The sequence below is a fragment of the Lycium barbarum genome, chromosome 1 (assembly GCF_019175385.1).
Source record: "Lycium barbarum isolate Lr01 chromosome 1, ASM1917538v2, whole genome shotgun sequence".
In the NCBI taxonomy this organism is placed as follows: Eukaryota; Viridiplantae; Streptophyta; class Magnoliopsida; order Solanales; family Solanaceae; genus Lycium; species Lycium barbarum.
In genome coordinates this window covers 58,222,361-58,294,449 of record NC_083337.1, presented here as the reverse complement: position 1 = coordinate 58,294,449, position 72,089 = coordinate 58,222,361, and the positions used below count along the sequence as shown (strand labels likewise).

Here is a 72,089-nt window from a genome sequence, read left to right as displayed (position 1 = left end):
TCCCATATCGGCCACCATAGTCGGGGCATATCTAGCCAAGGAATTAAATTGAAGGCTATATTCCCAGGCACTCATATTTCCATGCTTTAGATTTAAAAATCTATCCGCTCTAGCTCAGCGGACCTCGGGTGGCAAATAGTGGCGGATGAAAGCATCTACAAATTCTTGTCACATGGGAGGAGGCGCATTTTCTTTTCTTGATGCTAGCCAATTATTGTACCACAATACCGCCACATCTCGGAGTCTATAAGATGCCAACTCCATAGATTCAGTTTCGGAGGAATGGATAATCCTCAATGTTCTCAGCATCTCATCAATAAAACCTTGCAGGTCTTCATCCGGCTTTGACCCGAAAAATTCCGGAGGATTCAAGCTCATAAAGTTACGGGCTCTGGTACTAGCTGCCCGATCACTTAAACTCACATTCTGCCGCTGTGCCTGGGTGGCAACCAACTGTGTCAATAAATGAATAGCCTCGGTCACTTGTTGACCCGAAGCAACTGGTGGAGGAACTGGAGCTGAAGCTCCTCCTTGTTCTTCTACATTGGGTGGGGTAGAGGAAGTATTAGATAGGGCCTCATTATGTGACTCGCCCTCTTCTACATTCATTGGCGGCTCTCTTTCTACCCGCCTTTTTGTCGTAGTCTTTCCCTTCTAGGCGGCTGTAGCTTTTCCTTTTGGCGGCATTTCTGAAATCATAGCACGCTATTAGGGAAGAGAAAATCTTATAATACAGCTCTATCGCACGATCTCTTAAGATGAAAGATGGTCATTTTTTCTAAATGCCCTGTAGCCACTTGTTTATTAGTGTGGCGCGCAACACACCATAAAAAAGACTCTACTAGACACGGCTCGTAGACGCTTCCTAGGACCGAACTGCTCCGATACCACTTTTGTCAAGACCCGACTAGGGGCCGTGACGGGTACCCGGGGCTAACCACCGAGCACCACTCATTCTACCATCCATCATACTCATTAAACGTTCTTTTGTCAAGTTCATACTCAAATCATAAGAAAATAATTTTCCATTTGAGAACATAAATACTTTTATATACATAAGCCTTTCGGCTATCAAAATGATAATATATATATATATATATATATATATATATATATATATATATATATATATACATATATATATATATATGTGTGTGTGTGTGTGTGTGTGTGTGTGTGTGTGTGTGTGTGTGTGTGTGTGTGTATACAGTAGTAACCTCGTGAGACCATATCACCCACACTGCGTATCTACGAGCCTCTACTAGAGTGCTAGACATAGGGACGGGACAGGACCCCGTTGTGCCCAAAATATACATATGTACACAAAAGAATAATCAAAAGCACCTCCGGAATAATGGAGTGCTCTCAAATCAGCTACTGGCTCCTACGAGTCTGGATCAAGCTCACCTCCCTGTCTACCTGTGGGCATGAACACATCGTCCAAAGAAAACGGACGTCAGTACGAACATTGTACTGAGTATGAGAGGCATAAGTAATGAAAATACATCAATAAGATAAAGGAAGCATCAATAAGGAGCAACTGCATATGACTGTCACTTATAAAAGAAATAACATATGATGGCTTACTCATAATAATCATCATATCATGTATGTATAAATGTACAAGTTTCCCGACCATATAGGTACGGTGTGATAATCATTAGCCTGCGTCCAGGTTACCATATCATGCCGCCCACTAGTGGTGTCTGCCCATGCCATCTAGACATGGTGTATACGCAGCCCGCCTCAGCGGTGTCTGCCCAGCCATATAGGCGCGGTGTGATAATATCATGTACATGTCATAGACTTATCATATTCTCATCATAACATTACCATAACGCGTGACTGGAAACTTAAGACATTTATACTCTATCGGGGTGACATAAGGTCATGAACCCCCGATTCCATTATGGAGCATTTATAAACATTCTGCCTCACCTTGAAGGAAATAGTATATAAGGTGAGTGTGTGCAATGAACAACATCATTAACTATACGGGAACATCATCTCATAATCTCTAGAATCTTTAGACTTAAACTCATCATCATCAGTATTGGGCTCATAATATATCTCTTAGCTCATATAGCTATACATGAACATAGGCTATTAGTTTTCCGGAATGTAGGAGAATCATGAAAAGGAAGGAGAAGTAATGCTATAGGATTCATGCCATAGAAAGAAAGGACTAGCCTCACATACCTTTTCCGTTTAACTATTTTATCGCTTGTTTGTTCTCCTTCAATACCCACGTTTTTACCGTCAAGAGAATTCGCGTCAACATTAGTTAATCAAATATAAGAACGTGTTACTATTTCTAGGGAAAGTTGGGCAGCATTTCCTTTGTTTATACAACTTTCCCCATATTCTATATCAACTCCCAATCATCCATAACAACATTCACAATATTGCAAACAACAATCATCATCCATCTATATTATCCGCAATTCACAATCTCATTCCAATTTCTCCATAATCATGGTCATAATTCATTATTGCATGTCCTCATATATAATACTTATTCCATGTTCTAAACGTCATTCATAACATATTTACAATCACAACATACCAATATTCATATTTCACCCCCAAACTACTACTCAACAATGACACTATTCACTCATTTATGACCCATTTCCTATATCTTCCTATAATCCAAGTGCTTTTAACTTTCAACACCTTAAACAACCAAGAATGATCATAAAACTCACCTTAGATGATGGATGAACAACCCTTGAGTGGAACTTCTCTTCTTGCACCAAAAACCCTAGTCCACTTCCTTTGAGATTTCTTGGTGTAGATGAACTTTTATTAGGTTTTATACACTTGATTTCGTGGATTTGGTATAGTTGATCATATTTTTCCCTTGGTTTCTTGTGGAAGAATAATGGAGAAAGTTCTAGAGGTTTCTTGTAGAGTGGAGAGTGGAAATGAAATGAAATAAAATGAGAGAGAGGGTCCTTATATTAAATCATGAAATTTGTCCTGACCGAGATATACGGACCAACATACGGTCCGTACAATTTATACGGGCCGTATGTATGGCCGTATGTTTGGTCCAGTGAATGTTTCCCCTCTTGGCTAAATATACGGCCTAACATACGGCCAGTATAATTTATACGGCCAGTATGTTGGGTCGTATAATGCCCAGCTGTTCCGATTTCGTTCTCGTTGACTCGTTTGATCTCCAATCCTTATGGAACCTTCTTGACACTTGTTTAACACCTCAATATCAATCTAAGAGACGTTATCACTCGTCTCTGAAACATGTTTAAGCCATCGTTAACTTGTCACTCATAACTCTTACCCGACACGCAACGTATCCCTTACTTCCTTGACAACCTTCTTCCCTTACGTCAAATGTCTTTGAATCTCGATTAGGATCACTAAATGCTATTTCTTACTTGTCAAAACATTGTATACGTCATATCCTTCATTAGTCTATTCACTGTACGTTAATGGAGAATTTTCCAAGGTGTAACACACGTAGCTCCAAATGTCACCCACGTAGCTCCAAACTCCATCCACGTAGCCCCAAATGCCACCCACATAGCTCCCAAATACCACCCACGTAGCTCCAAACGCCACCCTCATATTCTGAATTCAATTACTTCTCATTCTCATTTCTTAATTCCTTTTATTCTCTAAACTAATTAACAACGAGTAATTGTTCTAACTTTATTGTTAACTAGTTCTTGAGTCTCATTTCTTTTCGTACCAATTCTTTTTCGTTCTTTTCTCGTTTTTACTTCGTTGTTAATTATTGGCTCAAGTCTGTTAGTTTGTATCAAGTCTTCCATTCTTCATTTAACAAGAATCCATTCCGACCTTGAATAGTAATTATGCACCTTGCAAACCACCGGAACAAAATAAGATACAACAATTGCCAACCAATCGAGTGGCAAAAAACAAGAGAGTATGAGTACAATTGAGTGGTGCTAGCCAAGCACAAAGGTGTGTAAATACGGGTGATTGTGGGGATATTTTACTACTAACGTCCGTTGCTTTTTTTTGTTGAGTGTTTTAAATAGGTACTTTACATAGATTTTGATTCATGTGATGGTGACTTTGATAGTTATATAACGCACAAAATTATTGTGTTAGAGGTAGTTTGATAATTATTATTTTTTTGATTGGTTACTTTGGTATTTTCTTGGGTCACTTAGGTTCCAGACTCATGAGAACACGTGCATCAAGTCATTTTTATGATGTGCAAAATTCCCTTGGACGACCATATATATATTAAAGCTAGGATTAGGAGAGATGATGTGGCATGCTTCTAAAGCCAAGAATGACATTCATCCTTTTTTCTCAATTTTTTGACTTTTTTCTTATATTTCTTTCACTTATGCGCTATATCAAGAATCCCCAAAAAAACACTACACATATTCTCATAAATCTTAATCATATTTATTTCTTATTAATTGATTTTCACTAATTAAACATTACAAGTACAGATCGGTTACAAACCTTTTCACCTTCCTTTTCTTCTCATATTCCCATAAAGTTCTCATAGTTTTGTAGTTATGCCTGAAGCCCATGCTACACGCTTATTCTTTTTAGTTTTACACTCTGCATCTCTTTTGAGTGGTAGGGGCTTTGGTTTTCCTATTACAAGAATCAAGGGGAATGTCCAGCTAAATTTCCTCAAGGAAGGCAAGGTCTCTGAAAGTGTAGTTCGTAACCTCTTTTCTCTTTTCTTATTGCTTATGCTCTCTTGTTCTTCTTTTCTCCCTGATTCGGTGTAATTTAAACCTTTTACTAAGAAATCATGTATCCTAGCCAGTAGGATTTTTCTTGTCTTCACAATATGAACTTGAAATATCCAGTTGATCCAACTCAAGAATTTGGAACACTTGGATCAAAATTTCATTTCTCAAACAACAACACATCCACTGCCTCATTTTCATTTCTCAAACAACAACACATCCAGTGCCTCATTTTCATTTCTCAAAAATGCGGCATATAATTGTGATGCACTTCAGATATTCACAAGCTAGGTATTTTCGCAATGAAGGTAGAAAATTAGTCTCCAATAAAGTGCATCGTATCAAATCTTTGTTCAACAATTTAGAGGTATCATTGTTACAGGCTTCCTAATATTTACTGACCTAACTTTTTTTCTCCTGACTTTAATGCTAATTGCTATTGGAGGACTTACATTATGTTATTTTAATTTGTAGCAAATATTGGCAAAACGGAAACAATATATCAGTAAATATAAGTATTTTAACTGGTTTATGTAAATTTACATCATACTCTTCAATCCCTCAAATAAGATTGTTGTTTTTATCATCTTTTTTTTTTAATTAAATTTATCAGAAGGCATGCCTTTCTGATGTTTTATTGAATATTTAAGCAGTCTACAGCAGAATAAAATACAACTTGTTAACCATCTTGAGAAAAAACTCACCCAAGATGATTTTACATTTTGCAAAAGAAAATAAAGCCTATAGCTACTGTAATCTCTACTCATGCTGAATTCTCTTTTTCTGATCCTTAGTGATGGAATTTGTGTTTTGTCCATGTTGAGAATCTTCCTCCCCATAGATAGCAACTCATGAAAACTGTGATACTCCAACATCTCTTCAACTTGAATAGCAGTGGTTGCCATGAAATCCCAGTTAGTTGCCTTCTCTAAATGTACGCATGATCTGCATGTTCAGCTGCCTCATAATGTGCTGCATCTGCTCCACTCTTTCTACCAGCTGCCAAGGTATTTTCCATGAATCTTGTAATATGTTCTTCAAGGCTAATGAATCTGTTTCTATTTGAACATGCTGCAAACTGTGTGCATAACAATATTGTATAGCCTCTTGGACTACCACTGTCTCAGCTTCCATGTTTGTTGCAATGCTTATGTTTTTAGCTTGTGCATAAACAAGATCTCCCCTGTCATCTCTAATACAAAAAGCATATGAACTCAGACGTGGTTTTCCTTATGATGCACCATAAGTGTTAAACATATGAATGGTGTTTATTTTGTTGCAAATATTGGTAATATGGAGAAAATGTCATTCATTAACACTTCATCAAAAGTAAGGTATATATTCATTTTTGTCAGTTTAATCTTTAATCTTTAATCTTTAATCTTCCTTGGATATAACTTTACTTTTAAATGGAAAACTAGAGGAAACTTGTAAGGTGTCCTCCTCCTTTTTTGTCACAACTCGAATCCAAGGTCGCGATGGCACCTATTTCCACTCGATAGGTAAGCTAACTGTCACGACCCGTCTAGAGGGTCGCGATGAGGGCCCGGTGCTAGCCCACCCGGGCACCCCTTGACTCCCTTTTTCCTTACGTCTAGGTGAACCACATAAATTAGCATGCATTCCTATGCATCAATCGCCCGAAGGTCATGGTGTATCCGTATAGCTGCCCGCCTTGGCGGTGACTGCCCGGCCAACTAGGCACGGTGTAAAATGCTCATGTCATGCTTATCATAAAATGCTCATAATAATAATATACTCATCATAAAATACTTATCTCATTGTAATATATGCATAAGGCTCAAGATCAACTTTATTCTATCGGGGTGACGTAAGGTCGTGATCCCCCGATTCCATTATGGAACAACTATTGATACTCTGCCTCACCTTGAAGGTACTAGTACATAAGGTGAGTGTAAGCGATAATTAACATCATCATTATACTAGCATCATCATATCGTATTCCTCATCTTATATAGACATTAAGGAGTTAGACTCTTAGCCTTTCGGACTATAAGAACTCATGAAGAGAATAGGAATTTCGTGCTACAAGATTCATGCCATCAGGAAGAAGGGACTAGCCTCACATACCTTGGTCGTTTAGCTAAGATATCGCTCACTCGTTCTCCTTCAATATCGCGTCGTTACCTTCATAAAGAATTCATATCAACATTAGCATACTAACTACAAGAACGCGTCGCTAATTCTAAGAGAAGTCGGACAACGCTTCTCTTGTTTATACTATTTTTCCCATGTTTTATATTAACTCCCAACATTCATAGCATTACTCACAATATCGAAATCAACAATCGTCGTTTACGTACATTTAGCAAAATCCACCATTTTCCTCCAATTTCCCTCATAATTAGCCTTATGACTCGTCCTTGCATTTTCATGTGTTTAACGCTTGTTTCATGATATAAACATCATTTATAACGTATTTGTATTCACAACACTTCAACATTCATAATTCAATCCCACTATCATTCATTTATGGCACTACTCACTCAATAATGGTCCATTTCTATGTTCTTCTACATTTCAAGTGTCTAAGATTTTCAATACTTCAAACAACATAGAATGATCATGAAACTTACCTTGGATAGTGGTTGAACAACCCTTGAGTTGAAATTCTTCACTTAAACAAAACCCTAGTTCACCTTCTTGGGAATTACCTGACTTAGATGATCCCTTGATGGGTTCTTGCACTTGATTTCATAGGTTTTGTGTTGTTGATCTTTAGCTTTCCCTTGATTCTCTTGGATTCTTATGGAGGAAGTATTTGGAATGTTCTAGAGGCTTCTTGGGTTGTGTTGATGAATAATGGATTGAATTGTAGTCCAAGCCCCTTTTAATAATCCCAAAATTTGATCTTTAATGAATTCTCGTCGGGTGAACAGTGGTCGTAAATTGCAGTTTACGGACCGTATTGTGGTTTACGGTCCGTCTTCCATGATCGTGTTTAAGCAATTCAAGAACAGAAGGTTTGGCTGAGTGTCATGGCACTTTACGACTGAGGTTTACGGTCCGTAAACCAGTTTACGGGCCGTCCTCCAAGTCGTTTTTAATCATTCTCACCATTTACAGGAAGTCTTGGCTGAGGGACATGGTAGTTTACGACCTGGTTTACGGTCCGTAAACCAGTTTACGGGCCGTATTATGGGTCGTCTTTAACCATTTCAACACTTAACAGAAACTTGAGATTTTTGACGCAATGAAAGACGATTGCACTATACGGTCCGTAAATCACTTTACGGGCCGTATAGTGCCATATACGACCACTGGGTGAAAATTTTTTCTGCAACTTTATTATTTCCAAAAATGCAAAATTAGCCATTCCCGACTTAGTAAAACACCATACACTCAAGTCCTTCATTGTTCTACTCATCACACAAGTACGGAAAAATTTCCGAGGTGTAACAGGCAAGGCTACCAAAAGATATACAAAATATAGGCCGACAAGGCCGGACATGTCTACCCATATACACGTGACTACGAGCCTCTAAAAAGAGTATAACATATCACCTGAGCGGGACAGGACCCCGCTATGCCCATAATTATATACACAAAAGAATAAGTACCCAAAAGCTAGGGCTCCGAATGAAATGGAGCTCTGCTGTGAAATCTCTGAGAAAGCAGCTATGGATCAAGTCTGTCTCCCTGTGCACCTGCGGGCATAACGCAGCGTCCACAAATAAAAGGACGTCAGTACGAAGAATGTACTGAGTATGTAAAGCATGATCAACATCGATATAGAAGCATAATGAATAACATGTGAAGTTGCATAGGGGAGGAGAAAATAATATCATCATCATGGCACTTACTTACTTTCCATAGAGACATTCCATTTCTATTACGTATCTGCATACATATACCTATATCCGTACTTGGTTACCCTCATGATCATTTACATCTCATATTCATAACATATTCGTACTCTTAATGATGTCATATACATAGCATATTCATATATATATACAGGTATACATAGCGTACCCGACCATAGAGGTTCGATGTTTCATACATACTTGGCCAACCAAGGCTCAAGGTTATATCTACCTGGCCCTACCAAGGCTTCAGGGTTATCCGTACTATCTGCAGACGTGTGCGCGCGTTACGTAATCATATACATACATATACATATATTCTACCCGGCGTCATAAGCTCGGGGTTTCATTATAGCCCTTCATAGGCATACATAAGTATAATAGCCCATAGGAACCTTTAGAATCATTATTATTATCATTACTATCAATATCACTATAATCGTCGTTGTCATTACATCTATCTTATGGCCTCACTCGTCATATGAGGAACTTAGTACAATTGGGGCGTATTAATAATCGTGAGCTTACAAGCTCGGAAGATCAATCATTTGGAGACAACATACTCGTATAGAGGATTTAGAAATTTCGCCAAGGAACCATGCCTTATGAGATAAGGGTTAGCCTTACATACCTTTTTGTCGCACTATTCTACACTTGCGCATACTCCTCCGATGCTCACGTTTCTACCTTCATTAAGGTCATACTATCATTAGAATCGATAACTAGTACACATGGCTAAAGCTAGAGAAAATCGGACAGCATCTCCTTTATTTATACCACATTTGCCCATATCATGATTCAACTCCCAAACTTCAACAATACATTCACAATATCATAACAATAGCCATTAATAATCTACATTATCCACATTCTCACTTCACTTTCATTCATCCATATTCATGGTCACAACACCCACTTCGTGTTGACACCCAATTTTGTCCCGCCTCTCCTCCGAAATACCTATGTGCGCTTCTAATATTTTTGGCAAATTAAAATATATATTTATATTTTACCATAATTATTAGCCTCTTATCAATACCGGCGTTTCATTATTCTATTACAGTTACTAGCTATTATTATTATTATTATTATTATTATTATTATTATTATTATTATTATTATTATTATTATGATTATTATTATTATTATAATTCACAATTTTTATCATTTCGGCATTTTACCAGCTTATGCACACGCATCGCATTTATCTTCGCGTAATTTAATAATAGCATTTACTTACTGTTGAATTTCAAATATATTATCGCACGGCTATTACAGCGTCATTTTATTTTCATCTAAATACTAATAAATACATACTTTATAATAGGGGATATTTGAGCACACTCAGTATATGATTAATTTAAAATGGGTCTCTTATTTAAATTTAGAAGCCAAACTATTTCTTCCATCCAGCCCAACACTTTAAAAACAACCAGCCCAAATCAGTTAACCCATCATTTTAATTCACCCCAACCCAATTTTCAGACCAGTCCACATTTTAATATCTAGCCCACACCACCGACCCGACCCGCCCCTTTCACTTAATAAAGGAAACCCTTTTTTAGGGTTTCCTTCATTTTTTTCCTCAGCCGCACACCCCTTCCTCTCTCTCTCTCATCCGCTCCTCTCCACCATCTCTTCGTCCCCACCACCGCCGTTTTCCCCCCGCTCCTCTTCCTTTTTCACCTACCGCACTTCCCCCCGCTCCCTTTCTCTTTCTTCAACGCAAAAGCTAAAAAATCCTATAAATAGTTGTGAGTTTAATCCTTAAAAGAGGAGTTTTTCGATTCATGAAATTCCCTAAGAATCAAGGCTGAGAATCGCAAGAAATCCCTTAGGAGAGGAGATCTGGAACCCGAAATCCCTAAAAATAAAGAGTTTTTTGGTGGCCAAAAAATCCCCCTAAAAAGAAAAGATTCTGAATCTGTAATCGTGCTGAATATCGATTCAATAATACCCAGTCCTTTTTGTTTTCGTTTGCGTTGGTTGTGCTTTAAATCCGAGCATCGCAAGCTCGGATTTAACGAGTATTCGAGGGTGAATCGTATACCCCTGCCCCACTTCGCTGCACTCGAAGAAGGTAATTCTCCATTCCCCTTTTGTTATTTCTATTGCGTTTTTGTTGTTCTGTGTTATTTTAGTTTATTGTTCCATAATTCAAGTATGTTAGTTTTAGTTAAGTTATTCGAGTTCGATAGATAAGTCCGTTTTCTGTGTTAGTTTGTTTATGTGGTAAAACATGTTTATGTATGATAATTTAGTTTTGGTCTATTTAAGTATGTAAACAACTCTTCTTTATTTAGTTAATTTCTGTTTTAGCAGTCAAGATGTGTTCTTGTGTTTATATGCCAAGTTCGATTCAGGTTTAGTTAAATATGTTTCTGTGTTAGCCTGTTTATGCGGTTAAGCATGTTTAGATATGATTGTTTAGTTTAGTTTACTTTAAGTAAGTAAATACCTTCCTCCCCTTTTCTGTCTAGTTCTATTTAATCTCTGCTTGTTTGCTTTGTTGTTATTTGCTTCATTTGTGTTTAGTTGGCATATGATCATTGTTAGTAATTGGTCTGAATATGGTTAGTATGCTTCATGCCTTTACTGTGGTTATTTCTTTGATGGAGTTTAGTATGATTTAATGATCTTGTAGGTTGATCACTTGTTAATAGTAGTAAGCATGATTTAGCTATAGATATCTAGCATGTTAGGTTTATTTTGAGATGATGTGGGTATGGTTAGACTGAAGATATGTTAATAAGGCTGATCAACATTTTAGATTCAGCTTCAGTATCTTCAAATATATGCTAGGGCTCTGCTGAATTCCGAAAGTATATTTGAGTTTCCTTATTGATAAAACATGCTAATTGTATGCTATGTGATCATTCCCTGTGGAGTTGAATCTGTCTAAGCTTTCTTCTGAGCGTTGTATGAATCATATGAGTATACATCCTTAGGGATATTCATTTAAACCTGTATGAATGTTGAAGCTGCTACATCTAGTTAACATGTTGGAATGGGAATGTCAAATGCCTGTTCATTTGATTACCTATTTGAAACATGTCAAGACATCTGGGTATTCCCTCTGGTTATGCATGTAACTGTGCTTTGTGTTTGCTTTGGTATGTTTGTTTTGGTTTCGAATATATAAGATGCCCATGAGTTTCCTTCCCTCTTTCTGCACCTTTTGAATCTGCTCGTGTGGGCTTGTCCCTTCCCTACCCTATTGTTGATCAATAAGCATGTTTCTGGTGTCAGTAGTGATACCCTCTTGTTAGACTCTATGTGTGTTTTAATCCACTAGTAATGACTGTGGCTGCATGTTTAAGGGTTAATATTAAGTATGCACATGATTGATAACTCACATGGGTTGGGTTCTATGTTGTTAAAAGAAAGTGGAGATAGCTCCATGATGGTTCAACAAGTAAAAGAAGAATAGATTCTTATTGATGTAGGCTTGTGTTTGCATACAACTGTATGTTTCCAGAATCACTTTGTTAGCCTGAACTAGAATCTGACTAAGTTGTGTCAAGATGATTATGTGTTGCCTTAGGCTTCAATAATTCTTAAACATCCTGGAAGTCGGACAATCTGCAGCTATAACTATATATATGTGTGATCTAAATTGATGAAACAAAACTCTTTTGTTTAAATTTGGTGCACTGTCTAAGGAAGATGGTTGTCCTGAATTGAGGCCTTGTTGTGCGTTTGTTAAGCCTGTCTAGGTGTGTATGGAATTTGGGTAATGAAGTCCCTTCTTGAGTTTGTTTGTCATCATGAGTTATTTCTTAAAAAGTCGTGTTTGAATTAGTAATCCTCTTGTTGAGCTCACTTTACTCCTTTAAGCCATTCTTGTTTTTTTTTTTGTTGTGTACTGTTTCTATCGCCCTGTATATTACCATAGTGTTGTGTTTTTTTTTTTTAAAGTCGACTGCTACTACTGTGCTACCTATTTGCTAAGTCGTTATGTTTGTTGTTTGGAACCATGGTTATGGCTCATGTATCGCTATTGTTTGTTATGGCTTCATTCAAAGAAAATCTGTGAGATAAAGCCATCTGCAAGGATGTGCCTGTTATTTTAGTTGCGGGTAGGTTTGTTTTGATTTGGATTGAAGTTTGGGATGGCTTTGGGTGATCATAATGGCTGCATATTTGATTTAGAGACTACTGTCTATTGTTGACAATAATGTGCAGCTATTGCCCTCAACTTGCTATACTATCCAGCTATTGCCCTCAACTTGCTATACTATGCAGCCATTGCCCTCAACTTGCTACACTTCTAAGATTGAAAAAATTTGTATCAGTAATCTATTATCCTGCATGTATGTTTAATTGTCTATCTTGTTTTGCGTGATTTGGACTACTTCGAAGAGGAATACATGGGGCTAGGCTGCTGCACTCGGTTTAAGTTTTGTTTTATTTGTTTGTTCAAAAACCATTAACATATTCACCCAAAAGTAATCTGCTGCTTTAACTACGTTATTAAGTAATTAATGTCCTGTTTGAATCATATGGTCCCCTCCTATTTCTGTCCAAATATTTCTAATGACTAGCTATTATTCCCAGCATCTGATGTGTGAATGCTCTTGTGATTTATATCCTTCTTGATCATTTTGTTGGTGCTGTAATGAATCGAAATACATTCTTTCAGAGCATGAATCGAAGTACATCTTTTCTCCAGCTAAAAGCAAGAAATTGCATGAATGTTTGGTGATTCTGTGTCCGCTTCTAGCATTTTATGTGTCTGTGCATTGCAAGTGTACTGTGTATGAATGTGTATACATGAAATATACATAGTATACATATAACCTATGGAGTTGTTTTGAATTTGTATTTTTTTACATGTTCAACCTTATTGATTATATACTAATCTTGTTCTTTCATTTTTTTCGCATGAACCTCGCATACGAGTCCAAGGGACTCGTCTCCCTTCGCATTCGATGTTGGGTCAAAGCCCAACAACATAATATTCTCTCCACTCAACCTTCTGTCCACAGCAAAATGGAAAACAAAAATTCTGGGCCGAGGCCCAATAGCAGAAACAGCCCATAGCAGCTATTAAAAAGAGGATTTCTGGGCTAAGCCCAACAGCACGCATGATCACAGCAGCCCAAAATGGGCTGATCCCATTTATTTACATTTCTTGTGCCTCTATTTTTATTTTTATATTTATTGCATTTAACTTGTGTTGTTTTGACTAATACTTTATTTTATTTGTCTCTTAGCTTAGATGAATTATAGGAGAATTTAGTGGGGTTCAGTTTTAGTGATGGGTAGTTAATTTAAGGAAAACTAATAATTAGTTCCATAAGTTTCATTTTCTTCTTCTATATTAAAGTTACTTATAGTATTTTTAACATTTACTTTTAGAATAATTGATTTTCAATAGCGTAAATTCATATTTTTGAGTTAAAGGAATCATATTTTATTATCTTGGGAATTTTAAAACGCCACTAACACGCAAAGAGGAACTAAAGAATATTTTGTAGACATCTTTTAAGGTTTATCCAAATTATGCATACTTTTAGCCAAATGTAGTTAATAAAACAGAATCTTGTTGTACTTCTAAAACGCAAAATCAATTAATATATCATCGTTTAGTTTGTTTCAAATATTTAGCAAAACACTGCACAAACCCGCATCTTCTTCTGCTTACATGCAAATTATCATATTTTGTAAGTCTTATTTTGAATAGCATTATTATACTTTCATTTGAAGCATTAGCAACACTTATAAGCTTTATTTTAAATAACATTTTAAAGCCTCCTTTTTTTTTTTTTTTATACAAGTTATCACAAGCCTTATTTATGTAGCACTATCATATATTTTCATTTAAAGTCTTAACAACATTTATAAGTCTTATTTTTAATAGCGTTTAAAGTCATCTTTTATGCAAGTCATTATTTTCTGTAAATCTTATTTTTAAACTACATTATTATATTTTCCTTTAAAATCTCAGCAATATTTCTTAGCCGTTTTTCCTAAAATTTAAACCCTACATTTGCATCTTTAGCTTTAATTAATTAACCTAAGTTTGGTCGGACAACTGTAGTTAACGGATTCTAAAGGATGCCTAACCCCTTCCCTTTAGGATAATATAGAACCCTTACCTAGAATCACACTGGTTAAGCAGGCAATTAATAGAGGTTTAGTTTTAACTTTACCTTAGTTAGCATCTAGGTGTCCTAATTCACCGTTAAATTAATTAGGTGGCGACTCCTTAAAATATACCAAAGAGGAATATCCAATATATTGTACTCTAATTTCAACCCGATTAAAATGGGGTATAACACTTCGTCCATTCATTTACAATGTCTATTTCATGGTCTTAACGTCGTTTACAACACATTCTTATCACAACACAACAACAATCATGATTCAATTCAAACTATTTCTCAAAACGTCACTATTCATCATTCATGACCCATTTTGCTATACTCTCCTAATGACCAAGCATTTCAACTTTCGAATACCTTAAACAACATGTAAATATCATGATTCTTACCTTAGATGTTGTAGGAACAAGCTTTAGTTGATAATACTCCACTTTGAGCAAAACCCTAGTTTTCCTCCATTTGGATTTCTTGGCCTTGGATGATCTTTGATGGTTTCCTTACTCTTGATTCCCTTGTTTTTATGTTGTTGATCACTAAATATCTTTGAACTCTTGTGAAATAAATGTAGAGAGATGTTTTAGAGAGAAGGGGTGTGATGTAGAAATGAAATGAAATAAGCCTTAGTTCCCTTATTTAATGACTTGAAAATCTGATTTTGAAGTGCACAGTGGTCGTAATTGTGGTTTACGGCTCGTATTGCAGTTTACGGACCGTCCTTCGTGGTCGTTTTTAACCATAACAGAACCAGAAACTCAGGATGCAGTCATGGTGATTTACGACCATGGTTTACGGGCCGTAAATCACTTTACGGTCCGTATTCCAGGTCGTATTTTACCATTTCCTCGACTGGCAGAAAGTTGAAGTCTTGCATGCCAATTTATGACCTGCTAGTTTACGGACCGTATACCATTTTACGGTCCATATTTGCACTTTACGACCACTGGGCAGATTGCAAATCTGCAACTTTTCACATTTCTTAGACTTTTCATTCTAATCATCCACATCCATTTATACACATTGCTCACCTCATACCTTGCCTTATCTTAGCCAACTTTCTCGTCTTACATCGGATGACTTTGAAATCTCACCTAAGGTCATCAAACGTCGTTTCTTACTCATGAAACATCGTACACTCGTACTCATCACTAGTTCATTCACTTGCATACCAACGGAAAATTTTCCGATGTGTAACACTAACCTAACCGCTTACCAATTCAATTAAGTTAGATATGCGGAAAATAAGAGATAAGTCAAGCGCCCAAATACTAAGTCTTTCATAAATAAACAAGTGCAGAAATACAAATACCACCTAAGACTGGTGTCATGTGTACAAGAGCCACTACGAATACAATACAAGGCTAAAATTCATTGATACATTGTCTGGGTACAAATGAAGATAAGAATAATAAAAGATAAAGGGAGAAATATGATGTGGGTCAGGCGAACAGCTCAACACGATCTCCTAAATTTACAGTCTTAAACTCAAATGGCTCCACGGGTCCTACTCATACTTGGAACCTAATCTGCACCATAAAAAGTGCAGCAAGTGTAGTATGAGTACAACCACCAGTACTCCATAAGTATCATAAGACGACAATGAAGGAAAACACGCATATAAGATATAAAGACTGAACACATAACTACAAATCAACTAAAACAAGTATGTCACCAACATTCAATAATAGGAAATCATGCTTCTAGTAACAACCGCAAGTAGGCATCAATTACAAGTAGAGTAGTATAAGAATGAATGAATGCACTGGCCAAATATCTATCTCGGTACACACATGCTATAGGTCATGCCATATAGTCATGACCTGTGGGGGAGTCGCAAGGTCCATATGCTTGTCACTATACCGCTCGGGTTCATTTCCCTTCGGACTGTGACTGCTCACTGCACCGCCCGACTTTACCGCCGAACTGTGAGAGCCTCACTATACCGTCGGACTGTGAGAACATACCATACTGATCTGTTGCAGGCGTGCAACCCGAGCCAACCATAATATCATCCATTGCAGGGGTGTAACCCGAGACAATCATATGCAAGTGTATGATATGACACATAAAAAAAATTATAATTTCAAATTTGGACTTAATAGCAAACAAGTTCATATACATGTTATCACAAATGTATAAGGTCCCTTTTTCCCGAACCGTTAGAACATCACTCTTGCCTTTATCCCGAACTTTTAGACCATCTCGTATCTCATTTTCACCACTTATTCATCAAGTGCATAAGTATGAAATGAGTGCAACATGCGTAATATCTTATGCCAATAGGATTATGAAACTAAAGAACGATTATGCAACACCGAGCAAATACATGCGTCAACTCATATATCCGGAATAATTCCCTTTTCATAGTTTATACGAGATGTGGTGTGATGAGGTAAAGTAAATCAGTCATAGCAAGTACAAGCCAAATATGGCTATCATAGCCCACATAAACAACAATCATACCAAGCTAAATGGATTTATCACCACAACCAATGCCCGAAGGCTCAGATGCTTTCCCCGTCACAATACACTTCTCTTATTCAACTACCCAAACAATATCCACCGGTACCCCCCCCCCCCAAAGTGCTCATCGCAGTCACTAAGGTGGGACCCCCTATCCCGCCCAATACCCCTTCAGTATTTATAAACTATATATGTCCTCCAATCGGAGTCTAAAGAGTAAACCGTAACTTACCTCGAAGCCGAACAGAAGCCACGAACCTCAAGCCGGAGCCTTTCCCTTTCGCTTTGTTTCTGAGCAATCAAAGTCCATCAAAAATAGAATTACTTTAAAATACGAATCCATAGATACCTATATTGTTATATTATAGTTTCGGACCCAAAAAGGCAATTCCGAGCCCCGAAGGTCAAAACTGTAATTTCATTGCAAGATTGAGTCCAATATAGACAACAGTAATCTATGAGTTTAAACGAGTCCAATATACTCATATTGCTATACTTTAATTCGAAACCAGATAATGAACCCAAAAAGTAACCTGAGCTTCCAAGGACAAAATTGAAATTTTATTTCAAAATTGGCTAAATTCAAAATTGGCTTACCATAGCGAGAAAACTTATGCGCACCTCATCTACGTTGTAAAATGTGAATATGGTGAAGGGGATGTTCATCAGTCAAAATCCGACTGACCGACTGATTCACCCAAAAGAACACCAAATATCTTCACTTTGCTATGCGGGAGGTGTTCAATAGGTAGCGCAAAATAATGCTCAAAGCTATATCTTCTGGGTTTGCTTACTATAGATTCAGAAATTGTGGGCTCTCCTTAATTCCTTCAAGAAAACCAACATTTAACACTAATTCCTTATTATTGCGAGCTTCTCAAGTGCGCAGTCAAAAGGGTCGTTTTAGAATATCTTCAACTCATTCTAAGTCAAACCCACAAGGGGCAGTCCAGTCAACTGTGAGTTGTTACAACTGTGTTTAAATTTCTTCAATAATTGGGTGCTGGGTCCTGTGAAATGAATACTTTTATCATTTAATCCCATTATTCATAATTTCCTTACTTCTTTCAGCTTGTTTTTTGGTGTCATCTTTTCATTTCCAAGTATTCCTAGTTTTGATTGTTTTTGGGATATTCTACGCATAATTAGATATTCAATTCTTGGATTGTTAGAGTACTAATTTTTTTGTTTGGACAGTTTTGGATTTTCATGATTACCCCTTTACGATGTTGGAGTCTCAGTGGTTTGTGCACTTCTTTTGATTTACTGAAACTGATGACTCAAGGTGCTCGATTTTCTGATTTCTGGTGTCATTTTCCTTGACTGTCATTGTTGGTTGACTGATTGTTCTTTATGTGTGAGGTTGCATATTGGAACATTCAAAGTGGTCTTTTCGTTTTTTTTTTTGGGAAGCACAGGTTTTAGTGCTACTTAGGATCCCTTAGTTGGATAAAGAGTAAATTACTTGAACAATAACGTAATCCGTTTGGGGTAGGTATGAACCAATAAGCTCTTTCACCTTTAGCACAAATAACACAATATTAAACCAAAGCGTCAGCACTTAATCATCTATACTCCAGTCCAGTGACTTAATTTTAGGTTAGAAATTGTTGGCTTTTTAAGAGGCCCAGATGTTTTATTTATACATTCTGAATTTTCGCGAATACCCTTTCGCAGATTTATGTTGGAATTTGAATAGATTGTGCACCTCTTTTGATGTTTGTTGATTTACTGAAACAGATGACTCAAGGTGCTTTATTTTGTTGTTTCTAGTGCCATTTTCTTTGTCTGTTGTTGGTTGGTTTTTCTTTATGTCTGAGGTCGTGTCTTGCACATAGAATGAGATTCAAGGTCGTCTTACATAAAGATAAGCACAGGTTTAATAGGATACTTTTGTTAAAGAAACATAAGGATTACTTGAACTAAAATGTTTTCTTATTTGGATTTATATTAAGCATCTAGCTCTTTTACCTCTTACACAACAATTTTACGATGGAATGAAGCCTCTGCATTTAAAGCCAAACTAAATTATCTTTGTTGTTACCTTTTCCAAAATAAAAATAAAAATTGTCTTTACTCATTGGGGTGGGATTTCACTGGGTTGTTGTTGTTGTTGTTGTTGTTGTTGTTACTCATTGGGCCTTGGGTGCATGTTGAACTACTGTATATACTGCATAGTGACCCGTTTTCACTCCCTTCCTATCATTTTTCTGCGAACAAATTTGCATATATTCTGACCATTGCTGCTAAAAGAAAAGGCCAGACTTAGAAGATCACGGATTGAATTAAAAGAAACTCTCTCTCTCTCCCCCCTTTTTCCTCTGCTATACCCTTGTTTACCTCATCTTTCCAACTCAACCTTGGTTCCATCTTTTTTCTAGCTCAACCTTGTTTACCTCATAGTTGCTCCACAGCTTGCTTAAGAATCAAGTGTGCCTACTTTGATTTGTTGCTCAAACATTTTCAAATGTAAGTCTGATATCAAAATCTTCAATTCAGAGCTGCTTTATCTGCTCCCTTTGAACAAAACGAAGCATCCTAAGTCTAAACAGCCATATACTCTCCCATCAAACGCCTTTGAATACATTGATGCAAACAACCATGTAATTTGATGACCTGGGGCAACCTGCTGGCAATCTATGTTGCTCGGATACGGGTGCGGGCACCCCAAACAGGTGCTGATTCGTAAGTCGTATTTTTTTTTTTTTGATATCGGTAATGACTTGTATTCACAGTAAAATTCAGCTTCAACTGAAGCTGAATTGTAATCTTTACGGCAAAAGTATAAGGAGCACCCAACAAAAGCTTACACTTGTCCTATTAAATCTACCAGGCCTCCTATCTGCCCCCACAAATTTTGTTTACACCAAAAATAGAAGAGATTTAGACAATTCATCCTAATTTTCTGGATAGAGCTACTAGTGCCCTAAAAAATTCTAGCGTTCCTTTCCTTCCATATTGTCCACCAAACACAAGCTGGGATGATCTGCCACCAATCTTCTTCTCCACCTCTCTTCCCTACACTCTTCCAGCATCTGAGAAGCTCAACAGTAGTATTAGGCATAGTCCAATTGATACCAAGGATACAAAAGAACATGTTTCACAGATTTGTAGTTGTCTTGCAGTGTAAGAAAAGGTGCTTATTGGTTTCACCATCTTGGCCACATAAGAAACATCTTGAACAAATCTGAAAACCTCTTCTTTGTAGTTTCTTGTGGGTCAGGCATGCCCTTCTCGCAACTAACCAAACAAAACAAGAGACCTTGAAAGGGATTTTTACTTTCCAAATGAGCTTCTAGGGCCAAATCTCTATCAGGGTGGTACTATGGTTGAGGTTCCAGTAAACAGACTTAACAGAGAAAGTTCCTTTGTTGTTTAATTTCCATCTTAGTCTATCAGGATAAGCTGAAGTTCCTCCAAAAGAGGCTAGGAGCTGGAGCATATTGATTAAGCTTTCAATTTCCCAATCATTGAGAGCTCTTCTGAAAATAAGATCCCATCCTTGAGGGCTCCAAACTTGACTGATTTGTGCTTGGAGGCTTATAGAGTATAAGTTAGGGAAAGTCGATTGAAGGTTGTTATGGCCAATCCACTGATCTGCCCAAAAAGTAGTTTTTCTGCCATCGCCAACTATGATACTTACATTAGCCCAAAATTCATTCCAGTGGAACCTAATAGATTTCCATACACTAGTACCATAAGGGCCATTAACTTCTTCAGTAATCCATTGATCTAGCATCCCATATTTCTGGGAAATGAATCTTTTCCATAAAGCATTGTCCTCTGAATTGAATCTCCATAGCCATTTCTGCAACAAACTTTTGTTGTGCAACCCCAAGTTCTTAATGCCCAGCCCACGCTACTTCTTGTTCAAAATGATTGAGTCCCATTTGACCAGGTTCTTGCATCTCCTTTCATCATCAACTTTATTACCTTGCCAAAGAAAGTCTCGTCTCAGTTTGTCAATCTTTTTCTCTACTCCTCTGGGGAGTGGGAAGAGAGACATCATGTATGTAGGGAGGGCATCCAAGACAGAATTAATGAGTGTAACTCTGCCACCCAAAGAGAGGTATTGGGTTTTCCACCTTGCCAACTTCTTGTTACATCTCTCCAAAACTTCATCCCAGATTTCTTTGGATTTGTTTTTGGCACCTAAAGGCATCCCTAGGTACTTAGTGGGGAGGGAGCCCACTTGACAACCTAGGTTCCATGCTAGATTCTGAAGATCATCAACTTGATTAATTGGATAGTGAACTTTTGCTCCAGTTGACATGAAGACCAGACAGGACTTCAAAAATGGTCAGGATTGCTCTGAGATATCTGATCTGCTCCACTTCAGCATCACAAAAAACTAGTGAATCGTCAGCATATAGTAAATGAGTGATCTCCAGGTGGTTGCTAATGGTGGACTGAGAGTTGAAGCCCCTAATCCAACCATTAGATTTAGCTGTCCTAACCATGTGATTAAGACCTTCCATAGCAATCAAAAATAAGAAAGGTGACAATGGGTCACCCTGTCTGAGACCCCTTTGAGATTGAAAGAAACTTGCTGGACAACCATTTATCAGAACAGAAAATCTGACACTAGAGATGCAAAATTTGATCCAGTTTATCCACTTGTGCCCAAAGTCCATGTCTTCCAGGATCTTCAGCAGATAGCCCCAATTTACATGGTCAAAAGCTTTTTCGATATCCAATTTACATAGAATTCCCGGCCTTCCTTGTTTGAATCTGGAGTCCACTAGCTCATTAGCTAGTAAGGCTGCATCCATAATCTGTCTCCCTTTCAAGAAGGCCATTTGGTGTTCATCAATCAACTTCCCCATGACTGTCTTCAGTCTTTCTGTGATGATTTTAGAGATGATCTTGTAAACTCCTCCGATAAGGCTTATAGGTCTGAAATCTTTAAGTTCTTCTGCCCCATTCTTCTTTGGTATCAATGCAATGAAAGTAGCATTGAAGGATCTCTCAAAGAATTCATTGTGATGAAAATTAAGAATGGTTTGCATTAGGTCTTCCTTTAGAATATCCCAACATTCTTTAAAGAAACCCATTGTAAAGCTGTCGGGGCCCGGAGCCTTGTCGATTGCACATAAATTGATGGTATTTAGCACTTCTTCTTCAGAAAAAGGTCTTTGCAACCATTGACTTTCCTCCTCAGTTATCTTGGGACAGCTAACATAATTCAGAGAAGGCCTCCATGATTCGGTTTCTGAATACAGCTTCTCATAATAATCAACCATAACTTCCTTGATATCAGCCTCAAGTACCACTTCTTGACCTCCAACTATTAATCTGTCAATTGTGTTGTATCTTTTGTGTGATGTTGCCATTCTTTGGAAGAATCTAGTATTTCTATCACCTTGTTTTAACCATAAGACCCTGGATTTTTGTCTCCAACTTGCTTCTTCATTTTTGGCTAGATCTTTCAATTCAGCCATAACAGTTGCCCTGATCATCTTTTCCTCTTCATTAAGCTCCCTGTTATCCTGAATATGGTCTAGATCAGCTAGTTCATTCAATAGGCTGTTCTTCCTATTGACTAGATCCCCAAAGTTTTGCCTGCTCCATTCTTTAAGCTTGTACTTCAGCATCTTTAGCTTGCTGCTGAGTTTGAAATCTGGATAGCCATGGACCTCAAATTCAGTCCACCATTTTGAAACGAGTTCTTTGAAACCATCAACCCCGAGCCACCAATTTTCGAACTTAAAGTAAGAACCTTTGCGTTTCCAGATACCGCACTTGAGAGAGATTGAAGTGTGATCAGATTCAGTTCTGGGCAATAGTCTTTGCCTTATATCCCTGAAGGCCTCCTCCCATTCCTTAGAAAAAGGGAACCTATTAATTCTGGCAGCACTGTTGTGATTTAGCCCTCTGAACCAAGTATATTTTCCTCCGTTCAAAGGAGGATCATGAAGTTCCATGTCCTCTATCCAGCTTGAGAAATCAGTCATCACATTGGTGATTCTGTGATAGAACCTTCTTTCAACCATGAGTCTGCTTGTGTTAAAATCCCCGCTAGTGACCCAAGGGCCATCCCATAACCCTCTGATTGCTGAAATTTCCTCCCAGCATTCTGCCTTAGCCATTCTGGTGTGGGGAGCATAGACCCCTGTAAGACACCAATTGAAAGAATGATGAACGGAAGCAAAGCTGTAAGTGATTGAGTAGGAGCCCTTTTCAACTAATACACCAGTCCACACTCTACTATCCCAAAGGATCATAATACCACCACTGCTGCCTTGAGCTTCAAGAATTCTACACTTCATCCATCTACATGCCCATAATTGTTTGGCAATAAGATCCCCCTCTTTTTCAATTTTGGTCTCCTGAAAACAATAGACGTCTTCTGGTTTCCAGTTCAGCATCAAGCTCTTCACAAGATTTCTTTTTGGTAGCTTGTTAAGTCCCCTAACATTCCAAGATAAAAGTTTGACTTTCATTGATGAGTCAAACTTAAATTCTTCCCCCGTTTCTCACCCCTACCACCTCTTTATTGAACTCTGATTGCAAATTCTTCAATTTATTTCTGCTAATCCCCTTGTTCCTATGTGTTTTGATTTTGCTTGGTGTTCCTTCCTTTTCCAGGATCTGTTTCCTTTTGTCGAGTTTAATGAATACTGCTAGTGCCTTTTCCTGACACCCTTCGAAAGCAGCCCTATATATGTTGCTTAACTCCAAAATATTGGACTTCACCCAATTGGAGGCCCTAGTTTCAGCCTCAGAATGTTCCAGAGGCTGCATGCTCACTGGTTCCGCTTCGTGAACTTGCATAATTTGCAAATTTGTGCCATCTTGTTCTGCTGAAATTACTTGGTCTGTCTTATCTTCGATAATTGTCATTGCATCAATATCCTTTTCTTTTCCAGTTTCTTGGGGTTCCTTGTATTCTTCCTGGTGATTCAGAAAAGAAGAAAAGGGATGAGATGATGGGGTGACTTCCTTGCACATCGTATTGGCACACTCCCAAATTGCAAAGCTTTCCAAGAATTTAGAAGCAGTGTCTTTCAATTCTGAGTGAAGTGAGGTATTCATATCTTCTAAAAGGTTCTTTTTAGTAAGTGGAGCCTCACGTGCTGCCTCACTTAAAGGCTGAGGGAAAGTTTCTACTTCATCAGTCTCCTTTAGGCCCAAACAATTAAATTGGTTTGGGCCCAACATAATATGGGCCTTTTCCCTATTAATTTTCAGGTCCCAATTTGAATTTGAAATTTCCACTTGAACAGCTGTCTCTTGGGGCCCACGTGACGTGCCCACTTGGTCAAAGCAAATCCCCTTTTTCTGCATCATATCTGCACATGTACCCTTTGTCAGGGTTTTAGATATCTGCTGGACAAAACCTTGTACTCCTTTACCTTCTCTGATGGAAACACTTGCCGGAATTTCAACCCAAATTTGGATGGTGAAGAGGATGCCCCCTTGCTCCAAGGTTACTTCTCTGGGAATCTCTTTCCCCTTTCCTCTAATTTTGATTCTAGCCCATTTCAAATGATTACGGAGTTGTGTCTCTTCTTCCGTCTCAATCCAACCCCCACAGTAGTCTCCGATGGCCTTGAAGACATTTTGAGACCAAAATTGAAGTGGTAAACCAACTAGTTTGGCCCAGACCGAGTTGGGCAACTCATCGTGGTCAACAGCTCCTGACAATGGTGTCCACCACTGAAAGTTGACCGGTGATTTCTTCCAACACCATTCCCCCTCCATGATTTGTTCAGCAGTGGTTCTAAAAGAAAATTCAAAGAGAAATTTTCCATCTCCTATCTCATATATGTTCAATCCATGAGCTTGCTTCCACAGAGAGCTGGTCCAACGCCTAACTGCTGAAAGTGTGGGAATCTCTGATGAGTTCATAGGGAAAGTACCAACTAGACATTTATAGAGGACTTCATTCTGGGAGTCTTGGGCCTCTTTAATATGGATGGGTTTTTCTTTCATTAATGACTTGCCATCAATAACTACTTGATTAGACCATTTAATGTTTCTGAGAGCATCTGTATATGGAAGATCCTTCGATGCCAATCTTGGCTCTACAGCAGTGATTCGGCGTCTCTGACAGCTTAAAAATCTACTAACCTTGTCAGCCAAAAAAGTCCAACCTGCATTAAAAGTCACTTCTGGAATAATAAGCACTGATCTTTTCTTTCCTCTGATGCTTATAATGCTTATATATCGGCCATAGCTGTTATAATTCTTGGAGCAAAAAGTCTCGGAAAAATTATCTTTCTTCTTCCATCTTCTCACAAAGTTTCCTCGGGTCTTAGATGCTTCGCGAAGTGTCTGGACAATCCATTCCATGGTGTTCCTGTTGAACGAGACCCTTCTGATGAAATTCTTGCTTCTCTCAGTCCAATCGTACCATGAATCAGCAGTGTTTGAAGACTTAGCAATATCATAGGACTTGAACCCAACAGCAAAATAAATGATATTCTCCATTTGCCAGAAGTAGTGATCTGAGTTACTAGAAGAAGAAAGAAAAGGAGTGATTTTCAGGCATGGTTCCAAGGAGAACTGGTCGGAAGAAGATTTGAAGAGGAAAGGATGTGAAACTAGGGTTCTGATGATAGTCTGAAATTTTGGTCTGAGATTATTTTGGAAGACAGTAATCGGAAGGGGGTGGAGGAAAGGATCGGAAGGAGTTTAGAGGAGAGAGAAAGTCGAGAAAGAAAGGTTGGGTCATGTCGGAGAAGCAGTTGCGATCTCCGGCGAGAAGATTAGAAGAGAGAGAATGTCGGGAAAGGGTATTTTAGGGCTTACCTCGTTCCCTGTGCCTGGGAGCACCTTTTTTGAGGCCAATGAGTGTAATATTTTTATCTCTTTTTTCGTAAGTCGTATTCTTCATCACCTAAATCTTAGGATTCGGGGATACAATAGGAGTACGGGTACATGTGTTAAGATACAACCAATAAAATGCATATTACGACATATATAAGAATATCTCGACAGCTAACTGAAGTTGCTGATTTAAAGCTAGTATAATCAAACTCTGTCACTTAATATTTTATTCATATAATAGCAAACTGTTCTAATACTTGTGTTATATATATGTGTGTGTCTCTGTGTGTGTGTATCATATATGAAAAACTCAAAATTAAGCCAAATACCTAATCAACCTATACTTCTTGGCAGTAGGTATACACAAAAAACATCCAACTTAGGTTGACCAAATCTAATGCGGATTCCACTTCCACACCCAAATCGTGTCGGATCAACCCACGTGCAACAAGGATTTTGAAGGATCTGAACAACATAGCTAATAACCTTTTGTTAGGGACTGCTTCAACATTGCTATCATAGCCTTCTTTTAGAGCCTAGATTTTCACTATCGCCTACAATGAATATGGGTTTGAAATGATGTTGGTTCGGGTCCTTAAGGATTTTGACTTCGACTAGGCTTTATCCGCAAATTCTAATGGATATCACATCGTCATGGTTAGCTTAAAGTTCTTGATACAATGGCCTGTAATACACCATAGCCGTTATGACTTATGTTTTAGCTTGTGCTGCATTGGGTTCTTTTTTATCTTTTTATTTGAGATATCTCCTTTTGTTATGGCTTCTTCACTTCCATTATTTCTTTTCCGACCTGCTTTGAAATGCTTTTCCTTGAGCCGAGGGTCTATTGGAAACAATCTCTCTACCTCCCAAGGTAGGGGACCAGGAATAAGGTCTGTGTACACTCTACCCTCACCAGACCCCACTTAGGGCATTACACTGGGTGTGTTGTTGTTGAGATTGCTGCCACCCATTTTGGTTGTAAAAGAGAACTGCATTTCACCCATTTTTTGCGTCACCTTAATGTGGTCACTATCTTAATGTATAAGACATTTGCAGAATAGGAAAAGGCCTTGTTGTTTTCGACAAATTTCAGCAGTATTCTTTTTTCTATTGATAAGCTAACCGTTAAGGTATCACCCCAAGATGGTGGCAGAAATATATAAAAGACACGTGACAACGGAATTTACACATGAAATTCAAAACTAGAAATACATGAGAAGATAGAGATAGAATAAGAAAGGAAGAATTCCAATAAAAGAAACAACTACAACCAAGCAAGTATACTTGAACCCACTAATTAGCATTCAATCACTAGAATAAAACCAACAGGAAGATAAGTTGAACTCATACATAAATACTTTTTTTTTTAGAAGGTAACATGTTGTATGTATTAAACACAGAACAGTACATGGGTTGTACTGAAACCATATTTACAAGTGAGCAGAAGAGAGCAAAACCAGTCTACAGTTCTAACAGGAACCTAATGAGTCTAGGATAGATATAGTATCCTCTGGGTAGATCTGGTTACACCAAAAAGAAAAAAGCTTAATACAGTTAAGTTTGATCTCCTGCATTGTGTTGCTGCTGTTCTCAAAGCATCTAGAGTTCCTTTCTTTCCAAATTGCCCACCAAATGCAAGCAGGGACCATCTTCCATCTGTTTATGTCATTTGCTCCAGCTCCAGCTGCCTCCCAACTAAAGAGAGCTTCAGTAATCTTTCTAGGCATTGTCCAGGCTATGCCTCTGAGATTAATGAAGATCTTCCATAGCTGATCAGTTATCCTGCAGTGCAAAAATAAGTGACCAATTGTCTCTACTTCTTTTTCACAGAGAAAACATCTTGAGCACATTGTCCAGTTCCTCTTCTTTAAATTTTCATGTGTGAGCACAGCTTCCTTTGCCAGTAACCATGAGAAGCATGCAACCTTGCATGGTATCTTGGTCTTCCAAATATGTTTCCAGGGCCAGTTGGTGACTTGAGGTGTTGGTTGGTTTATCATTTTATAGGCTGCATTAACACTGAATTTTCCACTACTATGTCCTTGCCATCTCAATGTGTCATCCCCGTTTTGAGTTCCTGTGAAATCAACCAGTTGTTTGTAGAACTCAACCATTCTACTTATCTCCCAATCATTCAGGTCTCTTTTGAGTATCAATTCCCAACCTTGAGGTGACCACATTTCAGCTATAGATCCCTGTTGGTGATGAGCTAAAGCATATATGTCAGAGAATAGATCCTTCAAAGCTCCATTCCCCAGCCAATTATCATTCCAGAAGGATGTCCTGTTACCATTTAGCACTGTGATTGAAACTTGACTCTTTAGAGCGGGCCATAGTACCCTTATAGACCTCCAAAGACTAACTCCATAAGTTGAGTTCACTGGTTTAGTCATCCAGTTGTCTTCTACTTCATATTTGGCTTTGATTACCTTGCTCCATAAGCATTGAGGGTCTTGACTGTACCTCCATAACCATTTCAACTTGAGGGCTTTGCTGTGATTCTTCAAATTTCTAATTCCCAATCCACCTTGAGCCTTGCTGAGAATTACCTCTTCCCACTTGACCAAGTGATAGGCTTTTTTTTTCTTTTTTACCTTGCCACAGGAAGGTCCTTCTTATGTTGTCCAATCTTTCAATGACCCCCACCGGAATGGGAAAAAGGGACATCATATAGGTTGGTAGAGAGTCTAATACAGAGTTAATCAGAGTGAGCCTTCCTCCCATTGACAAATATTGACACTTCCATCTTGAGAGTTTCTTTTCACATTTCTCCAGGACATTGTTCCATATGCCAGTAGATTTTGACTTGGCCCCCAGTGGCATGCCAAGATAAGTAGTAGGAAGAGTCCCCACTTCTCCCCTCAAGATCAGTGCTAAATCCTCCATGTTTGTTACTTCATTAATTGGGAAGAGATGACTCTTTCTCCAATTAATATGCAGCCCAGAAATGCCTTCAAAAAGGACCAGTATAATTCTCAAAATTCTCAGTTGTTCCACTTCTGCATCACAAAAAATTAAGGTGTCATCAGCATATTGAAGATGCGTAATCTCCTGAATGTTGTGTCCATTCATAGCTACCTCAAAGCCTAATCCACCCATTAAGTTTGGCTGTTTTGACCATGTTGTTTAAACCTTCCATGGCTATTATGAAAAGAACAGGTGACAAGGTGTCACGTCCCAAAATACCCGCTAGACGTGATTGGCACCCAGCAAATACCACCCGCCAGGCGAACCATATATCATACTCTTAATCGTTTACAAAAGCACTAAAAGAAAATAAGTGCAGGTCCAACAACGTTATTAATGATAAAAATGTGAAATAGTCGCCAACCAAATCCCTAATCAATTTACGAAAATCAATCAACGCTAAGATAAAAAGAATCTCTAGCCCACATCCCACGCTAAGACCATGGAGCATCTAACAGAGTTACATGAGTTTGAGTGTCGGGCATGTAAACCCAAAATAAAAGAAATAACTAGAAATAAACTAGATAAAGCTGAAATGGCTGCCTCCACGAACAATGCGGTGGCTCACCTCAGCAACAGAATCCACTCACGAAGTCTTCAATTACCAGCCTCGTTCTCAACGACAGTATCTGCATGGACATGCAGGTAAGGAGTGAGTTATACATAAATATAACCCAGTAAGATCCTCGACCCGCCACTTCAAATACCCCTGGAACAAGTGTTAGAAAATACAAACACACAACAAGCACAAAAATATTATGCATATGAATATATGATTATATAATAGCAATTAAGGTCCAAACCACTGTTTATCAAATATATTATATATCTCAACACAATTTACACTACAACCGTCATAAGTGGCAGTTAAAGAATTAATCAACACCATGAATCCACGGCAGCATACACAATGTGCCAAATATGTCAGGAAGCATACACAATGCCCCAATATCATCAAGAAGCATACACAATGCTAAGGGAAGCATACACAATGCCCCAATCTCATGGCTCACAGCCGTATCACATTACGAAACAATTTATAAATAGAGTTTTAGAGTATTTGAAAATAAAGTATATGCGGCTGGCCTTAAGGACCACCGATTCTGCCAAGCATACGCTCGCCCCAACACATGGACCAGGCAGATAAAACATATTTTTAAAACGGGTTTTGAAAAGCAAGTACCCAAAGCTTAAAGTCTCACTTACCTCAAATTCACAATTCAAACACACTTCCCAATAAATCAAAATTGCGTTCTCGAGTCTCCGGATTGCCTCAAACTACACAAAAACGGATTTAGAATGGTCAAAACCCTTAGGGTAAACCACTTCTATATTTTTAGAGGCTTAAACGGTTAAAGTCAAATTTTAAAGGACGAAAACGCCCTCCGGTCAATGTGTTCAAAACCCGACAAGACTTATGTTTTCGGAAAGGCCTTAACGAGAGGATTCCAACGATATATAGAAGTCTAAAATCCGATGCTGTTTGCCCTTTCAAATCAATGATTTTAGTTGAAGAACCCTAGAGCTAAACTTTCTCAATTCCTCAAAATATTCCCATGTTTTCACCATAAAAATTCACCCATAATTATATAATAAAATTAAATAAAAGATCAGAGGCATTACCTTGATGATTTAGGTTGAAAATCCTTATTTTTCTCCCCTCTTTTTCTTCCCTTCCTTCTACTGCGTTTTTTTTTTTTCTTGTTTCTGCTTCTATCGTTTCTGTTTTCTGTTTTCACGTCTGATGCATCAGACTTTTATTCCTTTTTCTCTTTATTTTCTTTTTCTTCTTTTTGTGGGCTTGGCCCACATCTCTTTTTCCCTTTTTTTTTTTTTAAAGGACCCTTTAATCCTTCTTTTATTTTATTTTGTACCACTTAATTCTTCTATATATATATATATATTTTTTTTTTTTTTTTTTTTTTTTATTTCCTTCTTTTATTTAAATTACCAACTAAGCCTAAAAAAAAAATATGGGTTATTACATTCTCCACCACTTAAAATGACGTTCGTCCTCGAACGGATCTAGATCATACCTGTCGCGTCAAATAAATGAGAATATTTATCTCGCATATCCGTCTCAGACTCCCAAGTAGCCTCCTCGGTTGGATGATTACGCCACAACACTTTGACTGAAGCTACCTTCTTCGACCTCAATTGTCGCACTTGCCTATCAAGAATAGATATCGGACCCTCTTCATAAGTCAAATTTTCATCGAGCTCCACATCTTCTGGTTGAATCTTATGGCTATCATCACCGACATATCGTCTTAGCATAGACACGTGAAATACAGGATGAACAGTAGACAATCTCGGAGGTAAAGCAAGTCTATATGGCACTAACCCAATTCGATCCAAAATCTCATAAGGACCAATGTACCTAGGACTTAGCTTGCCTTTCCGACCGAATCTCATAACTCCTTTCATAGGGGATACTTTTAAAAAGACTTTTTCCCCCTTCATGAACTCCGTATCACGTACTTTCTTATCTGCATAGGACTTTTGTCTGCTTTGTGCTGTCCGAAGCCGTTTTTGTATCAATGCAACTTTTTCCAAGGCTTGTTGAACCAGATCTGGACCTAATAGTTGTGCTTCGCCCGGTTCAAACCATCCAATTGGTGAACGACACCTGCGACCATATAGAGCCTTAAACGGTGCCATCTGTATACTCGATTGGTAGCTGTTATTATAAGCAAACTCTGCCAAAGGCAACTGATCATCCCACTGACCACCAAAATCAATCGCGCAAGCTCTAAGCATGTCCTCTAAAATCTGAATAACTCGCTCAGACTGTCCATCAGTTTGTGGATGAAAAGCTGTACTCAACTCGACCTGTGAACCCAACGACTTCTGAAAAGACTTCCAAAACTCAGCAGTAAATTGTGCACCTCGATCAGATATTATAGAAATAGGCACACCATGAAGTCGTACTATCTCACGGAGGTAAATATTTGCTAACTGCTCTGCGGTATGAGTAACCCGAACTGGTATAAAATGAGCGGATTTGGTGAGTCTATCCACAATCACCCAGACTGAGTCATGTTTCTTGAAAGTATTCGGCAAACCAACTACAAAATCCATCGTAATCCTTTCCCACTTCCACTCTGGGATAATCAAGTTTTGCATTACTCCGCTGGGTTTTTGATGTTCATATTTGACCTGCTGACAATTTAAGCAACTTGTCACATGCTTCAAAATGTCAGCCTTCATACCTTTCCACCAATATAATCCACGCAAGTCTTGGTACATCTTCGTAGCACCTGGGTGGATGGAGTACCGCGAGCTATGAGCCTCTTCAAGAATTAGTTGCTTCACATTACCTACCATAGGAATACACAGTCTACCATGACAACGTAACACGCCTTCGTCATCAATAGAGAATGACTTAACACCCCCATTTTGCACTCGATCTCGCAATCTAGCAAGACGGGGATCTTCATATTGGCAAGCTTTGACCTGCCCCACTAAGGACGATTGTGCCACCATAACTGCAAGTAACCTGCCTTGTACTGTATGATTAATCCAAACCCCGCGGTTGGCTAATGCCTGAATATCCTTAGCCATAGGTCGTTCTTCAGCAGTAAATCGGGCCAAGCTGCCCATAGACTTTCTACTCAAGGCGTCTGCCACCACATTCGCCTTACCAGGATGATACAAAATAGTAAGATCATAATCTTTAAGTAACTCTAACCACCGTCGCTGTCTCAAATTCGGATCTTTTTGCTTGAATATGTATTGCAAACTCTTGTGATCAGTATAGATTTCACACGGCTCACCATAAAGATAGTGACGCCAGATCTTGAGTGCAAATACAACTGCGGCCAATTCTAAGTCATGAGTTGGATAATTCTTCTCATGTTTCTTTAGCTGTCGAGACGCATAAGCTACCACTTTACCATTCTGCATCAAGACACAACCCAACCCGACTCGAGATGCATCACAATAAATGGTGAAACCACCCTCATCAGTAGGTAAGGTCAAAATCGGAGCCATAGTCAACGCAGTCTTTAATTTCTGAAAGCTTTCTGAACATTCATCTGACCACTGGAATACCACACCTTTCTGAGTTAAACGTGTCAATGGAGCAGCTATCTTCGAGAAACCCTCCATAAACCTTCTGTAATTTCCAGCTAGTCCCATGAAGCTGCGTATCTCTGTGGGAGTAGTGGGTTGAGGCCAATCTCGAACTGCTTCAATTTTCTTTGGATCAACTTGAATCCCATCTCGGGACACCACGTGTCCTAAAAATGAAACTGTGCTCAACCAGAACTCACATTTTGAGAACTTGGCATAAAGCTTTCGTTCCCTAAGTGTCTGTAGCACAACTCTTAAGTGTTGTCCATGCTCAACCTCACTTCGAGAGTAGACCAAAATATCATCAATGAACACAATCACAAAATGGTCTAAGTATGGCTTGAATACCCTGTTCATGAGGTCCATAAATGCTGCAGGGGCATTAGTCAGCCCGAATGACATCACCAAAAATTCGAAGTGCCCATATCTTGTCCGAAAAGCTGTTTTTGAGATGTCCTCAGTCTTGATTCTCAGCTCATGATAACCTGATCTCAAGTCGATTTTGGAAAAATGAGTAGCACCCTGCAGTTGATCAAACAAATCATCAATACGAGGCAATGGATACTTATTCTTGATAGTCGTCTTGTTCAGTTGCCTGTAGTCAATGCACATTCTCATCGTGCCATCCTTCTTCTTCACAAATAACACAGGTGCACCCCAAGGCGATACACTAGGCCTAATGAACCCCTTATCAAGTAGCTCTTGGAGTTGAACCTTCAGTTCTCTCAACTCGGCGGGAGCCATACGGTATGGAGGAATAGAGATAGGTTGAGTCCCTGGAACTAAATCAATGCTGAACTCGATTTCTCTCATCGGGGGTAGGCCGGGTAAATATTCAGGAAAAACATCCGCAAATTCGCGAACAACAGGAACACTATCAATAGTAACATTCTCCGCTCGAGTTTCATGAACGGTAGCAATAAAACCCAAACACCCATGATTAATCATTCGCCGTGCCTTTACATAAGATATTATTTTTCCTTGAGTCACAGGAGTCATGCCTTTCCACACTAAAGTTTCTCCAGGAAAATTAAAACGTATAAGCTTAGCATAGCAATCAACCGATGCATAACATGATGCCAACCAATCCATGCCCATAATCACATCGAAAGCGGACATCGGTAACACACATAGATCAACTACGGTGTCCCTGCCCTGAACAGATATCACACAATCTTTATAAACTCTATCCACTAATATACTTCCCCCCACTGGGGTTTCTACCACATACGGCACATTAATAGACTCAACTCCCCGTTCTAAGAATATAGCAAAAGAAGGAGATACATACGAATACGTAGAACCAGGATCAATAAGAGCATATGCACCATGAGACCCAATAGTAATAATACCTGTGACTACTGCATTAGATGCCTCGACATCCTGTCTGGTCATAGCAAAGAATCTCGGCGGTCCACCCTCTCCCTGAGCAACCTGTGCACCCTGTCGACCCTGTCCACGAGCACCCTGTGGAGCGGTCCTAGCTGGCTGAATCTGACCCTGTGTAGCTGTAGTAGTTCCCTGCGGCTGTGTAGTAGCTCGACTAGCACCAGAATTTCCTTTAGGATAGTATTTAGCAATATGCCCCCTTTCACCACAAGTAAAACAAGCCCCATCTGCCCCAAAGCAACGACCACTGTGATTTCTACCACAGTTAGAACACCTCGGATGATAACCTGACTGATATGAGCTATTACCCTTCCGCTGCATCTGCTGCTGGCCCTGTCTAGCGGAATAACCACCAGAAGACTGCACCACTGATTCTGACTGAGTAGATTTGGACTGCCCACGATAAAAACCACTCTTGCCCCCAGATGGAACACCACTAAACCCACCTGTGTTACGTGGCTTTTTGCTTTCACGCTCAACTTTGTCCATCTCTAGATAAGACTCGTAACGGAGAGCAGTGTCAACTACATCTGAATAGGTACCATATCGCACATCTCGTACCACAGGACCACGATAGCGATGCTCAAGTCCATCCACAAATCGTCTCACCTTCTCTCTCGGATCCTCTACCAAATAAGGTACATACCTGGATAAATCTGTAAACTTGGCCTCATATTCTGTAACGGTCATAGTTCCATGCCGCAGATTATTGAACTGACGTCTCATGTCATCTTGCTTGCTTAATGGAATAAACCTGCCCTTAAACAGTGCTAAAAATTCTGACCAAGTAATAGGTGGTAACCCTGCTTGTCTACCTCTATGAATCGAAATCCACCAAGACTCTGCAGACCCTGAGAATAAGAAAGTGGCAAATTCCACACCACGAGTCTCCTTCAGCCCCAACGTAGTCAATATCTTTTCACAACGATCAATGAACTTCTGAGGTTCAATAGAAGTAGGTGAAGCATCAAACTCTGGTGGCTTAGAGCCTGTTTGGATGGGCTTATGCCTAATTTATTAAGCTAAAAAAAATAAGTTAGGGTAGTCTAATTTATTTTTTTTGGCTTATAAGCTGAAAGCTGCTTTAGATACGCTAAGTCAAATGGGCCCAATTATTTTTTTGAGCTTATTTTAAGCACAAAATGACTTTAAGCTGGCTAGCCAAACACTCAAAAAAGCTGAAAACAACTTATAAGTAACTTATAAGCCAATCCAAACAGGCTCTTAAGATCCATGAAATTCTTAAACTCCTTAGATTGCCCTGCAGACTGGACAACCTGTTGAGGGGCCAACTGAGGTGTCTGATTAGCTGCAACATTCAACTGAACTTGAGCTTGTGCTTGTGAAGTGGCCTGAGGACCTGGAATTCCACCATGATTAGGCGCCAATGCCTCCAACACATTCAATAATCTGGTCACCACCTCTGCGGGCATAACAATAGTAGGGGCGGCAGCTGGTGCCGGTGGATTGTTCTGAACCACTTGTTCCTGCACTTGCTCTGACGCAACTCGGGGCTGACCCCTATTCACAACTTCAGGCTGAGGAGTGGCCTGAGTCCTAGTCTGAGCTCTGGTCTGATGAGCACTAGCTTGGCTACCACCGCGGGTAGCACTCTGTCCAGCACCACGTTTAGCAGATGAAGATGCGCGTTTCTTAGCCATCTGCGAAATAAATATTACAAGGTTAAACTTGATTCATCTCACGCACGAACAAGGAATGAAAGAAGGGAAAAATTCCTAGATGTCCAGTAGCCTCAAGTTCATAAGTATGGGCGCCTACATACCCATGAACAAGACTCTACTAAACACTGCTCCATGGACCCGAGACTTAAAGCCTAAGCTCTGATACCAACTTTGTCACGTCCCAAAATACCCGCTAGACGTGATTGGCACCCAGCAAATACCACCCGCCAGGCGAACCATATATCATACTCTTAATCGTTTACAAAAGCACTAAAAGAAAATAAGTGCAGGTCCAACAACGTTATTAATGATAAAAATGTGAAATAGTCGCCAACCAAATCCCTAATCAATTTACGAAAATCAATCAACGCTAAGATAAAAAGAATCTCTAGCCCACATCCCACACTAAGACCATGGAGCATCTAACAGAGTTACATGAGTTTGAGTGTCGGGCATGTAAACCCAAAATAAAAGAAATAACTAGAAATAAACTAGATAAAGCTGAAATGGCTGCCTCCACGAACAATGCGGTGGCTCACCTCAGCAACAGAATCCACTCACGAAGTCTTCAATTACCAGCCTCGTTCTCAACGACAGTATCTGCATGGACATGCAGGTAAGGAGTGAGTTATACATAAATATAACCCAGTAAGATCCTCGACCCGCCACTTCAAATACCCCTGGAACAAGTGTTAGAAAATACAAACACACAACAAGCACAAAAATATTATGCATATGAATATATGATTGTATAATAGCAACTAAGGTCCAAACCACTGTTTATCAAATATATTATATATCTCAACACAATTTACACTACAACCGTCATAAGTGGCAGTTAAAGAATTAATCAACACCATGAATCCACGGCAGCATACACAATGTGCCAAATATGTCAGGAAGCATACACAATGCTGAGGGAAGCATACACAATGCCCCAGTATCATCAAGAAGCATACACAATGCTAAGGGAAGCATACACAATGCCCCAATATCATCAAGAAGCATACACAATGCTAAGGGAAGCATACACAATGCCCCAATCTCATGGCTCACAGCCGTATCACATTACGAAACAATTTATAAATAGAGTTTTAGAGTATTTGAAAATAAAGTATATGCGGCTGGCCTTAAGGACCACCGATTCTGCCAAGCACACGCTCGCCCCAACACATGGACCAGGCAGATAAAACATATTTTTAAAACGGGTTTTGAAAAGCAAGTACCCAAAGCTTAAAGTCTCACTTACCTCAAATTCACAATTCAAACACACTTCCCAATAAATCAAAATTGCGTTCTCGAGTCTCCGGATTGCCTCAAACTACACAAAAACGGATTTAGAATGGTCAAAACCCTTAGGGTAAACCACTTCTATATTTTTAGAGGCTTAAACGGTTAAAGTCAAATTTTAAAGGACGAAAACGCCCTCCGGTCAATGTGTTCAAAACCCGACAAGACTTATGTTTTCGGAAAGGCCTTAACGAGAGGATTCCAACGATATATAGAAGTCTAAAATCCGATGTTGTTTGCCCTTTCAAATCAATGATTTTAGTTGAAGAACCCTAGAGCTAAACTTTCTCAATTCCTCAAAATATTCCCATGTTTTCACCATAAAAATTCACCCATAATTATATAATAAAATTAAATAAAAGATCAGAGGCATTACCTTGATGATTTAGGTTGAAAATTCTTATTTTTCTCCCCCCTTTTTCTTCCCTTCCTTCTACTGCGTTTTTTTTTTCTTGTTTCTGCTTCTATGCATCAGACTTTTATTCCTTTTTCTCTTTATTTTCTTTTTCTTCTTTTTGTGGGCTTGGCCCACATCTCTTTTTCCCTTTTTTTTAAAGGACCCTTTAATCCTTCTTTTCTTTTATTTTGTACCACTTAATTCTTCTATATATATATATATATATTTTTTTTTTATTTCCTTCTTTTATTTAAATTACCAACTAAGCCTAAAAAAAAAATATGGGTTATTACACACGGGATCACCCTGCCTGAGACCTCTCTGAGCAGAGAAGAATCCTTCTGGAGAACCATTGATGATGACTGAGAATCTGACAGTCGATATGCAAAATTTCATCCATTTAACCCATTGTACTCCAAATCCCATTTGTTGTAACATGCTTAGTAAGTAGTTCCAATTCACATGGTCAAATGCTTTCTCAATATCTAGCTTGCAGAGGATGCCAGACTTCTTCTGTTTCTGTCTTGAGTCTACTGCTTCATTGGCTATTAGTATGGCATCCATTATTTGCCTTCCTTTTATGAATGCCATTTGTTGAGAATCTACCAGTTTTTCCATCACCTTTTTCAGCCTCTCAGTCAAGACTTTTGCAATAATCTTGTAAATGCTGCCTATTAGGCTTATAGGTCTGAAGTCCCTCAGCTCCGTTGCACCATTCTTCTTAGGGATCAAGGCAATGTAGGTTGCATTGAAACTCCTTTCAAATAGGCCATGGGAATGGAAGTTGTGAAACACCCCCATGATGTCTTGTTTAAGTACCTCCCAACATTTGATAAAGAATCCCATTGTAAAGCCATTAGGTCCTGGTGCCTTGTCCGTAGCACACATTTTCAAACACCTTAAAACTTCTTGTTCATCGAATCTGCTTTGTAGCAAATTCTTATCTTGCTCAGTTATTGTTGGACAATTCCCAATTTGCTTGCAGGTCTCCAATCTTCAGTCTCCGTGTAGAGTGTTTTGTAGAAATCTACTATCTCATTCTTGATTCTCTGTGGTTCTGTGATTAATTCTTCCTGGATCATTAAGTGATCAATGTTGTTGCACCTTTTGTGAGCATTGGCAGTCTTGTGAAAGAACTTTGTATTCTTGTCTCCTTCTTTGAGCCAGATGGCCCTGGACCTTTGTCTCCAGGCCACTTCTTCATTCTTTAGAAGATCTTCATACTTCAGCAATAGTGATACCTTCTCCACCATTTCCCCTTCAGTTAGAATTCATTCTTCTAGTACTCTGTCCAGTACTGCCAATTGATTGAGCAGGTCTGATTTTTGTACTTTCAGGTTGCCTTGGCTGCTTTTGCTCCACTCTCTCAGTTTACCTTTCAAAGCCTTCAATTTACAAGCTAGAACATAATTAGGTTTCCCTTCGAAGTCAAATGTTGTCCACCAACTCTTGATTCTATCAGCAAAGCCATCAGTATTCAACCACCAATTGTCAAATTTGAAATATGACTTTGGTTGGTCCTAATCTCCACATTGCAGAACAATAGGGACATGATCAGATGTCACTCTCTGAAGGAGAGATTGTTTAATATTGCTAAAACTGTCATCCCACTCTTCAGAGATTAGGATTCTGTCAATTCTTGAAGCACTAGTGCGATTGTCCCCTCTGTACCAAGTATAAGGACCTCCTTCTAGCTGAAGATCAATAGGACTCATATCCTCTATGAAGTCTGAGAATTCCACCATAGCTATGGACCTTCTCCTACAATTTCTTTTCTCTGTCGGGAATCTAACAATATTGAAGTCCCCACAAATTGCCCATGGGCCTTCCATCAGACCCCTGACAGCACTTGTTTCCCACCAAACCTCTTCTCTTTCAATGTCACAATTTGGAGCATACACTCCTGTAATATGGCATTCAAAGTTCTGTAACTGGCCTTCAAATCTGCAAGTCAAAGTATATGACCCAATCTGAAAAATCTCCCCTTTCCATACCCTTCTATCCCATATCATCATGATTCCACCTCTAGTTCCACTGGCTTCTAGACATGCATAACTTGCCCATCTTCCTCCCCAAATATAATTAACATCATCTTCTACATCCCCCTCAAGCTTTGTTTCCTGCAAACATATAATGTCTGCACCCCAATCAAGAGTAGAATTCTTCACCAACCTCCTCTTATCCATGTTATTTAATCCCCTCACATTCCATATGACTAATTTGAGCTTCATTGATCAATTAAAGTTAAAGCCCTTCCCCTGCTCCTATTTCCATCACTTTTGAATTTAACATCAAAAGAGACCGGTCCCTTCAGTTCTTGTGTCCCCTTGAACCTGCTCTTCTTAATATTAATCTCTGATTCCATCTTCTTTGCTTGTCTACTACTATCAATCTGCAAGAGAAGTTCCATGGCTTCTTCTTCGTGCCCCTGAAAGTCAACTCCAAACAATTTGTTTAGCTTGAGTAAGTATCGGCGGACCCAAATAGGCGTATCTATTTCTTTGTCTGAGCATCCATCTTGTTGATGAACCAAAATTGGTTCGGCATCCTCAACTTCCCAGATTTCCCCACAATTCCCCAATTCTGCAGTATCACAAGTAAGCTTTGGTTCCTCCATTACTGTGATAGACGTCTCTCCGCTGGTGTTCACCAGTCGTTTTTGTTCTCCCTTTTTCGAGCTTCTTCTAACGTAGGTCGACAATTCTCTGCTCGTCGAGTCAATACGTGAAGAGTCCACTAATATCCGGTTAGAAATAGGAGTAGAAGGGGAATATTGTTGTTGCAACACATCCGCATATGTGTCTTTGTAACCCTCTTCTTCAATCATATGTAATTCTGCATCTTTCTCTCGGAATTTCCCCCCGTTTTCTTCCTCTGGCTCTTCCCTTACCCCCAAAATTTCTGCATGCATCACATCTTCTGAATTAGAATAAGTCTCACTTGGCACTTGTTGAATCGCCTGGTTCTGTTCTGGATTAGAGAATTCCAGTAGTTCAGCCAAGGATACTCCTCTTGTTTCTTCCACGGGCTTTACCAGAATATCATTAAAAATGACTTGGGCTGCTAGATCTGGCCCAAGCTTATTTTTAAGAGACTTTTTAGGTCTGGCTGCAGACTTTAGCCCTAAATTATCTATAAGAGTATCAGCTGTTCTGGGCCCAAGTAAAAGGCCCAATTTAGAAAAGAAGTCAATTAAACCCTCCACCTATGGGTCACGTGCTCTTTCCATCACAATCTGGCCAGCTGTAACACTAGTACTGCCCACGTGATTTCCCACCAAATCCCTAAAAGTACGCCTGTCAAGTACGTCCTTTACAGGGTTTGATCGATTTGTCCAGTGGGTATTTGCATGGTCCAGTTTTGCGACTTCTTCCTCCTCAACAGCGACTGGCTTCTCTTTTTTTCCGGTGACCTCTTCTTTTGAATGTGAAATTAGGTCAAACCTTGTCTGACTCTCCACCCAGATCGGGATATAGAATTTAACACCATCTCTCTCGATGACTACCTCGTTTGGTGTATTCCGACCGTCGCCTGCGATTTGAATCCTTGCCCATTTTAGATGATTTTTTAATTCAGTCTCTTCCTCCGTAGCAATCCACCCACCACACAAAAATACTTACTAGAAGAATTCAAGAAGAATTCAAGAGAGGGTCAATTGAAGACGAATAGGGCAATCCCACAAAAGGAGAGTTCTTCCTCAACAATCATCAAAACTAAACCCTAAACTAAAAGATCTATAGTTAAAGTGATGCTAGGCTAAATAAGCTAGATAGGCTAAGGACTTGCATCAAAACAAGTAAAACTCTAAACTTAATAAAAATGGGGTGTGTGACGTTGGTGCATGTATATGGGCCATGTGTAATCTCTCCCCGAGTTTTCAATGCTGGTCAAACATAGTCAACCTATGGCCAATCCTCGGTCGAACCCACAGTCAAACTTGGTCACTCTTCGTAGAGCTCCCCGATCTTCTTAATAATGTACACCCATGGTCTATTTGTCGTCATCCTCCCCCTCTTAAAAGAATATTTGTCCTCAAATCTTGGTCTTAATCAGAAGAGCACACATAACTACATAAGAATCAGGCCTTGCAATATTTCTCAAGGCTAACACAAATTCAAACAAATGCTCTTCAACAATATTGGTTTCTTCCCACATATAAACATTCTTATGGTAGATCCAATTATCACAGCAAGGAAAGGTGAAGAATCCTTTTACGAAACACAAAACTTCTTGTTTCATCCACCAAAAGTAGTGACATCAGACATGTGATCAGTATATCAAGCATAGGGAAAGAACAACAATAATTGGTGGTTTTACAAAATGCACGGTTCTAATATCCTCTCCAAGCATACTCACCCTTATAGCAAAACCGGGCATCATCAAAGTTAAGAAAGGTTATCATTCCAAGTAAGTTAATATTCACTTGGTGTGGAAAGAAACATTGCAAAGGTGAATCAAAGAATCCACTAGTGCTAAGGAATAAATCTTCTTTACCATTATTGGTTTTATCAACAAAATACCCCACATCACTTTGCAGTTCAACTCATGGGAGAATTTTCTCAAACACAATATCGCAACGGCCAACAAGACCATTCAAAACCCTCTTTGAGCTACTAAACTAGTCCATCTCCTAGTTGGTACCCTTCTAATCCAAAATAAAAAGTGCATCTCCGGGATGGTATACAAACTTTAATCCCGAACATCCACCAGTAAACTTCATTTTACATTTAAAAAAAGACAACTCAAATAGCAACAACTAAGGATTAACGTATAAACATCAAACCATAAGGTGTACCAAGATGGTGATTTCAAAAATCCTGTTCCTAGTACTTCCTTCTTTATTGAACCTTCACAAATAAATCAAGATAGTTAACACGTTAATCAAAAGGATGGATAATCCAATAATACTCACCATAAAGATCATGCCAATCTTCAAGTGGATCAAGTTTACTTTTCAACTTAGAAGTATTGGCCAAACTGATGAAAATGTGAGATAATCTAACACCAGCCAATTCTTTTGGAATTTACCAATATGCTATTTGAATAGATTTGAGAGCATTTAAGTCCCATTATCTTTTCCCTGATCAATTTCAGTTCAAAGATTCTGCAGGGAAACATTCGCAAGATCAACTTCTGCCAGTTGTGTGGAGGCCCAACAAAGCATGAGATACCTGATGGTGAAGAAAAGGTGAGAGCTATCTGCACTCACTGTGGGAAGATTACCTATGAGAATCCAAAAATGGTAAGATTTCATTAAGCTTCACAATCTACATTTCTGCATGGATTCTCGAATCAAATGCAGACTAATCATTGTATTACCTCTTGCAATTGTAATGATCACATTATTTTCCCTTTGTCTTTTCATTGCATATACGTTTGGTGGTTAAATTTTTTTTTTGATCGTTGAAAGTGGGAATATCCATTTTTGTTTAGGACCAGTTTATAATCACCCAGTCAAATCAATTTGGTGACCATGGTTCAATTATTAATTCTATGGTTTGAATTTATTTATTATTTTATAGTCAGTTTCGATTTGGGGGGTATTTTTAAATATATATACACCTAACCATATCAAAATGTGGTCTAGTGGTCAATGAAAGTGAGTGTAAACCTTAGAGATCAGGGTTCAAATCCCAGCTGAGACTAAAGAATAACACTAAGTTATTTTTTCCTGTCTTCCTAAGCTTTGGTAGGCTGAGCTAACCTGGTATTTGTACTGGTGGAAATAGCAGGTATCCAATGGAATAGTCAAGGTGCGTGCAAGCTGGACCGTACACGACGGTTATAAAAAGATGATATACCTAGTGGTCCATAAAAGTAAATGCACACCTTAGAGATCAGGGTTTAAATTCCAGCTGAGACAAAAGGAAAACACTAAATTATTTTTTCCCGTCTTCCTAAGCTTTGGTAGGCAGAGCTAACCCGGTATCTATACTGGTGGGCATAGCAGGGATCCAATGGATTAATCAAGGTGCGTGCAAGCTGGACCATACACCATGTTATAAAAAGATGATATACCTAACTGCACCTAGTAATCAATATAGAACGTATGGCAAGACACAACAGTGCAGCACAATTTTTAAGCGGCAAAGAGAGTGAAGAGTATTGTCCAAGAGAGTGGATAGAAGATAATCTGGATGAAAAGAGTGAGTGGAAGACAAATCCCTTACTTGCTTGGTCTTTGTAATTCTGAGGTTAAACTGACTATCCAGACCCGGTTTTGTTCTATTTTGCATTTTGGATTAATAGTTGGGGAGCTTGCTAAACTTCAGGTAGGTTTTCATGGGGAAACAGTTATGGTAAATTTACCCACCCCCAGGAGGGATGCTCAGGAGTGCTCTCTGAGAGCAGCCCCTCACTGAAATCTTAGTGATTCTAGAGTTCACTAGTCTGAACCTCATGGAGTATAGTTGCTCGTATTATAAACTTTGAGGTTTCAAGACCAAAATTACTCTCTTTCGTAGTAGCCACATGAATTAACATTGTTCTTTCTCCTGTTGTTGGTTTTATTAGTCACTTGTGCAACACACATCAAGCGCATAGTTTTCTCCTGCATCTTACCAAGGGGGTAATATTTGTAATGGTTCGTTCTCAAATACAGGTTGTTGGTTGCCTTATTGAGCATGATAAGAAGATATTAATGTGCAGGCGGAAAATTCACCCATCATACGGACTTTGGTATGTGTCTGCCAACGGAATAAGGGAGGTCTTTCACTCACAACCTCCCTATGAAAGTTATCTATTAATTCCCAGCATTCAGAAATGTAGAAAGTAGTGAAGTACTTCGAACTCCAGTATATAGTAAGTTTATCTTCAAACAATGTTGTACTGGTAGGACACTCCCAGCTGGCTACATGGAGATTGGTGAATCTGCTGCTGAGGGAGCAATTAGGGAAACCTGGGAAGAGGCAAATGCAGAAGTAGAGGTTCAGTCACCTTTTGCTCAATTGGACATCCCTCTTATAGGCCAAGTCAGTATAAATATGTTGAAGATGACATGTACCTTCGATGAATTAAGACAGATATTGGTGATACTTATTTTTCCTCCTGTTTTGCAGACGTACATGATTTTCTTGGCGAAACTGAAAAATCTCCACTTTTCACCAGGTCCAGAATCGTCAGAATGTCAGCTTTTTGAACTTGATGATATTCCTTTTGATTCTTTAGCATTTTCATCAATGCTGGTAACCTTGAAGCTGGTATATTTTTACGCTACATGGTTAAATATTTAACTTTATATATATATATATATATATATATATATATATATATATATATATGTATATGTGTGTGTGCGTGTGTTTGTGTGTATATTATATTTGTGTATATAAAATTATGAATACAATATTTGTTCATTTGCCTGCTCTCTCTAAATTTAAGTGACTTTATCTCTCTTATTTCATGTGATTGTAGTACATTGAAGATATTAAAGTTGGAAGACCAAAGTTTCATTATGGCATCATTAACAAGAGGTATGTTGGTCACCCTATGTTATAGTTTTCACTTAGTTCTATAGATCCTCCACAAAGCTTTAGCAGTTTGTTGCTATGTTGCTCGGACTCTTCAAAATTATGTCGCACCCGTGTCGACACGACATGGGTGTGGGATCCACACCGGATTTGTATCATATACATATAGTTATATTAAGTATGAGAATGTTTTGCTATTACACGAGATATCCTAAAATTTATGTGATGAATAATCCGACCTTGAGATCCGCACCCGTATTGGATTACTGCACCTGAGTCCGAGCAACTTATGTCTGTTGTGCAAAGTATGCTCAATAAGTCCTATTTGAACGTGTATAACAATTGAACAGAGAGTATTGTCAATTTTACTAGCATTTATAGCTCAACTAATAAGATGAAATATCATTTGTTTGAAGAAGTAACTAATAGGAGAAATCCCAAACTATGAATGTTCTTTTCATTTTCTGTGCTGCAGTGGTATGGTAACTTTCTTTCTTCTATTTGGTCACTAGAGTGTTGGCTAAAACGTTTCTGTATTTTTCTCATTTTGCTGGAGCTGGTCCACTATTAGTCTTCTGGTTATTAGCAAGCTGTGTATCGTAGTTATAATCAACCATTTGTCTTTCAATATCCTTTGATTTGGAAAGAAAGAAGATCCTCTAGTATAACTTGATTAACGTTAGCACTATGAACGTGCTTTGCACTGGTGGTGGTTGTGCACTTTTACACTTGCCCTTCAGATTAATTTCTCACTTTGTAGCACATGAAACAAATTCTCTGATATTGGAACTTATTTTGTCCGTTTGGCATTTCTTTGCAAGACTAGCCCCAACTCTAAGTGGAGCCATATTTGGTCCCCTCTTCCTATCCTGATCTTTGGTGAAGCTTAAATAAGTATAGAGTAGTTAGTTGTCTCTGTCTGTTAGAAACAGGGGTAAGCTCATATTTTCATTTCTTTTTAGCTCCTTGGGTTGGGATTACTTGAGCCGGTAGGGTACCCATTTTTTTTTTTTCACCTCTATTAGAACTCTGGATTTGATGAGCACCGAAGGGTGCAACCTAGCGGTCAATGAGGTGGGAGAAAACCTTGGAGGCCAGGGTTTAAATCCCAACAAAGATAAATAAGGCTAGGTCATTTCTCCTCGTATGTCTAACTTGGGTCAGCAGAGTTACCCGATATCTATGCTGGTAGAAGGACAGGTACAGATGGAATAATCGAGGTGCACGTAGGCTGACTCGGACACCACTATTATGAAAAACAAACAATAACATTATCCAAAAAAAAAAAGGATGGGGTTGTCATGCATTGGAGTTTTTTGCATCCCTAATGTATGTGCTCTTTTGCAATTTTGCATCCTATTCTATTTTTTTTATTTGCAAGCTAATCTCCTTATTTCGTTGCAAAACCATAAGATATATTTAATATGTACCTAAATTTATTTTTTGTTTAAATTCTAAAGATTCAAAAAACTTTACATCGCCTTTGTAAATTCAATTCCTTGAAATAATGGACAACTAAATTGTTCTCTTTTGAAGAGCGAAGAAAGTTGGGCTCTTTTTCAAATTAAGATAGTTCAAAACAATAAAACAGATACAAGGAGAAAAGGAAAATGTACATCTATGCTTCATCAATGTATTGTTTGGATCATTTGCACTTATTCCCCTATTTTGTCCTGGTCTTAAGTTTTTGCCCCTTAAGGCAAACAACTTTTTCGCGGGACATAAATTTATATTTTCGCATCATAATATCCACAAGTTATGCCCCACGCGCTTTTGAAGGGCAAACCGTGCAATTTCTTCGTATTTTTTCTTCTAATGTGTGTTCACATTGAGCACTGAAACCCCAACGTTAATAGAACTTCTGAACATTTTTTGCCTTCACTTCCAATGGCACTAATGATATCCTTTAGTACATGAAGTCAGACAATTTGGTAACGGCAAGGCGATTTGCAGCATAAAAATGACAAATCAGTTGGTGGATGTTTTTGGTCAATTGGAGACCGTAATTGGTGCTTTCATGCTTGTTTTGAGCATCATAGTCCATATTTTTCCAATCAGATATAAACCTTGGCCGAGAATATACTTTCAAACATTTTGAGATATATTAATTGTTTTTCCTATTTTTCCCTCAAGAAAAAATGAAAAAAAGAGTGAATTTATTATTTTGCAAAGAAATAAAGAGATTAGGGTCCCCACTTGTGGGATTACACAGGGTATGTTTGTTGTAAATAAAGAGAATAGGGTGAAAATAGTTAAAGAAAATAGGACATGGTGCAACTCACAAAAGAGTTAATACGTTAAGGGTGCAAAATGCAAAGAAACTACATGCATCGCGTAGTATATAGCCCTAAGAATAATATGTATCTGACGTATGTAGGGAAGCACATTTTGACCGTGGAGCAATTTGACTTCCAAGCTGAGATACATCTGACTCCATTATTCCGTTCTTTTTATAAGTTATTTTTCCAATTATGATGCTTGACTTCAAGGGTTGAGCACCTGCTGAAAACTAGGACGTTTGAGAGCTAAAGCCTAAATATTCGACCTGGAAAGGTCTATCTGGCCATTGTTGCTTGAAACTGCCCTACACTGTCCCATGAAAATCCAATTTGTTGGAGGTGGTTTATTAGTCAATGGTGTGTGGTGTAATCTTTTTGATGGAGTGCTTAACCGGCTTTTGTTCTGCCAAAAGCTCGTGTTTAAACTTAATGTATGTCTTTATCCCTTTTCCTTGCTAATCAGTGAAATTTGTTTCCAGGCCTGGAACAAGCCCTTCTGAAATTCATGCCTATACTCTGGATTTTCATATGCAATCCTGAGAAGCCGATAAATTCTTTTCACATAAGGAAAAAGACCAGAATGTGGTCTGTTCGTCCAGATAGAAAGAACTACAGCGCTTTCACTGAATGGAAACATCTGGAAATGAATTTCTTTTATTAAAGTTTCAAGTTGTATACTTGTGACAGTTACATTCTTTCTAATCTAGTAAAAGTTTCATGGTTTGAGTTGTTCGAAGTTGTCTTTGGTCAGTTGAATTATGATGGCTGCAGACTGAAGCTTATAACCATTTTTTTTACGGAAAAGGCTCAAATATGACATCGAACTATCGGAAATGACTCATTTATGCCACTCGTCAATAGTTTGGCTCATTTATGTCATTGTCGTTACCAAAATGGCTCAATCATGCCCTTTTTCATCGGCTTTTAGTTTAATTTAGGATTTAATTTGTGCTGGCTTACTCAAACGATGTGGACCTCTAATTGGAGGTCACATATCATATCTGGTATTGTAAAATCAGTGTTAATGAAAAATGGCATGAATGAGTCATTTTGGTAATGACGATGGCATAAATAAGTCAAATTATTGAGGCGATAACATAAATGAGTCAAAGTATTGACGAGTGACATAAATGAATCATTTCCGATAGTTCGATGGCATATTTGAGTTTTTATTTTATTTTTTTATAACACGATCCAACACATATTATTCTCAGTAAAACATCCAACCAAATAGTCCTTTATTGCTATAACCAATTTAATCTGGATCCGTCTCAGATGTGACTAGTGATCACTTTTGGGCTGGTTAATGTCCAGAAATCCCAGATGAAAAATACAACAAAGTAAAAACAAAGAACCTATTAAAAAAACTAATCATGTGAGGTCCGTGGTAAGTTCGGGCCCAAACTCAAGATATAAAAGTAAATATTTTAATTAAAGAAATATAATTTGTGATAGTACAAGTGTACAACAACAATAACTATATACCCATTGTAGTCCCACAAGTGGGTAATTACGTTAGTAATAATTAAATTTTATATAAGTATATTTTCAATATATGAAAGAAAAACTTTCATTCCACTCCTTTAATATTTTAACTTTCATTTTGATGAAATTATTTACTTCAAATCAAATGCGGAGCCAGAATTTGACATTTATAAGTTATGTATTCTAATTTTCTGAAGTTATTTAGTTCTAAATAAATAATATATACATAGTTAATGAACTTTTAAGACAAATACATAATTTAACTTGTGCAGCGGATGGAGCTGTTCCTCCCTTAATTAGCGATTAGGGGTTCGAACATGGATATGGAAAAAATCTTTGGAGGGAGCGCTTCTCCCGAATGGGCGCAATACAATGCGAATTATCTGGATTAATTGGGCTCAAATGTGGATATCGAGCATCAAACAGAAAACCAAATAACATGAAAAATGAGGTAGGAGGTTCGATAGCTTTTGAAAAGTAGACCTTGAAAAAAAAAATTGACTTAAATAAATAAGATTAGGACTTAAAAGTAATTAATTAAAAAGTTTTAAAAAAAATTAAAAATTCTTGTGAGGACTACAAAAATCCCTAAGTTTGCCCTTATATATAGTAGTAATATAGCACATCAGCAATTATGCCTCAAGTTAAACTGAGATGAGGAAAGAATTTAGCAAGTAACTCTGTAGAAACTGAAATTTTACCCAATTTAGGTCAGGCCTCTACAAAACAAGCCCAATATCCATTAGGGTTTCTTGGAGCCTACTCTACCCTAATACCTAGCTCACTCATATATAAAGGAGGCATATTCCCTTAAAAATACATCTCAGATATCCCACAAACTTATGGATATTCAAGAAGAGGTTAATATGTGACCGGATATTTCTTGACAACCACATCGGATATTTCTTGACAACCACATACTTCAAGAAGATCCACTATAACCTTTTATGGAGATCAAATACATCCCAAGAAAGTCCACATATCCAAATCATCCTACGTTCGAGAAATAAGCTACTAACGACCCTCGAATTATGGAGAAATATTAGAAGAGAAGAATCAAGGGAGTAAACAGATCTTGTACCCGCAATATTCATCAATAAAATCTCTGTTTCAACATATTTTGTTTGTGGTTGTAATTTATTTCCGCATATTAAAATTTATTGCAAACAAATTTGGCACGCCCAGTGGGACAATCTTTACCTCTCATCTCTTCTCTCCAATAGTCGAACTTCAAAAACACTAAGATGGCTTCCAAGAAGGTCAACGCGAAATCCGCATCCGCAAAAACTACCGGATCCAAATTCTCCGTTGTTGTTGAAAACATCCTAGATGTTACTGAGGGGAGCACCGGACCTGTCACAAGGAACCAAGCCAAATTGTTAGGGCAACGAGTTCCGCAAGCACAGCCTGAATCTGCTGTCGTCTTTGGTTCGTCTTCCGCAAACACCACAGAAGAAGGGGAGAATGTCGCCAAAATGGTGGAGAGAGTTCTTGCCCAACTTAGTTTATCTAAGCCCAAGAAATCCATCAGGCAAGCTGACGATGACGTCTTGAGCACTGGATCTACTCCGCATAACATGTCCGCATCCTATGTTCGCGAAAATCTGTGTTATTCTTCTTCATCTATGATGGTGATGCATGCGATGATGACCAATGCTTCAATTGTTGAAGAACAACTCGCGAGCTTAACAAAGGCAATTGGAGACTTGACCAAATATGTGCAAGATCAAGATAATCGAATTGTCAAGTTGATAGACAGGTTTGATAGTGTGATGGAGGGGGATTCAAGTCATGCCCCTGGAAAACGTCCGCAAGCACAAGAAAGGATTGAATCTCCCGCAAAACAAGTGGAACATGCTTCAGAAATCCAAGTTTCCTCTAAAGGGATGATTCCAATCAATCAAATAAAGGAGTTCATCATGGGGACCATCAAGGATAAATATGATGTTTCCGCAAAATCATCCCTTACATATGCGAAGCCGTACACTGCAAGGATTGATAACTTGAAGATGCCTGCCGGTTATCAACCCCCAAAATTTCAGCAGTTTGATGGCAAGGGAAATCCGAAGCAACATGTGGCACACTTCATTGAAACATGCAACAACGCTGGAACATATGGTGATTACCTTGCCAAACAGTTTGTTCGTTCCTTTAAAGGTTATGCTTTTGATTGGTACACAGACCTTGAGTCTGGTTCCATTGATAGTTGGGAGCAAATGGAGCAGGAGTTTCTCAACCGCTTCTATAGCACAAGACGCACCGTAAGCATGGTGGAACTTACAAACACTCGCCAGCGAAAGGAAGAACCATTTATTGACTTCATCAATCGATGGAGGCATGCAAGTCTAAACTGCAAAGATAGACTTAGCGAAGGTTCGGGAATAGAGATGTGCATTCAAGGTATGCACTGGGGTCTCACCTATATCTTGCAAGGCATAAAGCCTAAGACTTTTGAAGAATTGGCCACTCGTGCTCATGACATGGAGTTAAGCATGGCGTCAGTCGGAAGTGAAGCGCCGCCGGTCTACGAATCCCGCAAAGGTAAAGACAAGCAAGAAGTAAAGAAAGTGGGGAGATATTTTTCCAAGACCGAAAAAAGAATCTATGAACGTTAATGTTGCGCCTGTGAAGTTCACCACTAAAGTAAGCAAGAAGCAGAGCGTGAAGTCAACTTCTTTGGAGGATAGAGCGAACAGAAAACCAACTTTGAAGGAGATGCAAGAGAAGGATTATCCATTCCTTGATTTAGACGTTTCTGCAATCTTGATGAACCAAATTATTGCAAGTACCACCGGTTGATCGGCCACCCTATCGAGAAATGCTTTGTCTTCAAGGATAAAGTTATGGAGCTTGCCAGCGAAGGAAAGATTTCACTTGAAGATGAGAAAGAAAGTGCAAACCAAGTTGGTGTCACAATTATCTCACTCGATCCAGTCATGACCTGCAACTTTGTTGAAGGATATGGAGAGAAAGACATCCCGAACATATGTCTGGCAGGAATGATTAAGTTTGGAGACTTCGAACCAGTTAATGTAAATGAAATGTTTTCTCTTCTTACACCGAGCGATATTGTGTCAGTAGAAGGAGGACCGTCTGAAGAAGACGAAGACCAAATTGGTCATCTTGATGATTGGGGTTGGACTTTCGTAACTCGTCGCAAGCACCGCAAAACAGGTTCGCGAAAACATTCAGTGAAACGACAAACTAAGGGAAAGAAGGTGAGTAAACCTGAAACAAAAAATCCAGCTAAGCACCCAAAGAAGGAGAAAATAGGAGGGCGCTATTACCAAGAACCACGTCGGCCAATAACATTAGGAGAATACTTGCCGAGTTGGTTTCACACCAAATTCGTCATTGATGATGTAAAAGCTTCATGTTGTACCGCTGATGAGAAGGAAGCGAAAAACGTGACCTCGTCATGTCCATCATCAGAAGACTCTGCAAAGTCATCTCCTGAAGTCATAGATACGTGCATGGCCAAAATCACATTCACCGATGATGACCTACTCGGCGACATACCTCATAATCGCCCTTTATTAATGATTGGGTTTGCACGTGAGCAAAAGGTGAACAGAATCCTAATCGATGGTGGATCTGGAGTTAACATCCTTCCTATTCACACAATGAATGAGCTTGGAATCGCAATGGAGGATCTTTCCGCAAGTCGTTTGATGATCCAAGGATTCAACCAAGGGGGACAAAGAGCCATAGGAGCTATCAAAGTAGACCTCACCATCGGCGAGCTGCAATCTAGCGCGTGGTTGCATGTGATCGATGCAAGGACTTCGTATAATATCTTGCTCGGTAGGCCTTGGGTACATGAGAACAAGGTGATCCCCTCTACCTACCACCAGTGTTTGAAGTATCATGAAGATGGAGTTGAAAAGAAGATTATGGCCGATGATAATCCCTTCACTGAAGCCGAAGCGCACTTCGCCGATGCCAAGTTCTACTTAAAGAAATATGCCGCAAAAGTTGATGAAGTTGCGATAATCGATAATGCTGAGGTTATGAACAAAAATGCAAAGGTCGTTGCTTGTAAGGAGAAGGCAGCAGTTAAGGAAGATCAAAGGTCCTTTGATGTCAGTAAGTTGCCCAACACAAATGGCGCTTCTTCGAGTAAGAAAGTGACTTCTGTTCTTCGTTATGTTCCAAAGGCCAAAAGGGACGAGGTAAACATGTTGGGAGGACTAACCCTTCCTATCAAGTAGATTGACACAATAATATCATCCACAAAATTACTTGGAAGTTTTGTGGCTAGCAGCTCGCAACAAAATGAAGCACTCCCTATGAAGCGTATAGATGAAGGTTTCAATCCAAATGCTTACAAACTACTCGCAAAGGCTGGATACAATCCTAGCGAACCATCAGAATTGGGTAAGCTTCCGATGGAACCTGCGGCGAGGCAAAAACGTGAAGGTTTGGGGTATAAACAACCCCCACCAGTTCGTATCTCCATAAGAAGGGCAAGTAACAACTACATCACTGCGGAAGAGGAACCTCTTGCTTCTAACAAAAGGTCGTCTGTCTTTGACCGACTGGGAAAGTCGACCGCGAGAGTTTCTGTATTTGAGAGGTTAAGACCAATGAAGAATGGAAGCAAGATTCGGAGAAACCACAAGCGTATGAAATCATCAGTTTTTCCCAAATCTCAAAATATCTCCAAAGACTTCCGAAGTCTGATCCCTTCTAGGATGAGGCGGCAAACGGATCTTGTGGTCTCATGTAGAGAAGTGCTAAAAGAAAAGTCGCATGTTGTGGTCTACACCAAGGAGCGGGATGAAGATGAAGAAAGTGTTGACTCTTCATATCACGTTACTGTACAAGATGAAAGGGATACTTTATCTCCAATAAGGGTTGATGAAGAATTGGAGGATTTTTCTTGGTGTTACTATATATCTGTCGATGATGGCGAACCTCAAGAAGATGAAGACGCTAAGGATGCTCCACCCGAATTTGAAGAAGGGGTAAAAACGACAGTCGACGCATTGAAAGAAGTCAACCTTGGCACTGATGAAGATCCAAGGCCCACTTATGTAAATTCTTTACTTGCAGTTGATGAAGAGAGTGCTTATGTTGAATTACTTAAAGAGTATAAGGATGTATTTGCCTGGAGTTACAAAGAGATGCCTGGCTTAGACCTTAAAGTTACGGTCCATCATCTCGCTATCAAGAACGACACACATCCTATCAAACAAGCACAGCGACGTTTCAGGCCAGAATTGGTTCCCTTGATCGAAAATGAAGTTAACAAGCTTATTGAGGCTGGTTTCATTCGCGAAGTTAAGTTCCCCACATGGATTTCGAGCATTGTCCCTGTGAGAAAGAAGAATGGACAAATTCGAGTATGTGTTGACTTTAGGGATCTCAACAATGCATGCCCTAAGGATGAATTTCCACTTCCCATTGGTGAGCTTATGATTGATGCCACTACTGGATACGAGGCGATGTCCTTCATGGACGGCTCATCCGGCTATAACCAGATCCGCATGTCACCTAAGGATGAAGAGCTTACCGCATTCCGCACTCCTAAAGGTATTTATTGCTACAAAGTAATGCCTTTTGGCTTGAAGAATGCTGGAGCAACATACCAAAGGGCTATGCAAAATATCTTCGATAACATGCTTCACAAAAACGTCGAATGTTATGTTGATGGTCTGGTGGTAAAATCAAGAAAAAAGAGTGATCACTTGCAAGACCTGAGAATGGTGTTTGACCTACTACGAAGGCACCAACTCAAAATGAATCCTTTGAAGTGTGCATTTGGGGTTACCTCCGAAAAATTCCTTGGCTTTGTTGTTCGACATCGAGGGATAGAAATTGATCAAGCCAAAGTAGATTCAATCGTGAAGATGGCCGAGCCAAGAAACATCCATGAGTTGAAAAGTTTGCAATGGAAGCTGGCGTATCTTAGGAGATTCATCTCAAATCTAGCAGCGAAGATCAACAACATTTTGAAAGAAACAATACCTATGATGCTGCATCCGATGAACGTGTATCGTGCTCGGCTACTATTCACTCCTACAAGGGATCGTACTTAGTGTTCAATTGGAAATCAAATACACTTTGATGATCAGTTCGATTTAGGAGTCCCGAAGGGAACATAATCATAAAACAATTGGTGTCTTAAATTATCCATATTTCCTTTAATAAGCCAAGTTGAAGGACTGATTTACATTTGATATTGTTATTCAGTGTATAACTTTGCTATATCCAAATATTCATCAAAGGAACTACCATAAGGTAAAGAAGGAAAACAAGGCTGACTTTGGATTGGAGTCATTGACCATTTGACTTAACGGTTCAGATAAAATTCCTTCATGATTATTTAAACTACACTTTGGAAAAGAAGTGTACATAAATGGCGTCTCAAAAGCAACGCAATGAAAAAATGTTGTCGTCGTGGATACTTCAAGCCTCGTCTTTGAGTTTCGGCAAGCCACACCTCGACAAGCCTTGAAGTAGGGGGCATTTGTAGAAACTGAAATTTTACCCAATTTAGGTAGGGCCTCTACAAAACAAGCCCAATATCCATTAGGGTTTCTTGGAGCCTACTCTACCCTAATCCCTAGCTCACTCCTATATAAAGGAGGCATATTCCCTTAAAAATACATCTCAGATATCCCACAAACTCATGGATATTCAAGAAGAGGTTAATATGTGACCGGATATTTCTTGACAACCACATCGGATATTTCTTGACAACCACATACTTCAAGAAGATCCACAATATCCTTTTATGGAGATCAAATACATCCCAAAAAAGTCCACATATCCAAATACAAATCATCCTACGTTCGAGAAATAAGCTACTAACGGCCTTCGAATTACGGAGAAATATTAGAAGAGAAGAATCAAGGGAGTAAACAGATCTTGTACCCGCAATATTCATCAATTAAATCTCTGTTTCAACATATTTTGTTTGTGGTTGTAATTTATTTCCGCATATTAAAATTTATTGCAAACAAACTCTTTTCATGACTGCCTAAATAAAGCTATAACTGGTTTTCTCTTTGCTTATTAAAGTGGGTGGCCTCTTGGATTGCAACTCTACAAAGTATGCATTTGAAATTTTATAGAGATGTATGTATTTTGTAGTTCTTTTTTTTTAATTATTTTTCTTAAAGAGATGAATTTTTTAGTGGTGGAGAAAAAATAAAGATTTGTTTTAGCAAAGTACAACAATACGTGTCTTATGCTGCTCCTCAGTTCCTTCAAGTTAATTTGCTATCAATCTTTTCATATTCTTATATTATTCCATCATATGGAAAGAGGAAAGAAAACACAACTATTTCACCTGTTAATTAGTCAAATTTGGTTAACTTTTGAAGCTAAAACTTTTCTTTTCCACGCGTGCATACATTTAGATGCTCAAATTTCTCGGAATATCGAAAAGTATACATCATACTACAAACTTCTTGTTAGTATGTTAGCCCTTCTACACTTGACATTAAAAGAACAATTCAATTAATTAACTCTAATTGTAGATATAGAACATATATATGATATAAAAATAAGGGAGGGTGCATTTAGGTGGGTTGATGATAAGTAATGTGTGATCCGGTAGCTAGCCAGATTTCAGATACAAACAATTAGATTCCAAAATACATAAATACCCCAAAGTATATTCGGATTAATTATGACGCACCCAACCTTTGCGGGCGACCTATTACCCCCCTGGCCTTATTTTTCTGTATTTTTGTACACCTTTTTGGCTGACGTGGCACAATCAAAATTTGATGCCCAGTTGCACAGTGGAGAGTGTTGCACATTCTCCGCCACATTGGCGCCACGTCACTGCCACGTCGCCGTCTTCTTCTTCTTCTTCTTCTTCTTCTTCTTCTTCATCTTCTTCTTCTTCTTCTTCTTCTTCTTCTTCTTCATTTCAAGAAATTAATCAACCCATTTTCCTCCATTAACACACACAGTCAATTTCATCATCAATCATAAAAAGCTAATTTTCAAGAAATCAACCAACCCATATTCTTCCTCCATTAACACACACACATTCAACCCATTTTCTTCCTCCATTAACACACACACACATTCAACTCATTTTCTTCCTCCATTAACATACACACATTATGTCTTTCCTAGGAGCATTTTACTTTATGAGAACTCTGTGAAAACAGTTCTCCTGCATTTCTTCAATAATTCGAAAGAATGAGAGCTCTTGCAGCAATTTAATCTGAAACTCCAAGGAACTGAGCGAAGCTTGGATATTTGGGCTCCCATCCCAGTTCAGCACGAGTCTTTGAATTGTTTAACTTCTTCCCAAGAGGGCCACTAGTTCCGGAAAGAAGGAATAAATGACTACTGTAGCATGATTTTCTATGAACCAATGGCTAAAGGATTTCAACAAAAGTCAGTTACCAGTGAAACCCTCGAAGTTTTTCTCAAACTTCCCACTTTTATTGACCAAGTCCATTACTTCCTGCCTGCCATTGGACAAGGTAATACAACAATTAAGGGGCAACATAGATCAGAGAGCCTCAACTTTGAGCTAGAAAAATTAACAATGTGTGTGTTAATGGAGGAAGAAAATGGATTGAATGTGTGTGTTAATGGAGGAAGAATATGGTTGGTTGATTTCTTGAAAATTAGCTTTTTATGATTGATGATGAAATTGAATGTGTGTGTATTAATGGAGGAAAATGGGTTGATTAATTTCTTGAGAAGAAGAAGAAGAAGAAAAAGAAGAAGAAGAAGAAGCAGAAGAAGAAGAAGAAGAAGAAGAAGAAGAAGAAGAAGCAGAAGAAGACGACGAAGAGGAGGAGGAGGAGGAAGAGGAAGAAGAAGAGGAAGAAGAAGAAGTGGAAAGAATAAGACGTGGAAGAAGAAGAGGAAAGAAGAAGACGTGGAAGAAGAAGACGTGGAAGAAGAAGAAGAAGAAGAAGAAGAAGAAGACGTGGAAGAAGAAGAAGACGTGGCACTGACGTGGCGGAGAGTGTGCAACACTCTCCACTGTGCAACTGGGCATCAAATTTTGATTGTGCTACATCAGCCAAAAAGGGATACAAAAATACAGAAAAAATAAGGCCAGGGGGGTAATAGGTCGCCCGCAAAGATTGGGTGCGTCATAATTAATCCGAGTATACGTTGGGGGGTTATTTATGTATTTTCTCATTAATTTAACTCCGGTTATGCGTATTACTTATAGAAACCTAGGTTAAACAAATATTCATTTATAGATTACTACATTAAAAGGTTAGGTGGGATATGTGCCTAGATGATAAATTTTATTCAACTAGTGTTTACTCAAGTCGTACTAGTTATTTTGGTTAAGTGATAAGTTAAAACTGCATATCAAGTATTAATTGATTGTTACTATTAGGGATAAGGCACTGTTACCCCCCCCCCCCCTAACTTGTACCAAATTTGCTAGGACACACATTTCCTTTCAAGGGCTCCTATTACCCCCCTAAACTATATTTTCCCGTAATTATTTACACCTTTTGTGCTGACCTGGACTAGTGCGTGAGATCAAATATGTGAAGCGCGTAGGAGGTAAAAAAAACATAATTTTTCACGAATAGGAAACTGCCACGTATCATTCCCAAAACATATGTGAAGACCCATCGTGTAAAGAACAGTACATTTTTCATCCTATACTCGACCGATTATCCACCCAATTTAAGAAGAACTCAAATTAATTTTTTGGTCTTAAATTCTCATCTTTTTCGACGAGGTAAGTAAAGTATTGTGTAAATTCGTTATCCTTTCTCCATCTCATGTCGAATTTCTAGTTTAGGGTTTTAATTTTCTTCCCCAATTTCTGTGTATGAAATTTTAGGGTTAGGAATGGCGAACAACTTGTTGAATAAGCTGTGTATGGACGAAGAAGATCCTATGCTCAATTCCGTAGTGCGATGTAAACATGGCATTTTGCTAAAAATGCAGACTTCTTAGTCTGATCGCAATCCCGGAAGGAGATTTTGGTCTTGTCCTCACTATGAGGTTTGTGCTCATATTCTAATTTGGTTGATTAATTTTAGTGTTAAGTGTTAATTTCAAGTGACTGTATTCTTCAAATTTCAGCCAATGAAGTGCAATTTTTTCAGATGGAGAGACACGGAGAGAGTTGATCAAAGATCAAGGTTTATTATTCCAAGATTGGTGAACAAAATCAAAGAGTTAGAAGAAAATTACGAGCATGTTCGGGTGCATTTGGATGAGCTTGAAAGTCTTAAGATGAAATATGATAATGTCGACATGAATTCACTTGAACCTAAGGAGAAAATTCAGTTGGATGAGGTTGAAAGTCTTACCCTTCAATATGATAATCTCAACATCAGTGAGTTGATTGAGCTTTAAGATTCAAAATATAAAGGTGAGTTGACTGAGCTTCAAGATTCAAAAGATAAAGGTGAGTTGATTGAGCTTTAAGATTCAAAAGATAAAGGTGAGTTGAATGAGTTTAAAGATTCAAAAGAGGAGGAGGATGGGTTGAATGAGTTTGAAGATACAAAAGAGGAGAAGGATGATTTGAATGAGCTTGAAGATTCAAAAGAGAAGGGTAATTTGAAAGAGAAGGATATGACAGGAAAAAAGAAAAGCAGCAGATGTTAGTTTAATAGAAACTTACTTTGGTGTTTGATGGTTTGTTTATTTGTTGTGTATCTTAGTAGTTTATTCGAAATGGGAAACTTAAAGAAAAATCAAATGAAGTTGCCATAGTAGCTAGTGGTCTGTTAATAGTACCTCGTTTTGTTTGTTGTAATGGTACTTGAATGATCTCGGATAGGAAAAGTTAGATCTGTTTTGTTGGATGGTACATTTTGGTATTGTAACAAAGCATTGTAATGGTATTTTAATGGTGGTCTTGTACCTTGATGAGTCGTCAAATTGCGGCTCATTCGACGCCAATTACTTAGTCTTTTGTAAATCCCCAAGTGCTTTTGATGTCGTTTCTCGTGTTTTTGTGTCAATTTGTAGAATAACATGTGCCGGAAGCAACTTGAAGCAAAACGAAGCAAAATGAAGCAAAAACCCAGCAGAACTGAACAATGGCACCACCTGCGAATCGCAGGTACCACCTGCGAGTCGCAGGTGGTGCAGCACCTGTTGACAGAGAGGACAAATAAGACACCACATGTGGAACCACATGCGACACCACCTGCGAGTCGCAGGTGTAACATGTGAATCGCGTGTTGTGTCGCGGATGCTGCTCAACAATTAACTGAAGATGCGACACCTGCGATGGTCTGGTGAAATCCGCGATTCGCGGGTTGAACATGCGACACTAGGTGCGAATCGCACACTATGCGCAGGGGCATTTTCGTCTGGAAATTGTTTCCATTTTGGATATGCTATAAATAGATTTGCTAGGGTTTTGGTTTATGCTATCCTGCAGTTTTTGGCATAGATTCTTGTGGAGTCATTTTCTGCTGGTTGTTGAAGCATTTAAGGCAACAACTTCACTCTCATTCCATCTTGTATTTTGTATTGTAAGTTCATTATGTTTACTTGTAAGCTTTCTTTGTTATCCAGAATTATGAGTAGCTAATTTTAAAGCTAAGGTTGTGGAACCCATGATGGATATTATGTGAATGGGTTTCTATTATTGATATATGCATAATGGTTGTTGGTATTCATTCAGTTTTTATACTTTAGTGTTGGGTGATGATTGCAAGCATTATCCTAAGCCATTATATTAACTGTTCTTGGGAAAGAAAGTTAGTATTGGTAAGATTGAATGACAATGACTCGAGGCGTTAACCCTCGTTTAATGGACTAACTTAGGAATAAGAATAAGTCTAAATTGGCATTATTGGTCGCTCTTCGATTGTAACTCTTTTATATTCGGAAGAATCATAAAGAGAAAATGCGACTTAACTGTTGGGAAACATTAAGAAGTCCTTAAGAGACCAAGTGCATATTCATAGAACAACCATTAGAAGTATATCACATTGAAACCTGAAGCATAATATCAAATCAAATTGGGGAACACAACCTTAGTCTCTCTCTCTCACCTTAATTACATTTTAAGTCAAAGTATTCAATTACATTATTCAACAATCAATTCAAACTATCCGGAATAGGATTAAAGCATTTAAAGACTGGTATCGCATACGATTAGTACTCTTTTCTCTCCATATTCCCTGTAGGATTTGACCCCAACCTTGTTGGGTTACTATATTTGACAACGTCCGCTTTACATCTTTAATAGGTGTAATTTGAGCGTATCAAATTTTGGCGCCGTTGCCGGGGAATACGGTTTAGAAATTACTAATTGTTGTGTACTCTTCTTTAAAACGTTTTCTATTCCATCACACCTTGTTTGCTGTTGTAGTGAACCAGGTGAACATGGCAAGAAGACACAATCACAATCAAGGAAACCAAGGGGGAATCCAAGTGAACCATCCTGCACCAGAAGAAGAGGAGGATGAGAATGTATTTGCGGAATTCATCGACGAAGCTGATTATGCTTCTGCTGTAGTTCCTCCTAGAACGGGAAATGCTAATTTCAAAACTGATAGTTCTATCTATCAGCTATTGAAACTTGAAGGCTATTTCCAAAATTCTTCGGAGGATTGTCCACTTCGACACTTGAAGAATTTCGTGCATGTATGTTCTCAACAATCTCAAGGTGTTGTTCCTGTTGATGCACTGCGGTTACGGGTTTTCAAATATTCCTTGGCTGGCCAAGCAAGGGAATGGTATGAAAAGCTTCCCAGCAATACTATTCATACCTGGAACGAGTTAGCCAATATATTCTTGAAAAAGTGGTTTCCACCAAGCAAAAAGGCTGAGCTTAGGGACAAGATCTTTGAGTTCAAACAACTTCCGCGGGGACAATTATATGCAGCATGGGAGCGTTTCAAATATTATCTAGCTCAATCTCCGACTCATGGATTTCCGGATGCTATCCTCACCGAGAAATTCTACAAGGGGTTAGATACCATGAATCAAATTGCTGTCAACACTGCAGCTGGGGGATTCTTCATGGACAAATCATTTGTCAAAATCACCAGGTTGCTCGACAAGCTTACTACCCACAACCAAGTTTGGCATTCTAGTGATAGTGAAATCCTATCTTATGGTAGTCCCTCTGCTGCCGCGGTGGCCAAAGAAAATCATGAACGAGATCATGCTTTTGCTCAATTGCAAACCACTGTGGATTTATTATCGAAGAGGCTTATGGAGAAAGAAGCCAAAAGTGTGAATGTTATCGAGGAGATTCCACCTCATGCTCCCGGAATGTACCAAGTCTCGGAGGAAGCTTATCTAGAGGGGCAGCCACAACGTGAGGATGCAAATTATATCGATCACAATCAATGGGGTTATCAAAAGCCATGGAGACCACAACAACAAAGCAATCAATATGGTAGAAATGAATATGGTGGTTCGGACAGAAGGGATTACAACAACAACAACTATGGTAATCAGAATTCCAATGCCTATGTTCCACCAAAGGGCCGTACGTCTAACTCTCAGAATTGGCGAGAAAGTCCTTCCAATGATCAAGGGACCTCTCGGATGGAATCCATGCTTGAAAAGATATTGGACAACCAGCACAAAAGTGACAAGAAGATGGAAAATTTGACTGAAGTGGTAGGCTCTCACACCGCTTCGATTCATAAACTCGAGTCACAAATGAGAGATCTGTCTCGTGAACAACATCCACCGCAAAGAGGAGGCCTTCCTAGCGACATAGTTCCGAACCCAAGGGGTAGTGGAGGCGATCACATTGCCTCATGCAAAGCTATTTCCACTAGAAGCGGAAAGATCCTTGATGCGGTAAAACAGAAAGTGATTGAACCTATCAGTGTCGAGCCGACTATTGATGAGATTATTGAAGAAGAAGTCGAGGAAGAAATAGAGGCACCAGTTGAAGTGCCTATTGTTGTGGAAAAAGAGAAGAAAGCACACCCTAGTGTTCAAAAGGGTGACGAGGAGCCAAGTGTTGAAAAAGCCACCGGAGAGAGCTTTCAAAAGAGTAAGGTCACGGGGGAAATAAAACCCTTGACTCAAACTTATAAGTCTCCTCCTCCGTTCCCACAAAGATTGATGAAAAGAATGGAGGATGCCAAGTGCCAACGATTCTACGACCAATTGAAGGGGTTGTCAATGAATGTTCCATTCCTAGACGCATTCCAGGAGATGCCGGGATTTGCCAAATACTTGAAAGATTTGTTGACAAAGAAAAGGCCAGTCAAGCATGATACGATGGGAGTCACCCACCGTGTGAGTTCTATTATTTCGTCATCAAATGTTGAGAAGAAGGGAGATCCTGGGGCTTTCACGATCCCTTGCACCATCGGTCATCATAATTTTTCTCGTGCTTTATGTGACAATGGAGCTAGTATTAATTTGATGCCACTAGCCATATATAAGCAATTCGGGTTAGGAACACCTAAACCAACAAACATGCGTCTCCAAATGGCCGACAGAACAATCAAAAGACCGGTAGGGGTTGTTGATGATATCCTTGTTAGAGTGGGGAAATTCTTATTACTGGCAGATTTTGTCATCCTTAATTATGCGGTTGACAAAGAAGTCCCAATTATTTTGGGGAGGCCATTTCTTGCTACCGGAAGAGCCTTAATGGACTCGGAAAGGAATGAAATAAAATTCCGGGTCAATGATGAAGAAGTAACCTTCCAAGCTAGCAAAGGGTTAAAGTTGCCTAGTGCTTATGAAAGCATTTTTGTCATTGATTCATTCGATGAGATAGACGAAGCGGTGGAGCATCAGCTAGAAGAGGAGCACTTCGATGAGGCACTTTCAGCTATTTTGGTGAACTTTGAGGCGGATGACATGATGGGATATATCGAAACAGTTAATTCTCTCATTGGCCGAGGTTCGTATTCTTATGAGCCGAAGAAATTATCTCTCGATCTTGATAAAAGAACCACTCTTCCAGCTAAGCCTTCGATTATTGAGCCTCCAAAACTTGAGCTCAAGCTACTTCCTTCTCATTTGAAGTATGCTTTTCTTTGCCCAGATAATACTTTACCGTTATTCTTTCATCTTTGCTGAATGAGGATCAAACTCAAAAGGTGCTTGAAGTATTGCGGGTGTATCGCAGATCCATCGGGTGGACTATTGCAGATATTAGGGGAATTCCCTCGGGTATTTGCGAACATAGAATTGAGCTTGAAGAGGATAGTTCATCCAGTGTTGAGCATCAAAGGAGGCTAAACCCTCCTATGCAAGAAGTGGTCAAGAAAGAGATAATCAAATGGTTAGATGCGGGTGTTGTATACCCAATTGCAAACAGTCCATGGGTTAGTCCAGTACAATGTGTGCCAAAGAAGGGAGGCATTACCATTGTTCCTAACTCCAAGAATGAGTTGATTCCTACACGGACAGTTACCGGATGGAGAGTGTGTATGGACTACCGAAAGCTGAACACCGCAACGTGTAAAGACCACTTCATTATGCCTTTTATTGATCAAATGCTTGATCGGCTAGCTGGAAGAGCGTATTACTGATTTTTGGATGGGTACTCGGGGTACAATCAAATCAACATTGCATTAGAGGACCAGGAAAAGACCACTTTCACCTGTCCTTATGGCACTTTTGCTTTTAGCCGCATGCCTTTCGGCTTATGTAATGCCCCAGCTACTTTCCAACGGTGTATGATGTCTATTTTCTCAGATATGGTGGAAGATTTCTTGGAAGTCTTCATGGATGATTTTTTGGTTGTTGGTGATTCCTTTGATGAGTGTCTTGCCAATCTAGGCAAGGTATTGAAGCGATGCGAGGAAACCAACCTTGTACTTAATTGGGAAAAATGTCATTTCATGGTGACAGAAGGGATTGTCGTGGGCCATAAGATCTACGAAAAGGGCATTCAGGTAGATCGAGCAAAAGTTGATGTAATAGCCAAACTCCCTCCACCAATCTCTGTAAAGGGGGTTCGCAGTTTCTTGGGACATGCCGGTTTCTATCGGCGATTCATCAAGGATTTCTCCAAGATCGCCAACCCTATGTGTAAGCTCCTTGAAAAAGAAGCTAAGTTTGCATTTGATGAGAAATGCCTTAAGGCGTTTAATGAGTTGAAGGAAATGCTCACATTTACTCCAATTATTGTATCTCCGGATTGGTCAATGCCGTTTGAGCTCATGTGTGATGCAAGCGGATTTGCTATTGGTGCGGTGCTTGGGCAAAGGCACAACAAAATCATGCACCCAATTTATTATGCTAGCAAGACCCTCAATGGAGCTCAAATGAATTACACTGTCACCGAACAAGAGCTTCTAGCCATTGTCTATGCGTTTGAAAAGTTCCGGGCCTATCTACTTGGGTCCAAGGTGGTTGTTCATACAGACCATGCGGCTTTGCGATACTTGATGACAAAGAAAGATGCAAAACCAAGGTTGATTCGTTGGGTCTTGTTATTGCAAGAGTTTGACCTTGAGGTCAAAGATCGAAGGGGTTGTGAAAACCAAGTTGCGGATCATCTATCTCGACTTGAGGAAGCTGGGAGACCAAGTGGAAATCTTGAGTTGAATGATGTTTTCCCGGATGAGAGGCTCTTGGCTGTAACTTGTGATGTTGCCCCTTGGTATGCAGATATCGCCAACTTTTTGGTGACAGGTCTTATCCCTGACGATGTCAAAGCTTACCAAAAGAAGAAATTCTTGAGAGATAGTCGTCAATACTATTGGGATGAGCCCTATTTATTCCGCACTTGTGCCGACAACATCATTCGGCGATGTGTGGCCGAATTTGAGACCATGGACATCTTGAGGGCGTGCCATGACTCCCCCGTGGGCGGTCATCACAGTGGGAACCGCACAACAGCCAAAGTGCTTGAATGTGGCTATTATTGGCCCACCATTTATCATGATGCTAATTTAATGGTGAAATCTTGTGACCAATGTCAACGCCAAGGATCAATTGGGAGGAAGCACGAAATGCCCATGAATTTTGTCATGGAGGTTGAATTGTTTGATGTGTGGGGCGTCGACTTTATGGGCCCCTTTGTAAGTTCTCGTGGTATGCGATACATCCTTGTCGCGGTTGACTATGTGTCCAAGTGGGTTGAAGCTGTAGCATTTCCCAACAATGATGGCAAGAGTGTCACCAAGTTTCTCAAAAGGAACATATTCACAAGGTTTGGCACTCCACGGGCAATCATTAGTGATGGTGGCACTCACTTTTGCAACAAGCATTTCGCTAATCTCTTAGAGAAGTATGGAGTGCAGCACAGGGTGGAAACTCCTTACCACCCCCAAACCAGTGGGCAAGTTGAAGTCTCAAATTGGGAGATTAAGAGCATTTTAGCAAAGACGGTTAATGCAAACCGAACTGATTGGTCATCTAAGCTTGATGACGCTCTTTGGGCTTATAGAACAGCTTTCAAGACACCCATTGGTACATCCCCTTATCGGCTGGTATTCGGTAAAGCTTGTCATTTACCTGTTGAACTCGAACACAAGGCTTTGTGGGCATTAAAAAAATTAAACATGAATTGGGACGAAGCAACCAAGCTGCGGTTGTTTCAAATGAATGAAATGAACGAGTTTCGGCATCATTCCTATGAGAGTGCTAGTTTGTACAAGGAAAGGATGAAACACTATCATGATGTCAAACTTCTGAAGCGAGATTTTCAACCGGGTGATTCGGTGTTGCTATTCAATTCGAGGTTGAAACTCTTTCCGGGCAAGTTGAAATCAAAGTGGTCCGGCCCTTTCACTTTGGTGAGTGTGTCACCCAATGGGTCAATGGAGTTAAAGTCCGATGACGGGACGCGTACTTTCAGAGTCAATGGTCATCGGGTCAAGCACTACCATTGGATAGTTGATGGTGACAAAATTGTTGATGCTCACCGGTTAAAACATGGCACCGGACCTTAGCATCCAATGAGGTATCACGTCGAGCTGTGACATTAAACCAAGCGTTGTGTGGGAGGCAACCCATATTTACCGCTTTATAAGTAGTTTAAATTTTGTATTTCATTTGTTTTCTTTTGTGATGTTTTTGATGTGTGTCCAAGTGTGTAGGAATAAAGTGTGTGTACAAAGAAGAAGAGTTTGAAAAATGCAAATTGGCATGACATGCGACATCATCCGCGATTCGCATGTCATGTCCGCGATTTCACCTGCGAATCGCAAGTGATGCCAAAATTCAATCCATAAGAGCCAAACTCTCTGTCAGCATCTGCGATGGAATGGCACAACATGCGACTCGCATGTTACACATGTGACATCATCCGCGAGTCGAATGTTGTGCAGGTGAGTGAAACGTCGCGGGTCAACCCGACCCGACGCGATTTGTTTCTTTTAAATAAAAGAAGGTAACGACTGTTCATATCAGTTATGATCTTCACTCTTCCTCTTCCCCTTTCTCCTTAATTCCTCCTATATCATCCCATTTCATTTCAATCATCTTTATTCAACTCCTAAAAACCCTAACTGGTGATTACTTCCTTTTTCCTTAAAACTAAAGGATTTCAAAGTTTTCTACTATCATCTACTCTCAAGGTATGTCGACTGTTCTCTTCTTTACATTAGTTGGTATCTACAAATTGCTAAATTACATGTCATTATCATGCCATACAACTTGTTGTAATTAGTTATTTGGGTAGATTTATCTTATGTGTTAAATGGGTTGTTGGAAATTGATGAACAATGGGGAATTCTTGAGTACCCATGCTTGTGTAGTCCTTCTAGGAAGTGATTGTTGGTGACGAATTAGATAGTGACTGGGAAATTCTTGAGTACCCATTTGTTGTAAGAACTAATAGTTGACGCACGCTCGCCACGTGTTTGATGAAATGCCTAAAAGACTATGTGAGTGTTTAAATGTTGTGGAAATATGATCAGTTGCCCAAAATGGGGAATTCTTGAGTACCCATGGCACATTACCTGTAAAATAGGACCTGTGATACCTTCTGAGTCACAAAACGTCATTGTCGTTTGTGAGGAACAACCATCGAACATAGGTGCGAGTAATTGAATAGATTTTCCCAATGATTGACGGGGTGGCAACGCTCTTAAGGGAGAAACTTACGTAAATATGTTCTTGTGTGTGTGCATCTGTGCTGCGTAAAAAAAAAAAAAAAAAAAGATATCAACTGTCTCACCTGCGAGCATAAGCCGCGATTCGCATGTTTGACATGCGAATCGCACCTTATGTCGCAGGTGTTGACAGTGAAGAACAAGTTTACTGGTATCATCCGCGACACCGTCAGCGAGTCGCAGGTCACACCTGCGACTCGCATGTGATGTTTCGCGGGTGGTGCCATCCTTAAATGTTTTGTTTTTGTTTTTCTTATATATACCTTTTTATTGTTGCTAAACGAACACCATAAATAATGGGTATATTTTTGTAAGTTGTGCAGGATGGTTCGATCAAATCAACCTCAAAGTGGAGGAAGACGAGCAACACGACAAACCTCCACCTCTAGGAGAAAATAAAAGGCACAGGCTGATCCCGTCCCCCAGTCTGAAGAGGGGACACATAGAGCTTCCTCCCCTGAGCCCGAGGATGCCGTCACTAGAGGTCAGCGAAGAGAGGCAATGGAGCAACGATTCACCGTGCCTGGATCCAGGGAGCTGTATAAGACTTGGAATACAATTAACTCTGATGGGAATCCAGTCCGGGGCCTTATTGTCGAGAAAAGGGTCACTCTACAGGGGCTGCAAGATCAATGCCCGGGCATCATTCGCAAGCTTGAGGCCTTGAGATGGACCTATTTCATGTAGCCTGCTGAATACTACCCGGCCCTGGTAATGGAATTCTATGCAGCTTATGCGGCTACATTGAATGCAAAGAGGACGCGCCGCACACCAAAGAAAAACTTGGAGCACCTCTGTTGGGTTCCGGTTCGGGGGAAGGAGATTGATTGTGCTGTCGATACCATAACATCGATCCTATATGAGCAACGCAGCGAAACAGACCCTGTTGAAGGTTGGCCTCCGGTTAGTTCTGAATATGAATTGAAGATGGAAAACCCAGAGGAGCAACGCGAGTGGGTAGCTTCAGTGATTGCCTCAGGGACTCCACCATGGCTGGATCCATCTGTCCCGATTGAGAAGAACACTTTCAACCGCGAAGCCAAGTTTTGGTTATCCTTAGTATCATCGCGGGTGAGTCCTTCCAAGCATAGCACTGACATACCTATTGCCAAGTGTATTCTCATTGCTTCACTCATGTCCGGGTACCTTGTCGATGTGGGGGTAATTATCCGAGACGAGATCAAGAATAGGTCCACTCAAAAGAACACATCGCTCCCGTTTCCTTGTTTGATCACTACACTATGCCGTCGGAAAGAGGTTCGTGATATTCCTCGGGTGGATAGGAATATACCGGCTGATCAAATGATTGATTACACAAAATTAGAACCGGGGACTAGGAAGCGAAAGCGGGTGAGCACAGATCCAAGAGCTTCGGGAACAACACTTGATGGTCATATTCTTGAGCCCGAAGACTTGGCCACCGATGATGAGGAGACAATTCCCACCACTGCCCCTCCAGTACCGAGGTCTCACCCTCCAAGTTCTTCCACTACAGTTCCCACTGACACGGTTCCGCCATCCACCACAGCAGCCCGTGGAGTGTCTACTGAGGGTATGCGAGTACTCCGGGCAGCAGATGCTAAAGTTAATTGGTTGGTTGAGAGGCTTCCCAATTTTGTGAAGAGTCAATTAAGGCAGCCATGGCACCCTACACTCAGGCGATCACAGAAATTAGGGCGGAGCAGGACAAAATTAAGGAGCATGTTCGCCACATTGATCGTCGATTGGAGCAGATTGAGGGGGGCAGCGTAGGCGGCCTTCCGGCCATTTGGGCGGACCTCGCTAAGGTCAAGGAGGACATTTGACTATTACAGGTCCCCGACATTGAGCTGAGTGCACCCATTCTACCTTCCGGTGCTTCCTTGTTCTCCACTGGGCCTACAGCGCCTGCCATGCCTTCGGGAAAAGGGGTGGTGGAGCCAACTGGGGAGGAAGAAGACACTGAAGAAGACACTGAGGAAGAAGAGGAGGAAGAAAGTGATGAAGAGTTTGATGAGGAGCTGGAGGTTGACCCAGTTGTTGAGAAGGCACGTACTTCCGCCCGGGCTGCTGGTATCGCTGAGGATGAGATTGGCATATATGTGGCGATGTAGCAGTCCCTAGAGGCAAGCAGGAAATCCAGGGGGGGCATCTCGACCCCCGAGGGCGGGTGAGGCTAGTTCATCCACCGTGCCTCCAGCTGACACACCATTGCCCCCGCCTGTGGGGCCTGAGATACTGACACCCCGGCTGGAGGGTGACACTGCCATGCTTCCATTGATCATACCTCCATTGGAGGTCCTCCCTGCTGATCAGACACCATCGGACGCCAAGCGTCCATCGTGAGTTGCTCATCCCTTGTACTACATTTGATGCATTGGGGACACTGCATATTCCTTTTGTTGGGGGTAGGACAGCTCACGCGGTATATGTTTGTTTTTATTGTTTATGGATAGCTCATGTTTAAGTTTGTACACTTGTACTTTGTCATTGCCAAGTATAATAGTGATGGTTGATCGGTTTATAAATTTTTCTTGTTTCATTTTTTTTCGATCGTATTTTGATAACACCCCTCCCAAAATTCTTGCATACGTACTCAGAGGGGAGGAATAACACTAACATGACTCATTTGGTGATACACAAATGTTTTGCAAGTCTAAAATGATGGGTTGAGAAGTAGTTAGAAGTTAGCAAAGTAATCCATGTGCCATGTGTGTGAAAGGTTATTGTTCTAGTCTTGTGCATAATTGTGATCTAGAACTTGCCCGGAAAGTATCTCAAGGCGAAATACTAAACTACACTTGTTTGAAAAAGGATATTAGGCTCTCTTTGGACCGCCACTAAACCTAAAAACTCCTACCTATTGCATTGATATCCTAGTTAACCCATTTTTGAGCCGTAACTTTGTTTTTCTTTTCTTTCATTACAACCACATCCACTTTTTAGCACCCTATCTCCCTAAGCAAATCGAATACGCTACAATAGGCTAAACGCATAAGTTTGGGGGTGGTAGCTTAAAAAAAAGTATATGTAGATAGTTGTGTAAAGAAAGATGTGTATATGTACACATAAATCGTAGGTTTAGCAGTGAACGCAAGTGTGTGAATAATGGTTGTGACGTAAGGAATAAGTGGGGAACTAGAGAAGAAATAACAACATTGGCAAAAGGAGGCACGAATTGGCGGAAAATGCTTAAATGCTAAACAAGGGACGAATTAGGTGAAAGAAGCGTGCTCGAAAATGCGTAGGGAGACGTCAAGTCACTCTTACCCAAATTTCACCCCACCTTAACACAGAACCTTAGCTATAACCCGCAAGTCCTAATTGATTTTGAACAAAGTGTGTTTATATTAGTGGAGAAATACTTAAAGGGCAAGCTTATGGCACCACAATTTTTTGTACTTGTACATTTTCTTTTCTGAGTGTGAGTGGTTCTCTCCTTACTCGTCTTTTGTCCCAGTTGCTATTCACGAATATGTGTGTGTGGGACTTTCTTTGGTCTTATTGTGAGGGCATGTGGATTACTAGGCTCAATGAAAGAATTACTTCTTGACGCCTCATTCAAAGCCGTTTCTTTTAAAGATAGAATAACATTGTATCATCAAGTGCATCAGTTGGTTAATGCTCGCCTATTAAGGAAAGGCACCATGTCTCGCGACAAGAGGGAGGGGAACTCGTATTTTGAACAATTAATGTTTTTTGGCTGATTTCGATCATCATTGTAGTACCTAGCAATTGGCATATATGGTAGTTCTGTTTTAAACGCTTGAGGACAAGCAAAAGTATAAGTTTGGGGGTGTTGATGAGTCGTGAAATTACGGCTCATTCGACGCAAATTAGTTAGTCTTTTGTAAATCCCCAAGTGCTTTTGATGTCGTTTCTCGTGTTTTTGTGTCAATTTGTAGAATAACATGTGCCGGAAGCAACTTGAAGCAAAACGAAGCAAAATGAAGCAAAAACCCAGCAGAACTGAACAATGGCACCACCTGCGAATCGCAGGTACCACCTGCGAGTCGCAGGTGGTGCAGCACCTGTTGACAGAGAGGACAAATAAGACACCACATGTGGCACCACATGCGACACCACCTGCGAGTCGCAGGTGTAACATGCGAATCGCGTGTTGTGTCGCGGATGCTGCTCAACAATTAACTGAAGATGCGACACCTGCGATGATCTGGTGAAATCCGCGATTCGCGGGTTGAACATGCGACACTAGGTGCGAATCGCACCCT

The 72,089-nt window shown here is 39.5% G+C and overlaps 2 protein-coding genes and 1 non-coding gene across 4 annotated transcripts; 1 reads left to right on the top strand and 2 right to left on the bottom strand.

Annotated features, from left to right (window-relative positions):
- Positions 1–17,637: 17,637 nt before the first annotated feature.
- On the top strand, positions 17,638–48,154 carry LOC132635625 (nudix hydrolase 23, chloroplastic). Of its 2 annotated transcripts, none has more exons than XM_060352082.1 (7): positions 17,638–18,059; positions 42,776–42,916; positions 44,276–44,352; positions 44,510–44,645; positions 44,733–44,873; positions 45,088–45,146; positions 47,902–48,154. In XM_060352082.1, the coding sequence occupies exons 1-7, from the start codon at positions 17,862–17,864 to the stop codon at positions 47,960–47,962; spliced, it is 813 nt and encodes a 270-aa protein (XP_060208065.1). In that variant the 5' UTR covers positions 17,638–17,861; the 3' UTR covers positions 47,963–48,154. The 2 variants fall into 2 exon arrangements, with proteins under 2 accessions (XP_060208065.1, XP_060208073.1); XM_060352090.1 differs by having other exon boundaries at positions 17,640–18,059; positions 42,785–42,916.
- LOC132635613 (uncharacterized) lies at positions 29,244–35,824 on the bottom strand. Its single transcript, XM_060352075.1, has 2 exons — positions 34,208–35,824; positions 29,244–29,471 (listed from the first exon to the last, which is right to left on the bottom strand). Exons 1-2 carry the CDS (start codon positions 35,029–35,031, stop codon positions 29,459–29,461), a joined length of 837 nt encoding a protein of 278 aa, XP_060208058.1. The 5' UTR covers positions 35,032–35,824; the 3' UTR covers positions 29,244–29,458.
- A 13,503-nt stretch (positions 48,155–61,657) lies between the features above and the next one.
- On the bottom strand, positions 61,658–61,764 carry LOC132618896 (small nucleolar RNA R71). Its single transcript, XR_009574376.1, has one exon. It is a non-coding gene; the product is annotated as a small nucleolar RNA R71 (small nucleolar RNA).
- Between the last annotated feature and the right edge of the window lie 10,325 nt (positions 61,765–72,089).

What these genes read in the sequence shown, in the direction of transcription:
- LOC132635625 (XM_060352082.1), top strand. Translation starts at nt 17,862, where the DNA reads ATGCTCAAAGCTATATCTTCTGGGTTTGCTTACTATAGATTCAGAAAT. An exon ending in CCTATGAGAATCCAAAAATG is followed by an intron (nt 42,917 to 44,275) that starts GTAAGATTTCAT and finishes TCTCAAATACAG; the next exon opens with GTTGTTGGTTGCCTTATTGA. An exon ending in TGCTGGTAACCTTGAAGCTG is followed by an intron (nt 44,874 to 45,087) that starts GTATATTTTTAC and finishes ATGTGATTGTAG; the next exon opens with TACATTGAAGATATTAAAGT.
- LOC132635613 (XM_060352075.1), bottom strand. Translation starts at nt 35,031, where the DNA reads ATGAGACGTCAGTTCAATAATCTGCGGCATGGAACTATGACCGTTACA.